This window comes from Amborella trichopoda, chromosome 2, assembly GCF_054954075.1.
Source record: "Amborella trichopoda isolate Santa Cruz 75 chromosome 2, AtrichopodaSantaCruz75HAP2 v2.0, whole genome shotgun sequence".
Classification (NCBI taxonomy): Eukaryota; Viridiplantae; Streptophyta; class Magnoliopsida; order Amborellales; family Amborellaceae; genus Amborella; species Amborella trichopoda.
The window spans coordinates 26272521-26344609 of NC_142337.1; the positions used below are offsets into that span (position 1 = coordinate 26272521).

The 72089-nt window shown below is 37.8% G+C and overlaps 1 protein-coding gene across 24 annotated transcripts; it reads right to left on the reverse strand.

Moving 5' to 3' along the window:
- Positions 1–3383: 3383 nt before the first annotated feature.
- HSA32 (Aldolase-type TIM barrel family protein) lies at positions 3384–46152 on the reverse strand. Of its 24 annotated transcripts, none has more exons than XR_016050500.1 (8): positions 45859–46152; positions 26282–26473; positions 25927–26137; positions 17280–17503; positions 16601–16655; positions 4902–4929; positions 4685–4728; positions 3384–3606 (listed from the first exon to the last, which is right to left on the reverse strand). XR_016050500.1 is itself a non-coding variant. In XM_020662227.2 (7 exons), exons 1-6 carry the CDS (start codon positions 45979–45981, stop codon positions 4691–4693), a joined length of 843 nt encoding a protein of 280 aa, XP_020517886.1. In that variant the 5' UTR covers positions 45982–46152; the 3' UTR covers positions 3384–3606; positions 4685–4690. The 24 variants fall into 24 exon arrangements, 11 of the variants coding, with proteins under 11 accessions (XP_020517886.1, XP_020517887.1, XP_011620322.1 ...); XR_002279550.2 differs by having other exon boundaries at positions 4902–4953; XR_016050499.1 differs by having other exon boundaries at positions 16538–16655.
- Between the last annotated feature and the right edge of the window lie 25937 nt (positions 46153–72089).

Here is a 72089-nt window from a genome sequence, read left to right on the forward strand (position 1 = left end):
CGATCCATGAAAAATAGATAGAGCCCATAGTGTGACCCCCCATTTAGCCAGCTGGTCCACTTCACTATTTGTTTCTATGTAGACATGAAGGAAGGAGATGTTCAATGTACCTCTAAAGTATATGGTTGGCAACCAAAACGATGTGTTTCTGGGGTATTTTATGCTCTTTACAACACCATCGGATTGCATTTTGGGAATCTCATCCATAACCCTACAAAAAGTTCCAATCCTTGGATTACAAATCGATAGGAATCGGGGATATCGTTGAGAACCCCCAATCAAGCTGCATGGGCTTAACAAGGCTCAATCCAACCACATTGATAGCCGTATTAGCCAACAAAATAACATACCCAACCCTGTCATCACCCCAAGTTCAATTCCTGAGGCAACCTAGCTAGTTGGCGCATTAATCAACATAGGCGGGGTTACATACCCTAAAGTCTAACACACTAGTCAACATTTGGCAACCAGCAAGCTAGCTAGTCAAGTTAATCTAGTTCCAATATCTTAGTTAGCCAACATGGAAGTGACCATGAAAGTCATTGAAGCCGCATCGCAAAGAATGGGGATCCATTACGCCTCAACCCCTAAACCTTATATAAACCGTCGGTGATGTGGAAGATCTCCGAATCAAAATTGTCTTACCCTAGTTCAGAACCAAATTCACCAAGAAGGGTGAATCTGAATCTCACACTACTTACCTGCTCAATACTGGCCCTGTGTGACAGACGTGATTGCCTTAAGGCGATGTTCTCGCATTAGCCTTCAAGGGGGGCCCTGATTTGGCACCGAGAATTTATGAAGGATAACTCACATGCAACTATAGACGAGATGTTCCATAGGATCAAAATCACTGTCGTGGGAGCTATCCTCGACCCATCTCACTAGGAGAACTCACTTGAATGAAGCAAAATAGCAGTGAACCATTCTCCAGCTTCATCAAAGGCTAGAGAAGTGCTCCTTCATGGTTCACCGAGTGTAGAATTCCTTATCCTGCAAAGTTTGGCATCATAGGAGTATAAAATCTTCTTTAGTAAAAATAGCATGCCCGTCTCTTTTGACTTCATGCTTGAGAAGGTAGCACTCTATGAACGAGTAAAGGAGCACACTGTTAGTTTTAGTCCAATTGAAAATTAAGTACTAGTTGCTCCGCAACAATAGCATAACAACCACGGTGAAGCTTGGCCAGTGGAGAGACTAACAAAGTCTTTATTAATGACCTAACCCAAGCCAACATCTCACCTGAAATGGCCTTGGGGCTTGGTCAAAGACCAATCATATGTATGGCGAACATAAGACAACATGACCACGGAATTCACACCTGTAAAGCAATCTATGAGCAAAATTCTTCAATTATTATTCAAGCGTAAGCCAGCTGCCAATGGTTGGGATTCCTCTTCTTCACATTGGAGATAAGTTGAAGTTGTGCGATTGGCATTAAAACTATGCTCATGACACCGAGAAAGACCTTGGCCTTAGGCATGCTGTCCAAGACCTAATGACAAAAGCATTGAAGTGTGAAAGAAGAGACCTAAAAGGAAACCAAGCTTGTTTCTACCCCTGACTAAGAAGTTGGCATCTTGAAGGATGCGCTCCCAGATAACATCAACAGCCCAAAAGGGGAAACAATTCTAGCCGCCCCTGTCGAGGCCTAAGCTAGAAGGCACAAGGGTACTGAGTCATCCATGACTAAGTCCCTGTGGCTAGAGATCCTCGATATCAATTAAGGATTGCCTTACCACAGGTCCATAATCCAAGACGATGATGGACAAACCAGCCCTTGAGAACTCCAATCATAATCAAGTATACACCCCCACAAGAAAGCCAAAAGATCCTTGCAATACGTGACAATGTAGGACTAGAGGATCCAAGTTTGCTCATTCTTGTGGACTCAACCCCTCCATCCACTCAAGAACTTGAAGTTGACCTTGAAATCTTGTAAGCACCCCCTTCACCATTTATTCTAGACAACCCATTTAAGTGGGACAGAGAGCCTAAAGGGCCTCATCAACGTGTCCCCCTAAGTGAACCCGTGCATACAAGTCCCCAACTAGGAATTAATATGACAGGGGCAATCTATGAGGTTCAAGCCTTATCCCACCAACCTCAGTATGCCACATGGAATCCGAATACTACAAGCATGATTCTTCTTGCAAGAGAGTTTTACCAAACTAAGCCAACGAGAAAAAGCCCATTATAAGAATAATCCCTCAAGAGCAACCTAAGGTTCTAACTCAAAATGACCATAAAAAAGGAGTAGGATGATTTCTCATCTATTTCAAGAACTAAGTGTGGCATTCACGCCCATTTAGGTTCATAGATATGGACATTTAAGGCCCGAACCAAGCAACATCGTGACACATAATCCACACGATTCTTTGAAAAAAATAAAATTGTTCATCATGGGCTGAAGAGGAAGGTGCAGGAGCTCATATTGTTCCACTATTGTTAGGCTCAAAGAGGTTGCAGTCTTAGTTGGAGAGGAACAGGAAGATATGCTACTTGATCTGTAAGTATATGGGTAAATTAGGATTTCTTAGGAAATTGGAGTTTCATAGCTTCTTAGCTCTTATTTTCTTTCTTGTATTATGTTAGGCGTTTTATTATATCTGATAGTGATTATCATTTATTTATTTAATAGCTTCTTGTTTTGTGTATTGGTGGTTCATCAGGGGTATGCTTTGATCAGGTTTTACAGGAATTATTTATGGTGGATTAGAGCTTTTATTGATTTGTTTGATAGTTTTGTTGTTATTTCTTGTTACCCTACACATAAACTTAGCGATGAGAAAATTACGGTACGGTAGTTATCAACTAAAAATATAATTGTTTATTAATGAATTTAAGTTATTAATAAAATGAAAACAATGTTTAGAAAAGAAAGAAAGAATTTTGAGGGTTGGGAAAAGAATATGATAGTAGCACCGAGTGACAATCAATGATCATACTTGCATGGATAGTGTCATTCACCAATTAAAATGTAGTAGTTTGTTTCTTTTTTATTAATAATGTCCATCCAAGTTTAATCATGCATGGAACATCAAAAAATACACCGAGCCTTTAGGTAACTGGAGTTTGTGCAGAAACCAGGTTATATAATTTTGTGATTAGGTTTCTCCCACTCTTAATGGGTGATCTTAATGGGTGATATTGGTAGTGGTTTCATCTTGTTGGAGTTCTAACAAAGGGAAAAAAGCCAGTGAATGTACTAAAAGTATCTGAAAGTGTGGGTGATCATGATCGCAATGGGACTTATGAAGTATCTAAAAAGTATGAAATTTATGTCTTGCACAATTGAAAATTAGTTGGAAGGTTCCCTTTTGAAAGATTAGAAGAAGCAATGCTTCAGTTCCTAACACTCTCGATGCATTTCTTTGTAGAGATTTTGTTTTCAAAGACAAATATCATTGGTCCCAAAAATATTTCAAATTATACCATTATTCAAAGAGAGAATATTTCAAATTATACCATATTCCAAATGAATCTCTCAAATCAAGGAAATTGTGACAATGTCGTCACTATATATCCTATGAGGGTGCTTTATGGAGAGAATAAACTTTATCGATGATCTAAGAAGAGAAAGCTCACTTGCCCTTATGCTTTTCCCTACAACAACAAGAATTTCAGAGATCAAATTAGTATTTGAGTCAATATTACTACCTATAGTCCTGAAAACATAAAACACTAACCAAAAATTGAGTGACTCAACAATATAAAATGTTAAATTGTATACCTCCCTTTGCCATTTTCAATTATACATCACCTTAAAAAAAATATAGAGTTGTACAATGATAATATTTATTTTTTAGTAATTATTTTGTAGTTCACAATATAGTGATAATAAACTTTGAATTTAATAAATTCATATTTAACATGTTTACTTCAAAAAATATGAATTACTATTATTTTAAATAGTTATCCAATAAAAATGATAGAAGTTATTATTGTTATTGTAATTTTGAAAAATAATATTTTACTCAAGAGATAAGATACATTAAATTCTATAATTTCTCGATTGATAAATTTTCTAATTTTGCCTCAAAAAAAAGTAATATTCAGAGTTATAAATTAAATAAATTATAGATTTAAAACTATATCACTTTTAAGTTTTTTTTTTTGGGTAATTTAGTGGAGAAGTCAGACCCCTACCTGTTTTTAACGTGATAACTAGGGTGTGGGTTGCTACCACCACGACCCAAACTATTTGGAGTTATACAAACACAAACTCTTCTTTCAAATAAAATCGTATAAAGCAATATTTATGAGTAAAAACTTCCTCAACTTTTGTTATAAAAGGATTAAATATCTATATATCCATTGTACATATATGAAACTACATTTAAGGGTTAGATATGTAACATTTCATTTCAATGATATAGAAAATGAAGTAGAGAGACCACTAACTTACTAAGTTTAGAGTGATACAATAAGATATTAAGGTAATTGCCTTTCCATTATAAAATAATTAAAAAAATAAGATTTTTAGATTTAGAAATATAGGACCTCCATTCTAAATATTCACAATCCTAGGAGATAATTTATATATCATTCTCTGTTCATTGTTTTGAAAACATCCAAATATTGAATGATCCCTTTCAAATATTAAGAAAGTTTTTTTTTTTCCACGCACATAATGATAGCACATGATTTTTACATTTTCAATTATTCCGATATATGGTTATACCTGGTGTTACCTTTTGGTAATGGGCTTTGTGATCATCGTACGAGCTATTGAAAATGACCCACAATGATTAAAATATCAAAAAGAATTCAAGTAATATAAACCTTATACATTGTTTTCTTTTAAAAACAACCATGTAGCATAATGGGAATCAAATAAGTAAACTAAAAACAACCATGTAATATAATGATAATCAAATAAGTAGAGATGAAACACGCACCATGCATTCCATTACAGCGCTGTATATACTATAGTAATTTGAGTTGTTTCACCTAAAATAAAATTATTAGGTAGACATACACGAAAATCAATGAACCAAAGTTATAGTAATGAGATTTTGGGTGCACACAAACTTTAATATAGTTGTTAACTACATAAGTTACATTATACAATTTACTTAACTATCTTGTTGCACATGCAATTATTTTCAGAAAATCAATGAAAAGCAATATGAAACAGTGCACATTTTTCTATTTAGTAAGATCTTAAATTTTCCATGTTCACATTATTACCTCAATAATCTACTTAATCAATTATATATAGAGCCTATTTACTTCATCCAAAAGGAAAGTGTTCTTCCACACTAAATGGTTTAACTTTAGAGACTTAAAAAGTTGTACATAACTACAAATTAGTTACCCAAAAGGTCATATGCTTTTGTGATTGTAAACAACCTAAAAATAGAGACTCAAAATGCAACATGGATATAATGGATATACTGGGCAAGGAAGAGTCATCGTAAATCAGTCTTATTACACTGGTAATATGAAGAAGATAAAAAGTAAACGATAGTTGTGGCACAAAATTTGAAAAACCCATGAATACAATATGCTATTGCAGTAGCATCAAAACTGAAACTCTTTGACTGAACCTCCGAAGACCTACTTATTCAATGTGTACTATTAAGAAAAACAAATAGACATATTAGAGGATTCACTTAATCATATTATTAAAATGGGAAAAAATACAATGCGATCATTTAATTTTGCCACAACGAGGTCATTATTAAAAAAGGAAAATGTAAGATCCGATCATTTAATTTGGCTACAAGGAGGTCTTAAGCACCATCACTCATTGGATGTCAAATCGCACGGCTTGGAGCCTGCCATTGATTTAATTCAAAGTCCAAAAGAAATTTTTTTGAGATTAGCGATATACTACAAGCTATTGAATATCACATTTGATAGGCCGGTTTGATTGTAACCTCCATTTACTAAAGGTAAATGGTTTCATATTATACAATTCCTATTAGAAAATGTAAGATATATTTTATATAAGATAAAACTTTGGTAAAATTCCTAAATTAACGACGACAATTGCTAAAACTTTTCTCATCTACTATGGTATGTATAAATGTAATGTATTGCATACTTTATTAAACATGAGAAAATAGAAATATGAAAATTGTGCTACTCAAAATACATGCAAAGCACATGCGGGATTAGTAGTTTTTATAAACTTCAAAGAAAAGTAATCATATCGAGTACATAAATCACCTGGGTGGGAATGGTTTATATCAATTTTGTTAGTGTACTTTCAACACCTAAAATTCATTTTATCTTCTAATTAGTAATCAATTCAATTTAAGTCCCAAATTGGGGCACTGAACAACTACTTCGCATCGAGGGTTTCCAAAATATTTCTTGTAAGAGGGTCTCCAAGAAGCCATCCACATATTGGGGGAATTCTCAAAAGCAAGTTAGATATTAACTAGTCAAGTTCAGGCTTACCTTAGGCCAGTCAATTGTTATCTCCATATACAAAAGGGAATCACATTAGCGCCTTTTCTCTATAGCTCTTAGTTGGTTTAACCAAAGCCAGCTCTCTTGGGCAATTTTGCATGCATCTCTCTTAGGCCATTCTTTGGGCGGACTCTTCATGATGTATCAACGATATAGGAAGCCTTCTTTTGCAAAAAAGAAGAAGAGATAGAATGTTATCATTCTCTTGGAGAGAACAAGAAGAGAGAGAAAGTTATCCTTCTCTTGGAGAAAAGAAGAAGAGAGAAAGTTATCCTTTTCTATGAGAGAAGAAAAAGTGAGTTACCCTTCTTCTTAGAGAGAAGAAGAAGATGAAAGAGAGCCACTGATCATCTTCCTAAGGTTTTTCTTTGTAGAGAGAGAGAAGGGAAGAAAAAAAAGAGAAAGAGAAAACCTTTTCTTTTAGAGAGAGAGCCTTTAGAGAGAAAAAAGTCTCTGAAATCAAAGAGGGAAATCCTAGAGAGAGAAGTCTCTAGAGGAAATCAGTGATCCCAAGAAAGTTAGTTTCTTGAAAGACTATTGTGACCTTTGAATTCATAGTGGATTAGTCTCTTTCTTCCATAGACGTAGCCTAAAAAGGTGAACCACGTAAATCCGATGCCAGTAAAATTTATTTCTTTATTTGCTTATTTCTTTATTTGCTTATTTGCTTACGGGATTTTTTTTTGGGATTCAAACCCTCATACGGAAGCTCTGACGAAATTTTGTGAAAATCTTTGCAAAGGCTTAATTGACGGTGGATGCAGTTAACGATCGGGCGGCAGTAACGATCGGGCGGCAATTAACGATCGGGCGGCAATTAACGATCGGGCGGCAGTAACGATTGAGAGGCAGTTAACAGTCATGATTAGGCGACAATTAACGATAACGATCAGGTGGTAGTTAACCGTAACATACGGGCGATAGCTAACTGTAACGAACAGGGGATAAACAATGTGTGTGGATAGATGGATTCCAATACTGGGTGCAAAATGATATCGCTCAATGGGAATAACTGGATCATCTGGAAGGCAAAGATAGAAGATTTGCTATATTGTAGGGAATTATACACACCCATTGGAGGGGTAGAACACAAGCTCAAAAGTATGACAAATGATGAGTGGAAGAGACTGAACCGAAAGGCTCTCGAAACTACCCAACAATAGTTGGAAGAAAATTGTGTTCCATCATGCGTCGACGAACTCGCAAGCCCTTGTCACAAATTGAGGAAGCTTTATGAATGGGGACCAAAACCGATCAAAGACGAGAAAGGGGATCAAATGTTTTCATTGTGGCAATGAAGGACACATCAAGAAAGATTGTTGGAAGCTCAAGAATTAGCTGAATGAGGACAATGCCATGGATGATGGCAAGAAAACCACTGCAATGACTACAGATGGTGTGGTCGAAAACTGTGGTGAATGGTGCATTAATATTACATCATGCAATTCGAATTAAGTTGTGGATACCGGAGCTTCATTTCATGTTACTCCATAAAGACGTTATTTTCCTTCTTACAGAGCAGAAGATTTTGGCTATGAAAATGTGGGGAACAACGGTTCCCCAAAGATTGTGGGTAAGGGAGATGAATGAAACTCCTAACCCCATGTAACCACTGTTTGTAAGGCAAACAACATAGAGTCTCTTTCTACAGTAAGGGCTCTAAGGAAATCCTAGATCTGGTGGATTCAGATGTGTGTGGTCACATGGATGTCAAATCATTTGGTGGCGCATCATACCTCGTCACCTTCATTGATGACGCTTCATGAAAAGTATGGGTGAAATCGACAGATCACGTGTTTTAGATCTTTCAGGATTTCCATACTAAGGTGGAAAGGGTGACACGCAAGATGCTAAAGTGTCTCAGAGTTTTATTTTTTTTATTTTTTTTATTTTTTTTTTGAGAGAAAGTTAACTCTTGTATTGTTGTAGGGTGTTAGATACAAGAAAAGGGGAAAGCTGAGGGTACCCACAAGTCGGGTCTCTCGGGCAAAAAATAGGTCCAGAGACCCTGTCCAAAAAATGGCCTTTAAACCTACCTGATTACAATGCGTTACAAACAATTGGGGCTTATAGATTTGCCCGATTACAATATCTGTAGAAATGTGTAACTAAGCTCCTAAACGCCTCTGTGGTTCAAAGCAAAAAAGGAGATGGACCGGGCGGCGTCTTCAGCAAGGGCCCTGCTCTGTCTTTTGCAAGGAGATCGTGAACTCGTTCGACGTTTGCCAAACATACTTCCATAAGACGTTCATATCCATGCATATGTTAGCAATCTCATCAAAAATCAAAGAGAGGTACCAAGGATGTGGTGAAGTGCCTGCTGCCCAAGAGAAGATATTTTGGGCATCTCCTTCCACCAACAATTGTGAGCCCCAAGAAAGGTTAAAATTTTTAAGACCCATGAGAAGAGCCACGGCTTCAGCGTATTGAGAGTCATGTCCCAAGTGTTCGGAATAAGTGATGAGAATATTGCGATGATGGTCACAGTAAACACCTCCGGCTACCAGCAGGGCTAGGGTTCCCCAACGAACAACCATCAAAATTAAGCTTCATGGCACCTTCTGGAGGAGGCAGCCAGTTGTTGGGTCTTTGAAGCTTCTGTGGCCGGAGATATAGGATGTTATCCCATTGGCTGAGAAAGGTGTTAGCAGAAATCCCCGAGAAGGTCCTGCGGTTAGAGGCCCAGAAAGTCACTAGGGTAGTAACCTTGTGGAAGAGCAACAAAACTACATTTTTGTGCCCTTGGAAGACCTTGTGTTCCTTTCTAACAAAATGACCCAAATAGTTGCTGCGATGGCAGCCTTCCACAATACTCGACCGGCCTTCGGCCAATGACAAGCGTAGTAGGATGAGCTTAGAGCCTTGGCCGACAGTGGAGTGAACCATTGAAGGCAGAACAACTGTAGCACTTGGCTCCAGAGTTCATAAGCGAGACTACAGTGAATGAAAAGGTGTGCATTAGATTCCTCCTCACTCATGCATATTGCACATCTGTTGGGGATCAGAATTCCTTTCTTTTGAAGCTGGTCATATGTGAGAGCCCATTGAGAACAGGTAATCCAGTTTCCTCTTCAGTGAGGTTTCTTTTGAAAGAAGGGTTCTAGGCTCTTTGGCCCCCCGAAAAGACCATTTCTTTTGCTATGGTAGAGTCATTGTTTGAGGCAAAAGATGATAAAGGGATGGAAAGAGGTCCCTTAGAGAAGGAGTGTGTCCTATCCAGAAGTCAGACAAAAAACGCACTCTTGTACCTTCTCTAGGATGAAAACAGATGGTTTGTTTGAACAATGAGAGAGAGGAGGCAAAGGACTTCCATGCTTCTGAGGCCCTACTCGGGGGAATCCTTTCAGGCGCCCACGTATGTTCGGGGATCTTGTATTTGTTGTGAATAACCTGGGCCCATAGAGAAATAATCTGGGTGGCTAAGCGCCACCACCATTTCCCTAGTAGAGCCAAGTTGTGTTTTCTTAGGTCCATGATCCCTAGCCCTTCTTGAGACATGGGTAGTCAGACTTTGTCCCAAGAGATAAGGTGATGTCTGGTTTTTTTCAGCCTGTCTAGACCAGAGGAAATTCCTCATAAGCTTGTCTACACGCTTGGCCATTGAGGCTAGCATGTGGAAGATAGACATTAAGTACACCGAATCATTAGCCAGTGTAGCTTTGACCAGCGTAGTGCGGCCAACCAAGGAGAGGTATCTTCCTTTCCAACCTGCCAGATGCCTGTCTACTATCTCTATGAGTTGGGACCACTGTATCTTTTTAGGCTTTCCCAATCCCAATGGTATAGCCAAGTAGGCTTTCCCAATCCCAATGGTATACCCAAGTAGGTGGTGGGGAAATCCTCCACTTTACATTTCCAATTTGAGATCAGTGCCTTGATTTCATCGTTAGTAAGTCCCACCCCCATCATCTTTGATTTATCCAAATTGACCATGTCTCGAAGCATTTGAGAAGAGCCTCAGATTTTCAATTTCTTCTGGGGAGGCGGTCAGAACACCAAGGTGTCATCTGCGTTTTGAAGACGAGACACCTTTGGCGTGGACTGCATTTAAAGGCAGTGAGGAGGCCCTCTTAATACATTCGAGTGATTGAGCAGCTAAAGACTTCTGCGGCTATCGCAAAAAGAAATGGGGACAAAGGGTCCCCTTGACAAAGCCTCCTCAAGGAAGGAAAGAACACTTTAGGAGTTCCATTAATAAGGACCGAGAAGTGGGGATGAGAAAAGCAGCCTCTCATCCACTTTCTCCAAAGGACCCCAAATCCCATTCTTACCATTGTCTCTTCCAACACTGACCAATCAACGTGGTCATATGTTTTTTCCCAATCAATTTTGAAAATTAGACCTGGCTTCTTGGACAGGTGTCTGGAGTGTAGGCACTCGTGTGCCACTACAACCCCATAAGGGATTTGCCTATCTTTGATAAAGGCTGATTGTGACGACAAAATGTTTAGGGGGAGAACTTGATTTAGCATTGAGGCCAGGACCTTGGCTAGAATCTTGTATGAGGAGTTGAGCAGGCTAATTGGATGAAAGTCCTTTAGTTCCTCCACCCCTTCTACCTTAGGGATTAAAGCAATAAAGGTGGCGCTAATTGCTTTATGAAGGATTCCCCTTCAGAAGAATTCCTCAAAGAAGCTTTTGAAGTCTAGTAGGAATGTTTCCCAAAAAGTTTTGAAAGGGCGAATGCGAAATCCGTACAGACCCAGTGCTTTGTCTTTAGTTAATTGATCTATAACGCTGGAGATTTCCTCGTCAGAAAAAGGTCGTTCAAGCTAGGGTGCCCAATGGTCTGGAAGGGCTAGGAAATCAAGGTTGGTCATCCTTGGTCTTTGGCCCAGAGGAGCAGTGTAAAGAGACTTGAAATATCCTAAGATGGCGGACTCAATTTCCACCGGCTGAACCAAATAGCGGTTATCCACGTTGATAGTGGAGATAGTATTGTCTCTTCTGTGACAATTTGCTATTCGGTGGAAGAAACAAGTATTTTGGTCCCCTGCTTTTAGCCATTTGACTCTGGACCTCTAGAACCAATACAGTTCTTCTTTTTTAAGGGTGGAGTAGTACTCCAGCTTGGTTTGGGTTCTAAGGCTCACTTCCGTGTCTGTGAGAGGTCTGGACACCTCTATTCCATCAAGGTCTTGGATGGAGTTGAGCATAGAGCATTTGGTTTGGGAGTAGTTTCCTTGTAAGGACTTGCTCCAGGTTTTGAGGATCTGGGAAAATTTTCCTCTCAGTACAAAGATAGGAGGAATCGATTCAGCTTTGAGAGGGATGGTTGAGAGGAGTGGTTAGACCAAGTAAAGCGATTGCCTTTGGAGGGGAGTATCTAGGAGTTCATGGCGAGAAATAAAGTCCGAGAAGTCAATGGTGGGATTTAGGTTTCTCTCATGGGACCACTTAGTAATGTTGAAATCACCTCCCAAACACCAAGCAGGGTGAGGTAGGGAGACGACAAGGTCTAATTCAGCCCAGAAGCAAGGCCTGAGCGATGCTGAGTTGGGTCCGTAAATGGCAGAGAATTTTAGAGGGAAGCCATTTGAAGTACGAGAAAGTAGGACAGTGATCGAGAACTCCCCTACATGGGAAGACTGGAGGTGGTGTTCAGTTGCGTTCCAAATCACCTATATTCCACCTGACGCCCCGACCGCAGGCAAGGAGGCTCACTGGCAAGGCCTTCTACCCCAAACACGGCGAAAGAGTTGGAGGGTGGGCTCCGACCTTTTGGTCTCGGTGAGAGCTAAGATCGAGTGTAGGTGTTTAAAGGTTAGGTCTTTGACAGTGTCCCTTTTAGACTCCTGTCCCAACCCTCTAACGTTCCATGTTAGGATCTTCATTGGTTAAGGGTGGGGCAAGAGAGGAGACAATCGGACCTCCTCAGAGAGGGCGAGGAGGTTGTAGGTGGGCGTCCCTCTAAGGGGGATCTGTCGTATCTGATCGAGGAGAGGCAAGGCGGGGAGAGTTTCAAGTTTAGGAGATGAGGAGGGGATAGGAGGGTCAGCAAGTTCAGGGGGGGTTGGAGGAGTGTCGAAGGAAGAAGAGGGGGAAGGAAGGGGGCTGGGCATATTGTCTTGGGGTTGAGCCGTGGGTAGAGGCAGACCTGAGGTTAGGGAGCCCTGGAGCGAAGAAAGGAAAAAGGGGAAGTGGGCATAGACGAGGGGCGAAATAGGGTAGTAAGGCGCAGGGCTGAAGGAGCTGTCAGGTCCAAAGTACAGAGGGGAAGGGTGATAGGTAAGAAAGTGGTGGGCTTGGGTGGAGGGAAGAGACGAATACGGCCAAGGGAAGGAAGCTGGGTAAGTGAGGTGCAGAAATCTAACCCGGCAGATGTGTACAAGGTGCGGAGTATAGGGGAGATGAGAGATGAGCGATGAGCAACGATGAGATAAAGGTCGGGTCAGCGGGAGAAGGGTCAAGGGAGTGCACTGCTACTATACCATGAGGGAATTGTGGTCTGTCCATATCAGGAAGATTTGGTGAAGGGGTCTTGAATGTCTGGACTAGTCCAACCTCTATGGGGAAGTCCAGGGGGAGGAAGGTCAAGCTAAAAAAGGTCGGGGGGAAGGGGGAATAGAGGATGGAGGAGAAGGCCAGGGTAAAGAAGGACGATGCTCAGGAGACAAAGATGGAGAGGGTGGGTATAGGTTCGAAACGGCAGGCTCTAGGTAAAGGTCCTCAGAGAGGGGAGAGGTTTCAGAGTGGGAGGATAGAGGCTGTGGGCTAGAAGATGGTGCCTGACGAAGGGGGGAAGATAAGGCAACCAAAGAGGCAGTAAAAGAGGGTAAGGGAGAAGGGGAGCGGGGTTATGTCAAGGGCAGGGGAACAATAGGTGCACTCGAGAAGTTGAGATCTCGAGGCAGGGGGGGACGAGGTGTCGTCACTGTGAAGACGGGGGTGAATAGGTGGCTCCTCCATAGACGGCGAAGGATGGACGGTAGGTGAAGAAGGCGTCTGGTGTGATGACATGGTAGGTGAGGGGGCCGGCTTGTGAGGGGATAGGGGCAGTGAGGAGTCGGTAATGATGAAAGGTTGGGAAGACAGGGGCGAGGGTCGGTAAAGCAAAGGCGACAGGTGTGAAGGAGGAGGCTGCCTAACAGGAGACATGTCGGTTGGGTAAAGCAAAGGGTGGGGGGAAGCAGGACCGGCGAAGGCAAGTGTCGAGCCCGCAGTAGAGGTACTAGGAATAAGAGCCAGACACGCATGGTCCCCAGGTACCAAGAGAGAGCCGGGCCTGGAAGAGGACGGGCCGAGGTCACTAGAAAAGCTCGACAACCTGGATAGGGGGGAGGGTTCACGGTCCATTATTACCTCCTTACCGGGCCAGTTAGGAGAGGTGACAATTGGAACAGGGGTGGCCGTACGAGGTTCGACAACCCCGCTGCCATCAGGCCTAGAGCCTAGCAGGAAAGGTACCCCTGCTGACTGCAATGCTGGCGGAAGGTTATCGCAGTGTCCAGAGAAGGTGGAGAGATAGCCACGTGGTCGCTAGGTGATTGGCTGTGGTGGTTTGGGAGGATTGGGTCGATTGCGCTCCCTGGACGGAGCGAGGCCGTGAGGGGCTGCCGGCGACACCACCTATGGTGACAAGATTTCCTCGAGACGGTTATCCAGGGGGGGGGAGAGGAGCCCTTGGCCTGAGAATGATCCGAATGGTTGAAGAAGTTGGCTGCGGGTGGAGAGGTTGCAGACCACGAGAGCGAGTTCGGGAAGTAGAGGTCCTTGAATTCAATCCAAATGATGGGTGGGATGAGATTGGTATCCAGGACCTCCAAGAGGAGTCGAATGGACCCGAGAGGAAGCGTTTATAATGATTTCCAGTGGATAGAAATGAGATTTCCACAAGCTTCTGCCACTCTCCTAAAGGTGGACGGTGACCACGCAGGAAGTGATAAGTGGTCCATGGTGAGCCAGATCCTCTGCTTCCTATAGGACCCTTCCTTGGGAGACCACGCATGAAGACGGAGGGTGGCCCCTTTGAAAGTCATCGAGATGGGTTCTTCTAGAACATGGCGAGCGTGTTCTTGCGAGGGGAGGGAGAAGAGGAAGTCACCACTAGATAGGAGTCTGCAAGTGAGATTAAGGTCCTTCCAGAGGCGTTGGGCCCATCTTTCGATACCTCTAACATCGTCTTGTCTAGGTTGGAAGCTACCCACTAGAGAGGCAAGAAATTTTGATTTGAGCAGAGTAGACTCCTCTGAGGGGGGGAACCAGCAGGTGTGGCAGGGGATATAGGAGTTGTTTTTGCAAAGGCAACACCTGCGAGAAGGAAGCGGGAACTAGGGTTGTGTTTGCAAAGGCGACCACCTGCGACGAGGAAGACTGCAGAACGTGCTTAGCCTTCCGATCAAACAACTTGGATCCCCTCGTGGGAGAGGAGGGTTGTGGGGGAGGTAGGGGCTGGGGTTTGGGTAGAGATCTTGAAGAAGGCTGGTTGGGTTTGGGATAAAGATTGTAGATGTGGTTCCAGCTGAGGGGGATGTAGAAGACGACGCCTACTCCTCATCTTCTATAGCTCATTTTTCTATAGCCACATTACAAGGAATCAAGATACAGCACACACTGGAATAATTCTCTTGACACAGCACCAAAGCCCGGGGTTAGAGAGTGTCTCAGAGTTTAACAGCATGTTTATCCACCACCAAGCCATATTGGGGTGAAGCAGTCCTCACAGCATGCTACCTAATATCGATCCCTATTGTTTCCTCTAGATGGTCAGATCCTAGAGAGGTTGGACTGAAAAGGATATCTTTTATTCATACTTGATAGTGTTTCGCGGCATTGGTGCTCGTGCCCAAGGAACATATATCCAAGTTGAATGAGAAAGTACTCATGCATCTTCAAGGGTACTCAAATGAAGAGTTCAGCTGTAAGCTGTGGAATCCTGAGCACAGGAAGGTGATCAGGGATATGGGTGTGGTCTTTTAAGAAAACTTTACTACTGAAGACGTGAAGAAGGCAGCAAATCCACAAATCTTCAAAGGTTCAGAACTAGCCATAGTTCCTCCACCGTCGTAAATGAAGACGAGGGAGAAGTGAAACAAAAGGATGGGTCCAAAGACTTGACATGTCAGTTTCGAGTGATGAGGAGCAGGGGGAGCAAGCCTGTTTCAAGAGGTGCCCAGTTGAACTGAGAAGGTCTTCTAGTGGACATAAACCCTCTACCAATTACCCCGCAAGGGGTGGACCAGAAATCTACTGGGAAGTCAGGCCCACAAACACAAACGAGTGTTGGTTAAAGCTATGCAAGATGAGATATATCCTTGCATAAGAATCACATCTATGACCTGGAAAAGTTACCGAAAGGCAAGAAGGCACGGAGTTAAAGTGCCAAGAGATCCTTTCAACCAAGAGGAAGATGGAAGAAATACAAAAAGTTCCCTATAGGTCGATCATAGGAAGCACACGAAGCAGAAGGGTGGTGAACTCAGTTAGAAACTGTTGGTAAGTGCCCATTGTGCAAAGAAGGTATTGACCAATGGACCTTCAGTCATCACCGTGACCACAGTGAATCACCACTATGCAAAGAAGGTACTGACCAATGGACCGTCAATCGCTACCTTGACCAACAGTAAATCACTATGCAAAGAAGGTATTGACCAATGGATTCGTCTATGGGAGAAAGAGACGAATCCATTATTACCATACCAAAACCATACGTGACTTGGTCAACAAGTCACCCTCTTCCACTTTCCTGAATTGCCCCTCTATCAATAGAGCAATTCCATTGGTGTCCTTGGAATTAAAGTGATTTACTGTTGGTAAAACCCATGTTTTTCTGATCAATCTTGTTCTTGCCTAAACACCCAATTTAATGCTTCAGAATCATTGACCATCTATGTACATACAACTAGATTCACAGATGTATGGGCAGTTGGCGCCTCAACATAGAGGCTTTTCTCACACGGCATAGGTCATAATTTGATGACAATCGAAGATTTGAACACATCCTAGAGTTGGGGATCTGAACAATTGATCCCAAAATTATCAATACATAGCAGTATGACATGTGCAACCAACTACATGGAAGCCCCCACAGGTAAATGAACTATACAAATAACATGAAAACATACTCTTACGAACTGATATCAGAACAACAGAGGAAGGAAACAGGGGTAACTGCCTGAAAATCACATCAGAAAATAGGAGGAACCAAGCAGTGATGTGTGATTCTTGCCCAAGTTACCTCCTCTTAGACACTCCAGCTTCATCACCTGAGAATGATCAACAAAGAGGTTCACCTGCATAAAACAAAGAAAACCAATTAAAATACATTATTTTATTTTTTCTCTCCACTAAGATGTTGAAGCACATAAAGACGATATTCCAATAATTTCTATCGAGTCAGTTACCTTCCCACTGATATATGACTACACTGCCTCCAAAAATTTGGGCAATAGGGTTATATCTGGAACAATTGATAAATGATTCTTTGCTTTTCGCTTCCATTCAAATCCTATTTTTCCATTAATACATGACTCATCATTCAATAGGGGCATACTGATCCTCCATTCCAATAAAGCCTTACTGTCTCAGCACAGCATGCACAACTGCTGCTGAATCCAAGTACCCGGGTTTAATTTAATAGATGATTCGCATATGTAGATGGCTGAAAAACCTCCTTTATCTCTTTTGGTTGGACAATGATAAGCACTATGCATTGAAGGTTTTCCATTAATATACTTTGGAGTTCAGATTTTCATCCAAATTTAGCGCATGTTACACCCCCACGTTTTTGGAACTTGAGAAACCCAAGCTGATCCATTCCTAAAAAAAACTCTTCACCTATAAACATAAGACAATGCTAATTGAGACATTTTTCTCTCATGAAATTGACCGATTACAAATGAAGAGAAAATGCATACCTTTGGTCCATAGCGCTTTATGAACCATTCAGAGGTCTCAGGGGTGGATGCTTCGAACATGGTTTTCTCGAGGCCTAGGCGCCCTACAATCTTGGCAACAAGATCAGCCCTAAGAGAGTCTGCGTATTTGCTCACACCATCAGCATCAATCATTATCATATCTGCCCCTGCTTCCAAGCACCTCTCAGCCCTTCTTATCAATAGATCCACATCTTCAACTAAGTCTAGACGAAATATAAGAAAAGAAGATGAACATAAGCATTTATGTACAAGCACATATGCGAAAGTATCACAATAATTTGGCTGATCAAAATAGTTACTTAATAAAGAGGATATCGAGAGCATAATACTTGAGTAGCAGGCAGGATGGAGTTAACAGAATTTGTCCATAATCTGAATAAATGGGAAAATGAGATACATATAAGAAAAGTAAACTAAGATTTGAAGCCCAGAATGGTGAAGGAGCTAACTACAGGGTGCAGTAAGGCCAAGAAACTGTGTGTTTTCTATATCAGAATGCATTGCACATGCAAAGAGCCGAAAGGTGCTCCAAATCAAACACCCCTAGTGCATGAGGATAGATTCGTAAACAAGGCCAAGCACTTCAAAGGAGAACGAAAGCAAACCTACAAGAACAACAAAAACCAATCAAAGATTGTGCTAAAACATCTGTGGGGAAATTTGAGTGGCAAATGGGTGATCACAAGAGTGTTATTACACAGAGTCTTATGAAGCCGATGTGGGTTATAACACGTGGTTTTTTTTTACGCTTTTATAACACGTGTTAAGCTAGCTCATTATGAGAGAATAGCATAAAGTTTGAAATTCAAATACATAAAGGGAGAGAATGAGAGGGTAGCACGCCCCACCTAGATTTAATTCTCACTTCTAATTTGTGGCCTTTGACCATGAGAAGGGATTGTGGTGATTTGGCATCAGAATTAGGGTTTTGAAAATTCAAATTGAAATTCAAGAGGGAAACTTGGAAATGAATTAGGATTAGAGAGGATTATGGTGTGCCAAATCTCATCCACACCTATAATAGCCATTATGTGAGATGAAGGGTTAGGATCTTCGTTCTCTCTCACCCCTTGGATGCCCTTAATTAATGGTTCAAGTTTAATGATCTTGAAGCCTCCACAACACCAACCTATATAATCTCTCAAACCCTAATTTTTCATATGTTAGAAGAGACCTTGAGAGAACCCCAGGTAAGCACACCACCCCCATCTTTACTTCCATTAGAGAACTTGAGAGAGAATTGAGAAAATAGTGAGGCACACCCCCCTTTATGGAGTTGTATGAGCATGCTGTAACTATATGGTGTGTAGTACTTCCAAGAGCCTTTGCTATTGAGAAATCACGTCAAGGACCACTTTTTGTTGTAAACACTCCATAACAGTAAGATAACTCACCCATGTTGGTCTCTTTAAGTTGATTTTGTTTAGATAGTTCATGCCTAGATCATTATAGCCCGCACACCTTGCTTCTCCTACATTATTTTCGCATAGCTTGAACTAGTCACGTACTTGAGCTATTTAGGTTGATAATTCTGAGATTTTCTATAAGTAGAGCAGCATGCCAAAGTCATTCCTAGCATGTTTGAAACCTCATTTTTATTAACCTTCATTATGTCAAAATTTACCTATCGATATGCTTGATTCACACACACCATTATGCCTCTACTGTCATTGGTGTGCCACCTAGTTTTCCCCACGTGCTCATCTTATTAGCCCCTCTTTCTTGAGTATATTGATTTGAGCATTCCCTGTGTGGATTGATGCTGCATGATGCTCACTTCCCATAAATGTTACTAAACTTGGATATATTATCTTACGCTATTGGTTGTTGGCATACTCAAGGGGTGTACATAAATCCTTGGTGGTGAACCATGTAATTTGAGCTCCATAATTGGCTCTACATAATTTTAGATTAAGAGCACACATTTGATTCATGTTTATGTAAGTAGCAATTAGTGTTTCTGAGTCTTGCAATTCAAAGTTACGTAATTCAAGTTTATGTTACATGAGGTCAACATATATGTTGCTGAATCTTTTGTTATAGTCACATTGTACAGTGTGAACCCAATCGCTATAGAGTTTTATGAGTGGGAAATTGTCTTAGGACCATCTTGAAGTCATACACTTTTATTTTGGTATTTGAAGTGTATTAAGCTGCCAAAGTTTGGGGTATGTTGTTGTAATTTTAAGTCCAAAAGTATTGTATTGAAGTGTTTGAGTGGTAATGAGTAAGAAAATTTTTCGGGGTTGTACCTTGAACTTAGCTCTATACAAGGTCCTCAGCTCTATACACACATCATTCACAACATCCTCCCATTTCCTCCTCTTCTTTTCTTATTTAGTCCCAAATCCAATAAGCCAACATTTCTAACTTGGCATCAAGCAGTATTAAGTGCATGGAGCTACAAGCTTCTAATGAAAGGCAAATTTTGTTTACTTGACAAATATATATATATATATATATATATATATATATATATATATATATATATATATTATCATCATCAACAATTAACCTTGATTCAAAAGAAAACCAAGGCCTTACCCCAACTATTTAGGGTCGGTTATATGAATCCTGTCTAGCCATTATGATCTATCAACGGCCGTAACCTCTGTAAGGCAATAAGTCCCCATATCTTTTCTCATTACTTCCATCCATGTTCTTTTGGACCTTCCCGATGCCCTTTTAGAGCCTTTAGGATTCATGAAAATTTGGGCTTCAAATCGGCATGACTGGCAGGAGGCCGGCCAAGGTGGAGTAATATATATATATATATATATATATATATATATATATATATATATATATATATATATATAGGAAAATGCTGAGATTAGCCCACTAGCTCATATGAACATATGAGCCCAACGGGCCAAATTGAATCTGGGCCGATCTGATGGTCACGACCTCATTTCGTATTTTAATTTAATTTTATATCTACAAATCTAAATAACTTGATATTTTAAGCGTTCATTGTTCTCATCAAGGTGCACCTAATAAAAATATTTAAAAAATAATTTACAAAACATAAATTAACCAAAATACCCCTAGAACGTTTCAAGGGTATTTTGCTCAATTTATTTTTTGTAAATTATTTTTTTGATATTTTTATGATATTCTCTTATTTTTGAAGAATACAAGCCTAAAATTTCAAGTTATTTAGATTTGTAAAAAGAAATTAAAATTCAAATACGAAATGAAGTCGTGACAATCTGATCGACCCAGATTCAATCTAGGTTGTTGGGCTCATATGTTCATATGAGCTAGTGGGCTAATCTCAGCATTTTCCACATATATATATGTGTATGTATATATATATATATATATATATGGAAAAGTTTATATAAGGTTGCAACCTTAAAATGTAGAATCACAGATGCACCTCAAAAATCTATCGGAAATGTTGTTTTAATGTTGAAAAAACCCTCTAATTGATCATCTCGACATTGAGATGTATGAATATAAAATAAATAAAAAAATAGTCTTGGAAATAGTGCATCTTGCAACACATTATCTAGACTGTCCACTTTCAAGATTTTCATATATTTATAAATCTACTTGATTTTAACCATTTTTGGAATTTTAAATTTTCTAATTAGGTATGAAAATAGATTTTAAGATAATACTAAAAATGTTTTACAACAAAATTACATGTTATGATAAAATTTTAAGATGCGCCTTAATTGAATTGTTTAAAGTTGCAACCTCATAGAAGCCGCACCATATATATATATATATATATATATATATATATATATATATATATATATATATATATATATATATATATATATATATATATATATATATATATATATATATATATATATATATATATATATATATATATATATATATATATAAGGGGTTAGTGGCACACACCTTGACCCATAAGGCAAGCCACAGCCTTGGCCACCTAGGTGGGCCACGGGGGCCTAGGAACCTCTCCCACCATAGGAGCCCACCAAGCCTGGCCAAGGCACACAAGGCATTGGCCAGCGCAAGGCCCCACCTAGGCAAGTGGCAAACCACCATCTTAAAATTTGGTCACAACCACAAAACATTAACTTAGCCACAAATATCAAGCTTTTCATTAGAAGCAAATCTGGAATATGACGTGAACTCCAATCATAAGGGGCTATGATGCACAAATACTTCAAAGGGTGCAAGATTAATTGAATAGTTTACAATCATATGTCGTCATCATCATCTTCAAAGCCTTAACCTAACTAACTGGGGTCGGCTACACCAATCCTGGTCTGCCATTCTGCTCTATTAAGGATCGTACTCTCAGTGGGGCCATAAGTTCTCATATATGTTTTCTCACTACTTCCAGCCATGCCATTTTGGACTACTCCTTGCCCTTTTTGAGCATTCCACGTGAACTAACTCGCACCTCTTAACAAGTGTTGTACTGGTCCTACGCCACATGGCCAACTCACCCAAGTCTACTTTCTCTTATCGTCTATTGATGCTACACCTAAATTATCCCAAATGTATTCATTTTGAATTCTATCTGTTCTTGTCTTGCTACACATCCTCATCTTAGCTACACTTATTCTATGAGTTTGTTGTTTTTTTACCACCCAACATTCCTCCCCATAAAGTAAAGCTAGTGTCACAACTGTCCTATAGAACTTGCCTTTCAGCTTCATTAGTATGTGGTGATCACATAAAACTCCAGTCGCACATCTCCACTTTACAAGCATATGTAAAACACCAAATATTAGTGCATTAGTTTGTATACATGCATCATATATGGGAGGCAAAGGACCATGCACCCAGGGGGACTCATGACCCGCTTTTGTGGACATAGGACCCACCCAGCCATATCAAGAACAAAATTCTCCACAAGGACTTGGTTCAAGACTAAGCACAAACAAAACTGCCATAATCAGTGTGTCAGTTACACCTTCCCCTACTAAACCAGTTCATTTAAAATACCTACATAGTTCACTTACTATTCCCAATAAATTTGAACAGGTTTTTATGACCTAGGAAAAAGTTTATATAGAGCCGAGGCTCTAAACAATCAAATTAGAGCCTACCTCAAACATTTCACAAGAATAGGTTGTTTTAATGCCCATATACCCTCAAATCGATCATCTCGACATCATGATGCATGGACATGAGAAAAAAAATGGATTTCAAGTTTTGGAAATAGTGCATCTTGTAACACATTTTTAGATCGTCAATTTTCAAGATTTTCAAGTTTTTATAGATCTTATTGATCTACACTATTTTTGAAGCTTTAAATTTTATATAATTAGAGATAAAAATATATTTTAAGGCTATCACAAGGATTTTGAATGTTGAAAGCACATTTCTCGACACTATTTAAAGGTGAGCTCTACTTTGATTGTTTAGAGCCTCGGCTCTATGCAAACTGCAGAAGCCTACAATTACCATCACAAGGAAAGTCTAGACTGAAGTAGACTCAAGGGAATCACACAAGGCATAAAAATTTAAAAACTTCTTACACAAACATTCATTTCACCTTGGGAAAAGTCCTTGATAAATTGAGCATTGCTTTTTACAGCTCGAATAAAAGTGTACCAAAATAGAGATAAAAGAAACAAAGTCCATGAGGTTAAAGTATCGGATAGGAAGCCCATTTCCTAGAGATCACCGTTTGAATACCACAATGACATACATACAACCCTTGACTATCATTCACTCTTGATAGTGCAATAAGGGTCGGATTTTTTATCTAATCTTGGGAAGCGAATAAATCAACACATGATTGAATGTCTTTCACAAAAAGGGAGATCATAATAAGGTTATCAAGGACTTGGGACCACAGAGCCAAAATAGGTACAAAAACGGACTTCAAACAAGCTCCAAATGGTGTAGTCTTGGTACAAAACTTAGATGCAAGTTTCCACACCCCTATGGGGTCAATGGGAGTGAGCTACGTGCATGAAACAAACTTACTGCTCACTGTTATGCACTATTTCAATGCATTTCCAGCAGCATGAAAAGGCATCACAGTTGGCATTAAGTACTATGAAAAAGGCACCATCTAAATGCACAAGCTTGAAGGAGTATTAAAGACTATTAACCAAAACTATACAAGACAGGATGAGAGCATTTACCTTACTGTGTTGTTAATAATTTCCAACAGCATAAAGTGTCAAAACAGTAGCTCCCAATAAATGAGAATGGTGTGGGAGAGTTATAATGGACACACTTTGGTGCATCAAGGAAGGGGAGCTACTAACATGAAGGCAACAAAGAAGAGAGAGAGCAATGACGTGGGGCGTGAGGATTTGGAGAGGAAGATTTAGGTGGTTCAACACAAAAGCATTCAAGTGTAAATTGAATGAGAGACTCCTAATAAATGAGAATGGAGTGGGAGAGTTACGATGGACTTTCAACTAGAGTGAAAGGGGTGCATCAAGGAAGGGAAGCAATAACATGAAGGAAACAAGGAAGAGAGAGAGCAAGGACGTAAGGCATGAGGATATGGAGAGGAAGAAGTAGGCGGTTCAACACGAAGGCATTCAAGTTCAAATTGAATGAGAGAGGGGTCCTATTTATAGGCATTTCATGTGAGATGCAAATACTAGATTAGATCTCATCCACCCATATGATTCAAAGGTTGAGACGCTAAAAACCTAGCCTAGCCAATCACCATTGATGGCTATCACATGGATGGTGATATTGAACACACCCTTATCACCATACCCACATACCACCTCCACACACTTCCAATAATTTCATATGTGTGCTTGAACCCTAATTTTCAAAACCATTCCATTACAACTATTGATTTTATAAACATGATATCTCCATCATTGATAAAATATCTTCCTCATCAAGTTTAAATGGAGGTGGCTGCCACCCATTTGGTTCATTAAATATGAACCTTCCTCCTCACTTAACCTTAATGAAAGATCACTTTCAGTGGGGGAGGGGGGGGGGGACATGACATCACCTTATGTCATGGCTTGTCCCCTTATCCCCTTCCCACCAATGAGAACACTTCATTTTTAGATTTCTAAAGGATAACCCAATCAAATAATTAAGTGATAAAATGATTTAAGAAAAATGGAATTTCTACATTCTCGCATGTAAACTCACACGTCTCCACACATGTGCTTCACACATGTGCCATAAAACATATTATACATAACAAGGTTATATGATATTTCCATGCCTAAGGTTAAGGATTCCATGTCATGCCCATTGGGCAATGACATAGCGCCCCATTGGATGCACATGTGGCACACATTGGCCATTTGTGTGCCACACACGCCACATATGCGGGTCTCCTTAATTTGAATTTATACACAACAAATTTGTTAAGTGTTTTTTTCATGAAATAAAATTTTCAAAAATCATCTAAAACCATGATAAATCATTTTCCATCATTTCTTATTAAAACATTATGGTCTAGCACATCTAATGAATCCAGTGTTGAAAAACCCGGTTCTACATGTGGTTGGGCTGCAAGGTACTCCGCTGGGTTAGACTCAAAAACCCAATCCAATTTCTTAGACCAACCCAATAGGCCCCTCTGCATCACAGACTTCTGTCCATCATGGTTAGCCTCACATTCCAACAGATCACCTTGCATGTCCCCACAAGAACTTCCCAGATCCACGAAGGGACCCCCAAGGATGGTGGACCCTACACGTCCTAGTTTGCTTCAGGACATCCTCCAAGAAGGCACCCCAAGGTGAAAAACGACATAGATAAGGCAAACAACGCACAAACAAGAAAACTAGAGAGAAAGCAGCATTCTGCTGCATTGGTTTTAAATTTCCTTTCCTGAATTGTTACATTTAAGCAACCCAAACTTATTGCGATTGGGAGAGAAGGGAGAGATAGAGAGTAATATTCAAGCACAAGATAAAGTAAATACATATGTTTTTCACAGACTACAAATCGTAGGGCAATGTGCCCTATACATACACAGATTCCTATCTACTTACAGTATGGGTAGGTCAACATGCAAAAGAATTACAACCATTACAGCAGGAGTTACAATAACTATTACAGCAGGTTCTAATGGGTATGAGGTCCATTAATCATAAGAGTTGCATGTTTTAATGGGTGTGAGCCCATAACAGCCACTTCATGAGTCCCATTATACATGGGAATTAAGTTGTTACACAGTTTTTAATAAGCATGAGCCCATAACAGTTGCTACATTATTAAATAAATTTAAAGTTAACCAACCAATGACCATATAGAATTAATAAATACAGTATCGATGCAATGCACATTGGATGGAAGAGAGAAAAACTTTCTCCATTCAAAAGATTAAAATACCATAACCCAGACAACACCCCTTATTCATAAAACAATCAACTCGGGATTGTGGCTCTAACAAATATTGAGTGTATTTCCTCACAAAGTTGAAATCCCAACTCAAGCTGACCTTTGCAACAGAATAATGACAGGCAAAGTTGGTATCCAACTCATTCACACATTCAGATCCATATGCCCATCTACCGGATTTCATTATACCAATAAAGCATGTATGTGTGTTAGTATGTGTGAGGTCACATGCCCATGTATTGCCTTTGTCCCCCCCTCCCCCCCCCCCCCGCCCCTGCCCCCACCCCCCGGTAACGAGTTCCTTTTTTCAAGTCAATAGTACTAGTGGCACAAAACTTACCCAACTTCCGGGAAACTGGAAGGATATAAGCTCCATATGCTCTATCACCAGCAACCGGAATATCTGAAGCCTCAAATCTCACTCCAAAGTTGGGCTTAGCTTTGAGACCCGCTTTTTTAATCAATCGGATAAATCTCCAGAGATGCTCCTCAGATATTCTCAGAGAACCAGCATTTAGCTCCACTGTGTCAAACCCCAAATTCTTGCATTCCTGTGAAGATGAACACATGGACATACATGCCAAATAGTGAAATGAGAAAGAGACTGTCACAATAAAATCACCCAATGCGCATAAGTAGTAAAGTGATGTGTTGTTTATATCAACTTCATAGATAAGCAATAGCAATGTGCTTACGTGAACATACTCTTCAAAAGCTGTGGGTCCCTTGCGAAGTATGTGTTCTGCCCAATCACCAGTACTCACATAAACATCGTGGCTGTGTGCCAGCTCAGTTATTTTTTTAATCGCATTCTTTGCCATTAAACTGTGCGAGCCCTCAGAAAACTTCAAGCCATCAACAAACTGCCCCATAGACTCTAAAATATCCTGGAAGTGATACAAGCACGACATGTTAATGATGAATTCCCTAGAAAGATGAAAAACACCAGTAGAATCTGCAGTTCTGCACTCAATAAAGACACCAAAACTAAACAAACAGAACTGAAAAAAACCAAGTAGGCAGCAACTCCAGCTTGTCATGTAAAAGCAAAACACAGTTCCTCAAAAAGAACTAAAGTCTTTTGGAAGAATAGTACCACAGATCTTATTAAATGGGAAGAAACGTTTTGAATTTTTCATCAAGAACAGGTTATATAATCATCAAACAATTAGCACGTCTAAAATATTTTCATGATTAATGTGACAAAATTCCCTCAACTGCATAAATTTGAAAACATCACTTAGATTTCAAGTTTAGCAGTTTATCTTCTGAATTTAAGCCTAGAATTCATGTACATTGGCTCAAATGAGGCATTCTTCAGGTTTCTTCAATCATTGTTTCTGTTGTATGGTGTGATTCAGTGTCATTGATTTCAGGCCATTTATTAAGGGTAAGAAGGTTGAAAGAAAAGCATGGTATGAGCCCAGCCCAGTCCATGAAGGTTTTGAAGGATTTATCCCTCCCCATGGCAATGAAGTCATGCATCTTTTAAACTGAAATAAGGAAACAGTCCAGAAGTCCTATAATAGTTTCTCTGCCCTGTAGTAAATATCGATGATTAAAGGAAAGATTTGCTAAGCTTTAAATGAGAAAACCCTTTAAATCAAAGAACATGGCGAATACCATGGAGTGATTGGTTAAAGAGGATGCAATCGAAGGGCATGCGGGATTAACATGGGAGATGCTTGTAGAGGCATCAGGTAGAGCAGACAACCCTCTTGGGCCCACTAAATCATGTTCAGAGAGGAGGCGGATGGAGGAAGAGGAGGCAGATGCTAAAGAAACAAAAAGACGAGCGTAATGTTGAATAGGGAGATGATTCTGATGATGGACTCAACGCTGATGCATATGATGAGGTTGGCCCCACTTTTCATGATGATTATTGAAAAGTCTCAAGTCTTCAAGTCTAGACTTTTTCTTCTTATTTCCTCCTCTTATGTCTATGGATTATGGGATGGGATGGGCTATGGAGTATGGACTATTGATTATGGATTGTGGCTCTATCGTATTTCAGCTTGTGCTAGTGAGTTGGTTTAAGGGGCCATCACTTGGAGTGACGGTACAAGGCTCGGGTAGCCAGCGCAAGATCGCGGGTTCGAGTCCTGAGGGTGGCCACTTTGTGCGTAAGCAACTGTTTCCAGCCCACCCCTCCCGAAACCCTGCTTAGGCGTGACTAGTCTGGGTTACGGCCAGTGAGTTGGTTTCGATTGTGGGATTTTGATATTTTATGATGTGTTAATGTGTTTAGATTGTGGGATTTTGATATTTTATGATGTGTTAATGTGTTATTGTCATCTACTCATATTTGTGTTAAATGTGTATGGCAGTATGGTACTATGGCTTATGTTTATAGAACGTGGAATGAGTTCATTGAGTGTATGGATTTACTATGGTTTGGTAACTACGGATTATGTATCATGTGTATGGAACTATAGAATGGAATGGTATAGAACCATGGACTTAAAGTTATGGATCAGTATGGATTATGGTTAGGTTAATTGGTTATGGATTGTTAATTTTCTGTATTATCATAGTACATTGATTTAAATTTGGCATGATTCCACATAAAAAGGCATAAAAAAAATGCCTCAATATGCATTTTGTATGCAAAATTTGGATCTAAAACAGGATCCCCTAGACACCCCATCCACCCAGTTGAACCTATGTTTCCTAGATCCAAGAAGCCTGCCTTGGTACTTTGTTGCCAAGACCCCATGGCTGCCTGGGCGCCGCCCGCCGCTTTTGTGAACACCAATGTTTCAAAAAACGGTCCACCCGGCTCCTAAGTGCCCGCCTAGGCGGCCAAAAAAAAATTTCCGCACACCTCGACCCAAGCGCCCCTACACGGGCGCTTGTACCTGGGCCGGCGCCCAGGGCTGTGGGGCGTTTTATTGTATTTAATTTCGCCCAAAAGGGCAAAAGGGGCCATTTTGAACCCCAAGTTTGTATAAAAAAAGTTTTAGGGTTTATTTTTGAACCCTAAAGTGAAACAAAACAAGAATGCCGCAATCTTAAACTTATTTATGAGAATCTAAAGTAATTTTTTAGAATCGAAAATACTTTTTGTGGATTAAAAAAGTTTTTTTTTTCTCATTGCAATTATTTTTAGGGTGTTATTGGTGGCATTAGAAGACTTTTGAGTTGATTCGTAGCTAGATTGAGGTAACCAACATCGAAGATCAGAGATTGGGGAGAAAAGGTCAGTCTGTAATCTTTATTTGAGTTTAATTTTTCCAATTTGAGATGTCTTCTGCGGGGTCTAATAGGGGTGGAGATCTTGTATTAATCCAAATAAGAATGACAAAAATAAAATTATGTGCAATTTTTGTGGACATGTTTCTAATGCCGACATAAATAGATTTAAGAAACATCTTGCCGTTATTAGAGGTGATGTTGCCCCATGTAAGAAAGTCACAGATATTGTAAAGAAAGAAATTTTGGAATACATTGAAGGTGAAAAGAGTAAAAAAATTGCAAAAGAAAAAGGATATAACAGAATTAAAGTCAGGGGTCCATATTTTTTATGATAATATTGACACTGAAGAAGATGATGAAGAGGGGGAAGAAGAGGTAGCCCTGGTTGGTACTCAGAGCTCTAAGACTAAGAGGGCTTTTGGGTCTAAGAAGGCTCGTACGAGAGGGCCTATAGATAATTTTTTTACACCTAGCCTTGAGACAGTAATTGAGAAAGGCAAGGGAGGAAAGGGAAAAAATACAAGTGATAATTGAAAATAGATTTAAGAAGGAAGATAGAGTCAGGTTGATTCAGTATATTGCTCGGTGGTTTTACCATGCTGGCATTTCTTTTAACACTGCTCGCTTGAATAGCTTCCATACAATGTTGGAAGCAATTAGGCAATTTGGGTCAGGTTTGAAAGCTCCCACTCCTTATGAGATTGGAGAGTCACTACTAAAGAAAGAAGTCGAGTACACTAACAAATATCTCAAGACTCATAAGGAAGGATGGGCTCAATTTAGGGTTTCTTTAATGACAGATATGTGGAGTGATAGGAGGAAGATGAGTAATATGAATTTCTTAGTAAATTGTCCCACGGGTACAGTTTTTTTGCGCTCAATCGATGCTTCCAATCAAATTCATGATGTGCATTATATATTTTCTTTCATTGATAAGGGCATCGAAGATGTTCGGGAAGAAATTGTAATTCAAGTAGTCACAGATAATGCTGCTCCCAATCTAGCTGCAAGCCATTTGCTTCGACAGAAGAGGCCTCGCATATTTTGGACTCCTTGCGTTGCACATTGCGTAGATCTTGTGCTTGAGGCAATTGGTGAATTGCCTACTATTAAAGGAATTATTTTTAAGGCTAAGGAGGTTACAGTCTTCATATACAGTCACATACTTACCTCTAGCATGATGCGCAAGTTTACAAAAAAGAGAGAGCTAGTGAGGCCTGGGGTCACTAGATTTGCCACTGTCTACCTTAGTCTACAGAACCTGTATGAGAGGAGGATCGCATTAACATCTATGTTTGCTTCAGAGGAGTGGAGTAGATGTAAGTAGTCTAAAGATGCCAAGAGAAAGAAGGCACGAGATATTGTTGTTTTGAAATATTTTTGACGTGGGGTAAAGCATGCGATATTAGTATTTCTTCCCTTGATGAAGGTCTTACGCTTGGTTGATGCTGATAAGCCCTCCATGGGCTTTATATATGATGCAATGGAAAGGGCTAAGAATGAGATTGCAGATAATTTGAGAAATAATGCAGCCAAGTATGCCCAATTTGAGAGATTATAGATGACAAATGGGATAAGCAGCTCCATAGACCATTGCATGCAGCAGGGTACTACTTGAACCCCAAATTATTTTATGCAGATGCAGATATTGAGTCAAAAGGGGTAATTATGGATGGTTTTAATGAGTGCCTTGACAAATTAGTTCCTGATCCACATATCCAAGATAAGATATCAACTGAAGAGTAAATTTCGTACAAATACTCTTTGATGTCATTTGGGAAAGATATGCATTAAGACAGAGAAACAAAAACGAACCAAGTAGTATTCTTTTGACTTTTGTTTTATAAAATATAAATTTATAATTTTCTTTCAAGTTTTTATAATGTTAAATACCTAAATTAATTATAAAAGTTGCCCACATATTGTAGCCCAATGGTGGAGACAACATCGCTCCAAACCTCCAGAAGATGGCTATACGGATCTTGAGTTTGACAACTACCTCTTCTGGTTGTGAGCGCAATTAGAGTTCTTTTGAGATGGTATTTTACTATTTTACAATTTTATATGCTTTTTTTATTTATATGTTCGTTTTGTAATATAGATTCATAAAAGGTAAGAAGATCATAGACTCATCGTAGTTACTTATGCATTATTTTTCCTTATAGGTGCATACAAAGAGAGGAAATAAGTTTGAGCAAAAGAAGCTCAATGACTTGGTTTTTGTTAGAGAGAATCAAAGGCTCAAGGAGAAGAAAAACCAGCCAAAGAAGGACCCTATCTCTTCAAAAGACATGGAGAATGCTTCAGATTGGTTAGTTAGTGACCTTGGTACTAAGGAGGTCTTCCTTGGGGAGGGTTTGAGTTGGGAAATGGTCAAGGAGGCTTCGGGGCCAGCTTCTGATCCTAGGAGGGCCACTCGAGCAACTTCTTCTGTACTTCACGTAGGGAGATAGAGGAAGAGAAGGCAAATTCAGAAGAATCTCTGGAAGAAGAGGTATATGTTGAAGAGGGCGATGATTATGATGATGAAGGCCTCAATTCTGATGCAGATGAAAGCAATGAAGATGATTATTGATTCTGATTCTTATTGATGTCTTGATTGTCTTCTCTCTTCTTTTGTAGTAACTAACTTTATTGCACCATCTTGGTTTGGGCTTTAAACATTTGGACGATTTTTATTTTGTTGTGATTTGTACTTTTTTTGACTTTTTGGACTATTTTGTTGTGTGGTTTACTGGTTTTTTATAGTTTTAGAAGTCAGTTTGTTGAAGACTTGGAGGGTTAGAGACTTAGATGTTATTTCGATTTATTTTATGGACATAGAAAATGGAGAATATGAGAGTTGGAGACCTTACAATAGCCTATTAGACTTTTAAATGTTTTGTATGGTTTGAAATTTTGAGTAAGTTTATTCTCAACCTGATTACCTGAGAGGCTGAAACATGTGATATGTTTGCATATAAAAATGTATGTTGCAAACTTGTGATATTTTCAAATGGAATAAATTACAAAATTTGACACAAATATATGCATATATGTGCATTTGGATAGCAAATATATAAAAAATTCTAAGAATTTGTACCACAGGGCGCCGAGGTTCTGGGCGCCCACCTAGGGGCCGCCTCGCATTTTTCAAAACCTTGGTGAACATTCGGCCAATGTTTTATAACATGGCACGAGCAGCAGAACTCAGCACCTACCATGAGCCATGACTTGAAAAGTCTGCTTGGACTCGCCTGAGTCAAGTCCAAGCCATAAAAAGCGACAAAAATATGACACCAAAAAAAATGAAAATGAGTTCATAACTAAAACATAGCAAAAATAAAAATTCATGCAGAAACGAAGAACATATAAAACATGAAATATGAATAAACTGATATTATTGACTTGAAAAAATTAGAAAATCTGAAAAAGATGAATTTTGAAAAATAAAATAAATCAGAAAAATCATAAAAACATAGAAGTACATAGAAGATGAATTACAAATCAACTACATTTGATTTGGTAAAAATAAAATCAATTTTATAAATCTAAATTGAAATTTTTGAAACATTCCCAAAATCTCAATTATGATGCAAATCGATACCTCTAGTCCTCGTTAAAGCTTCCTTGGGCAAAGAAAATTGAAAACCCTAAACCAATATTGAGTTCATATCTAGGAGATCAATGCTCCTGAAAAATTTAAACGAACAGCACTTCTAAGTTCCAAATCTCCCGAATCCTTCTTTTTTTTTAATCCTTTTTTGTAAATGAAGCTTATAAAGTTTGAATGAACAGTAAAACTGAATTCCAAATCTCTCCAATCCTTTTTCATTTTTGTGCTTTATTGTGAAAATAAAGCTTATGATGGGATCAAAAAAACAAAAATAGGCTTCGGGATCAAATTTCATCGAATATTCACCATCAATTGAAGATATCACCATTCAAATTAGGTAAAAACTTGACCAGTTTTTTTCAATTTCAAAAATACGCCAAATCTATTGTTTTCCCTTCAAAGCTAAAGCTTCCAATAGATAAATCAGGGCAAAATCTAACGAAGGAATGAATTTGGGCTGACATAACCAAGTTTATTGCTCTAATTGAAACAAGGGGGGCAGAATTCCACCCCCTTTTATTATATGACTTGTACAGTACTCATGCACGTATTGAGGGGACTAACCTGAGCACCCTACAAACTTGGTGAACCATTCCTATTTTTTATAGTACTCAGGAGAGTCTACTGTCCTCACCAGAGTACTATATCCGAAAATGTTAAGACAATGAAGAAAAAGAGGAAAGGGAATTCAGAAGAAGTTTTGTTGTCCAGCCATACTATCTTTCTTGGACCAATTTCACACACATACACACAACACGCTCGCGCATGCGCGCGCACACGCACACACGAGTTACGAGTTTTCTACTCTTATACCCTTAATGTACATGAGATGTAAAAGTGCGTATATGTTACATGAATAAACAACAAATATTACAACTATGCCCAGGTACAATACACAAATATTATCATATCACTAATAGACCCTGCAAGTTGGACGTGGTTTGTAAGAAGGACAGCTTGGCTTCATGAAATTAATGTTGAATCCGTGTCAGTGCCTTAGTGAAGATATCCATAATTCTAATTTCCTAAACAATGAATCTCTCCTCAATTTCTGATCTTCAATTTTTTGCTTACAAAGTGCTGACCAATGTCAATGTGCTTCGTCTTCCCATATGCACTGGGGTGAGAATACAGATAGCACTACAGTTATTACAACAAGCAGCAATCTAGAGATGCTCTGGCCAAGTATGGTTAGTAGATGTTGAATTGAAGAAACTTTGGCAGTACCTACTGCCATAGACATGTATTCTACCTCCATGCTAGACCTAGCAACAGTTCTTTGTCTTATTGTACTCCATGAAACCAAATTCCATCCTAGAAACATACAATAACTAGATATAGATAGATGAAATTCTGGATCTCCAGCCTAATATACTACAGAGTAGACGGAAAAACGTGAGATTAGAAGAAGTGTCACTTTTATATATACCAGCACATCACTATTAGTTCCCGTGATATATCGAAGTATACGTTTTAGTACCTCAAAATGAGTAGAATATGGTGCATGCATAAACTGCGAGGCCTTGCTCACTGCAAAAATGTCATGCCATGTGAATGTGTTGTACTAGAGATCACCAACAATACTACCATATTGTTGCGAATCAGAAATCCATCCACCCTCTCCTGCATTAAGTCTCTGATGAAGAGGTGCAAGAGTCGTGATGAGTTTTAGCACTCGAGAAAGCCAATCTTAAGGCATACTTATGCTAGGAAAGGATACGTTTACCATCAGTTTTGTCCACTTCAGTGACAAGGAAATACTTCAGTGAACCCAAATCTTTCATCTAAATGTTTTTTGAGGATGTTTACTATGTACCAAAGAAAAGTTTTACAAGGTGTACAAGTTACAAAAAAATGGTGTACCAAAAATGACCACTTCAACGTGCCAGGTGCTGTATACAGTAGACCCTCTCAGGGGGTAGCTATAAATGGAAATTACAGTGGTCATCAGACATATACACAATATAGCCAAAACATACCTCTATCTCCCCTTTGTTTGATCTAATCTGTACTGTCTCTCTTTATGTGAAAGAATCGGGAGAAACTCTATTATATAAATTCTGGACGGATGTTACTGAAGAGAAAAAGTTTTGAATTATACTTAGATTGATATTGTACCTTTATTTCGATTTATTTCTTATCCAATATTGAAAGAACTCAGATCCTAGTCTGCATAAGGATATTTTCATTCCTTTACACAACTTTTGATTCCTAATCGGCTCATCCAATCTAATTCACGATTCAACCAGTAGAGATTAAGAGAGTGATTAGGAAAGGAAAGGGCTCAAAAAACAGCAAACTGGGTTCCCAGTGAGTCTTCAGCACGGTTTTCTCCTTTTTTAGCGAGTCCGTCTGCTGCTGCATTTGCTTCGCGCCATATTACGCATCCATGAGACATGCATGTCCCAGCGATGTGGAATATTGCATCGAAAATGTGCACTAGCCTCCATGGGCAATCCAATGAGCCCGAAGCCCAAGTGGTGACATTTTTGGAGTCACCCTCTACTACTAGAGAATGGCCCCAACTGTGGTTGAAGTTTTCAGAGTCCTTCGAAGAGAGAGATGGCCTCTGTGGTGTTGGAATTAGCCTGTCCAAAGAACTTCGTAAAAGAGAAGAGGTTCTTCCTTCATGATCGCAGTAGATGCCCCCAATCCCGACTGGGCCAGGTTTGCCTAGGGAACATCCATCAAAATTGAGCTTTGTCTGCCCCGATTCAGGAGGTCTCCAAAGGGGAGGCGCGGGGGATGCAAATGGGTATAAGGTGCAGCAAGGCCAGCTAATTTTGGTAGTGTGGAAGAAGTGCTTGAAGACAGAGTGGTTTTTCTCTTTTTTTTGACAAGTTAAAGCCTAGAAAATGACGGACTCCTTAATCGTGTTCTTCATAGCAGAGGAAGTAGAATACTCACCTCTGAAGGCCCTGCTGTTACGCTCGGTCCAAAGAACCCACAGCGTAATACAGGCAATAGAAGGAGGAAGTGTCGGATCCAAAAGGAGTTTATGGTAGAAAGAGGAGACTGCGAGGAGACAAGAGCCTGCAGGGGACCAAATGATTCGGTCAGCACCTTGAGAGTGAAGGAAAACCTATTGGAGAAGGGCTAACATGGCTAGGAAGTCTTCTGTTTCACTGTCCGTGAGAGCCCGCCAGAATCTGGAGTTCCAAATACAAGAGGGACCCAGGAAATCAAAGTGATCCGCCACAGATCCTTGGCCATGGCAGGCTAGGAGGAACAAGGATGGGAAGCCTTCTTGCAAGATGGATGGCCAATCCATAGATCAGACCAGAAGATAATTCAAGCTCCTTCTCTTGGAAGAATCTTATGTTGTCTCTGAAAGAGGGCAGGGTGCGAAGAATGGATCTCCATGCACCTGAAGAGCGAGCAGATGGTATTTGCACCCGAGGACTTCTTGCCACAAGTGATTGTCCTGAGTGGTCCATCGCCACCACCATTTGCCAAGGAGAGCCAAGTTGTTCCTTTTGAGTTTGCTAATACCTATTCCCCTAGGTTTTTGGGTAAACAGATTCTATCCCAGGATACAAGGTGAACCGTTTTACTTTGCCCATCTCCCGACCAAAGGAAGCTGCCCATCAGCTATTCAAGTTGAAAGGCCACCAAGGAGGGCATATGGAACAGCAACATCTGGAAAAAGGGGACATTTGAGAGGGTTGCTTTGATGAGAGTGATTCTCCCCGCGGCTGAGAGGGACCTGCCTTTCTAACCAGCGGGCTTTCTATTGAACTTGTCTATCATGTGGCTCCATTGTCTTTGTTTGGGCTTCCCAATGCAAAGAGCAGTCCCAAATACGTGGAAAGTAAAGTTTGGACGTCACACCCCCAACAGCTACGCAAGGCTTCGATGATGGGGACATCAGACGACACCCCAATCATCTTAGTTTTTCCCACGTGCACCCTGAATCCCGTGGTAAACTCAATACACTTTAAGAATAGCAGCAAAGTGTCGACTTGGTGGTGTGTTGCGCTATAGAAAAGGAGTGTCTCTACATATTGTAGATGAGATATGGTTGGACTTGAAAACCCAATCTTAAAGCCTTCGATGAGCCAGTTTCGGTACATCCTGGCAATGGACCAACTGAAAACCTGCCCTGCTATGGCAAAAGGAAGGGAGATAGGGGATATCCTCTTCTACCACCTATGGAAGAGGAAAAATATCCTTTTGGGGAACCATTAATTATCATCGAGGAGAAAGGATTGGATATGCACCTCGGATCCAACTCCTCCAATGGTCTCCGAAACCCATCCAGCAAAGGGTCTTGTCGAGTAGCGACCAGTCATCATAGTCATAAGCCTTTTCCCAGTTTAGGTTGATGACCACTCTCGAAACTTTGAAGAGGTGTCAAGAGTGGATGCATTTCGTGGGCACTAGCCCCGTGCTCTGTCGAGGATTTGGAGGTCTTTGACAAAAGCCCCTTGGTATGGGGAAATGACCCAACAGAGAACCTCTCGGAGTTGAGTAGTCAAGACTTTCAAGAGGATTTTATAGGAGTTGTTGATCAAGCTAATCAGCTTGAGATCCTTGAGTTCTTCCGCTCCCTCAATCTTTTGAATGAGGGCAATGAAGGTTGCATTCATTACTTGGTGGATGATACCTCTAGAGTGGAATTCCTTACAAAAAAGGAAAGGAGGTCAAACCAAAATGAATTCCAGAAAGTTTATGAAAGCACAACAGATAGCCATCAGGACCTGGAGCTCTATCCTGCCTGAGGTCCTTGATAGCCTTAAGGATTTCTTCCTCGGTGAAAGGGCATCCGGTTCAGCAAGCCTGACCGGGAGGTAAAGTTGAAAAGAAAGGTCAGCCATGAATGGTTTAGAACCAGTCGCGGCAGAGAAAGGTCAATGAATAAATCAATGAGGCCTTTGTCAACTACAGGAGGTTGGTCAAGGGTGAGGTTGCCTAGTTTAATTTGGGTAATGGAGTTATCTCGCCATCTGCCATTTGCGATTTTATCGAAGAAGGCGGTGTTGAGATTGCAATATTTGAGCCATTTGACCCTCAACTGTTGGAACCAAAATATTTTTTCTTTGTGGAGTAGGGTATGGTAGTGATGTTTGAATTGGTCTCTCTGTAGACTTTCATTAAGGGACTAAGACCTGCCCTCAGTGAGATCCCGCTCCCTAATGAACTGTAACATAGCTTCGTTCTGAGCACTAAAGTTTCCGAGGAGTTGTTAGCTCCATAACTTGAAGGAAGATTTCAGGAGCTGCAGTTTACGTTGAAGGCAGAAACCGGCCCATCCATGGACCTGTTAGAAAAAGAATCCCACCATAAGGGGACAAAGGAGTGGATATTGGCCTCTACTAGCCATGACAGCTCAAAACGGAATGGTCTGATGCCTCTAGGTGTTGAGAAAAATGGATATATGGTCAGAGGTGGGTTTTGGATTGGCCAGGGCATGGGTACCAGGGAAATTAGCATCCCATTTGGGCCTGATGAACGGTCCAACTTGGAGAGAGAGGGGGAGGAAGAATGATTTCACCAAGTGAATTCAGCACCTCGCAGGGGGGTATTCAAGAGGTTGTTTTTAGAAATAGAATCCGAAAAGTCTAGCATACATTGGGATACTCGATGGTTGGAGTCCCACTCGAAGGACCACCTTGTGACATTAAATTCACCACCTAAGCACCATAAAGAGGGTAGAAAGTTTGCAATTCCATTTAGTTCCTCCCAGAATTGGCTTCTCAGGCCGAGAAAGTTTAGCCCATGGATTGTGGTGAGCTTCCAGGACAGGCCATCAGATATTCTGTTGAAGGAGACTGTGATAGAGAAAGTGGCCACAAGGGACGAGGAAAGGGACAAGAGGGTAGGGTCACATATGACCTAAATGCTACCCGAGGCCCCTTGGGCCTCTAGAGCCACATCTTGGCAGGGTTTGTGGCCCACACCTTGCGGATCAAAGAGAGAGGTGGATGGAAGAGATTCGTTTTGATATGACCAAAACTGACAGCTGGTTTTTCTGGCAGAAGTCTTTCACTGCCTGGCATTTGATAAGTTCGCCTAACCCTCTGATATTCCAAGTGAGGACTTTCATGGGCAGGGGTTGGAGGAGGCAGGGAGCATGGGGGATAGCCTAAGAAGCTGTCCCGCTGGAGTGGCTGGGGCAGCTAAGATTACAGTTGCAGGTACAGGAAGGTTTAGAAGTCTTCCTCTTGCCTTTGCCACTTAAAGTCTAGTATGAAAATCAGTTGTTATGAAAGCTTAATGGCTTCCTCATGCCCATAGGTGGAAGTCCATAACGTTTAGAACCTGATAGATATCATCTTAGGCTTTGTCAACACCTTGAAACTCGATCCCATTGAGGGTGAGTGTGTTGAATGGGTTGATGAATGGGAGCATGCATGAGAATCCGGTGAGTCGAAACAAATGAGGGGGGATGGAGACTGGAGAAGCACCACTCTTGACAGAGGGAGGTGAGTTTTAGATGGGTTGGAGTGGCTTCAAATTGGTCTTAACAATAGGGAAAGGACATGCACATGTGTAATGTGGGCGATTTGTGGAGTAAAAGAGGTCTACAGGTTGCCAGGAAAAGGGGTTCGGGATTACTACCGCAAGTGATGGATTGAAGAATTGGGGGTTGGGGGGAAAGAAAGGAGGGGGGAGAGAGTGAACTAAGGGAAGTGAGGAGATACCATGGACCTGTGGGGGATTCGAGATGGGAAGGGGAACTATAGGTGATGGTGTGCCCAGAAAAGGTTGGAAGAGAGTTCTACAAGAGTGACAAGGTAGGCAAAGATGACAGAGCCAAGGGACTAATAAGGGAGGAAGGAGGGGAGAGGAAAGAGGAGGCAATAGGTTGGATCGATGATCAAGGGGAGGGGGAAGGGGAGGTGGGTGAGGAGTGGTGGAGCTTTGAGGAAAAGGATGTGGTAGTGGAATCTGGGTAAGTTTACATGGAGTGACCAGTTAAGGGCGAAAGTAAAGGAATACGGGATAGTGAGGGGAAGAGTTCTGGGGGGGAGAGGGAAAGGTCGGAGGACCGGTATTCTGTGGGGGAGGGGGAGGGGGAGGGGGAGGGGTAGGGGGAGGGGGAAGGGGAGGGGTGGCTGGGTAACAACCTTCCTAAGAGGAGGAATGGATAAGGTTGGAAGAGGATAAGAGGGGTTGAAGAACAAGGATAAGAAAGAACCCAACCAGGGGGAAGGAGGATAACATTGACTCAAGAGGAGGGTTCTAAAAGAGAGATGAGAGGCTGCTGACCATTACTAGATGGTGGCAATGGAGAGGAGGGCGAGTATTGTAGGTGGGGAGATGGGGTTCACACATGAGGAGGGGAAAATGTACGAGCGAAAGGGAAGAGGAGCAGGGTCCATAGGGTGGGAAGGTTTGGCATGCGGCTCAACGCTCAAGGGGCGCTCCAAGTGGAGCTGCAAGGGGGCTAAAGAGGCCAAGTGATGAGTAGAGGAAACATGTGAGAAGGGGCTGAGGAGACCAATGGTACGAGAGGGGAAGGGGGAGAAGGGCTTGGGGAAGGGGCCAACACATCGACAATTGGATGTATGGTAGGAGCCACGTGGAGGGTAGCCGTTGAACCGGTCACATGGGTAATCAAGTGGGGGAGTAGGGAAAGGCAACATGCATGGGTTGAGACCTGGTGTTCAGATGGGATGAGGGTAAAGGCTACAAGCATTAGGAGCTGGAGCCTGGCAAATGAGAACAAGAAATTGCGTTCATGTCAACCCTAGTAGGAGCAGGGGTTGGCGGGATATGTTGGTGAAATCATAGCCGTTGTTGGGTGGACCAAGGCAAACAAGCCCTTGCGAGTGATTGAAATTTATGTGATTTTGAATGGTGGACCTCCTCCTCCTACAGGTTACCATGGTCCACCCTTCATGGTCCAGTCTATAGTCCCTTCTGTGCTCCAAATCCCAGTGCGCGACACTAGTGGTGAGTTGACCAGCTTGGCACCATGGAAAGGGTGAGGCTTCAGTCCAAGCCTGTGAATGCAGAACAGGTCACCTTCCACTGCCAGCAAAATGAGGGAAGGGATGAGACTAGGGTCTTCGGATTCGATAAGGAGCTAAATAGTCCCCATAAGAAGAAACTCAATCAATTTCCAATTAACCGAAAGGAAGGCACCACAAGCTTGGCCATGAGTTTGAGAGTTTTGGAGTGCCAGGCATGGAGGGGGATGTGGGATGCCCTAAGCCAAAATCAGCGCTAGAGGGAGGCTCATGAGTCTTGTCTCCACCAGCTTCAGAATGGAGAGTTTTGTCTCTTTTGGGCCGTAAGGGCCACTCCTTCAGAGGTGAAAGGGAGAAGGATAGCCCCAATTAAATGTTTCGGCAACGCAAGTCTGGTTCAGCCCATAGTCTTCGAGCTCACGATTCTATGCCTCTGATATCGTCCCTCTTTAGGTGGAAGTTGCCGATGAAGGAGGACTGTAGTTTCTTCTTCAACTCAAAATGAAGGACTCTCCAGAGTGAGAAGGTTCGAACTTGGATAGGGTGATAGAGGGAATCAACTTGGATGTCTTTTAGAAAACTAATTAGGGCATGATTAAAGTGCTGCTCAGTTATGCCAAAACTCAATGACAATCCATGGCATTAAAGAGTTTGAAGCAATGCCATTCCAACACTGAACAACACTTCTAAAACACATGCTTTGTATCTTAGCAAGTATCACATTCATCTATCATGTAGGTATTGCAAATGCCATATGACATTTCGGTAATTCCAACATGTATTATCTACCTAGGACATCAATGTTAACATTTTACTCAAAGTTCAAAACACTTCAGTTGTTGAAGTGTCCAAGTAGTGAGCAAGACTTTGATTGCAGTACAAGACAACTCACCGTAAGCTCTAGTAAGAATGGCACCCCACTTCCCTTGAAGTGTTAACACTTTGTTAGAAATGTTGACATGTAGACTTTGTAGGCGGCGCATCGCCCGCATATGCGAGATAAGCCCACATATGCAGCCTCTGCTTGTGGAGAAACTTGCCCACCAGTAGGGGACAAAGTGCAGGATCCGTTCGCGTTGATAGCCAAGATAATGATAAATACAATTGGGCAGTTTGGCCCCAGCCTCAAAGGCCCTGCATTTCATTAGCTTAGGAGCCCCTATTGAGAGATATGTGAAAGATGTTAAGAAGATTCTGAATTCCCAGACAGATGGGGTGGAGAAGTATGGGCCCCGTCATGTGTAATGGATGGTCCATCTTTGATTATCAATTATTTGGTCAAATATCCATAGGGACTGTTTTTCCTGAAATCCAATGATGCATCAGATTCAAGCCATTCACATGATGCAAATTACATCTTTCTCTTGATGGATTAGATTGTTGATGAGGTTAGGTAAGAGTCGTACACATTATCACAAACAATGCTACCGATTATTCTGCAGTTGGGCATCGGTTGACATTAAAGCAAAAGCATATGTCCTGGACTCCTTGTGCAACACAATTAGATCTCATGCTTGAGGACATAGAGAAGTTGTTTAGGGTCAATGTTCAAGAATGCGGAGCCGCCTAGGTGGGTGCCCAGATACCTGGGCAGCACGTTTTTTGGGGGACCAAAAGGAGGAGGAGGTTTCTTTATGTGACACATATATATATATATATATAGAAAATATATATGTATATATATACATATGAGAGTTTTTTGACACGAGAGACAGAGAGAGAGAGGGAGAGTTATGACATGGGGAAAGGACAACATAATCTTGGCGACACAAGGGGAGACAAAAATGACGCATTGATTGATGAGTAGAATAGGTAGCAGTGCAAGAATGCTCCATGTGTAAAGTGTAGGGGTGGTAAAAGTCAAAATGTTAAAAAGGGTGAAATATAAAAATGATAGTGATTATCAATTATAGTCAATAAAAGGAGAGCATTCCACGTGAAGGTTCATTTGAAAGCAAAGCCTTAAATATTTTGGCTTGTTAGAATTAAACCATTGGTGGGTGGTCCCACATGAATCCACACATTTAAAAAACCGTAACACATGCTTGTCAAAAAAATAAAAAGCAATATCGCCTTTAAAACCCTAAAGTCATGAGGGAGAGTACTTAAATAGGGTGGTACTAGGCGGGCGCCTTGGATGCTTAGAAGGGCACCTTAGTACACCCGCCTAGGCGGTTTGACAAAATGGCCGCCTAGGCGGCCGGGCGACTGAAGTTTTGTACATTGCCTAGGGTTAAAGGGGAATCGACAAAACTACAGCAACCATTGGTCATCTAGAACCATAAATTGTTCTTAAGCATGATGAGGGCATTCACAAAGAAGATAGTGATAGTGGTCCAAGAATTACTAAATTTACCAAGTATCTAACTCCCCAAAGCATATGCAAGCATAACGATGCTTTAAGCAGCATGTTCACATCAGAAAAGTGGAGTACAAGTGAGGGTTAAGCATCAAGATGGGAGAAACACTGAGAAGACCATATCAAATACACCTTTTTGGGATATAGTTCACTTTATATCAGACATTTCTAGTCCTTTATCAGAAGTTATAAGGTTAGTTAATGGTAATGTGAAAACTGTGATGGCTACATACATGAGGCAATGATTCAAGCAAAATAAGAATCGCATTCGTTTTGAAGGATAATGAAGGCCTATATAAGCTTATCATTGCGTTCATGCATAGGAGAAGGGACACATAGCACCACTAGGCCTTCCATGTAGATAAACACCCATTGAATTCATCTCTCATTACAAATGACCAGCCAATGAATCAAAATACACAATCAACATACGCTTCTTAGAAGTTCTTGAGGCTTTGATTCCCAATCAGAGTATACAAAATAAATTTCAAAGCAATTAGTCATTGGATTTTAATTGTGCAATGGGAACCTTGAACGATATATGCAATTAGGATAACCAGCTATCAAATTTGTATGAATTATGAAAACACTAACCTTGAAAGATAAAAGTTCAAAATTCTCAACTTTTTCCCTTTTCTTTTTTTAACTCAAATTTTACCCCATTAAATATTTAACTACCAAGCTGAGCGGAGGATATCTTATGGAAGAAAGACATCAAATCCCAAAGTCTCACCATTCAAGTGTTGATACCTCACTTGTAGTTCATCCTGTTATGAATGCAACCAAAGCACATTTAAGCATGTAAGTCTTTTTCTGCTTGGTTTGCTATGATGTAGAGTGTATAAATCTAACTAGCATAGGTTAAGTGACCCTTGTTTCCTTTGCTTGTTTTCTTTCTTTTTATACCAGCTTTATAGTAAAAGAAGGAATATATGTCCAATATAATGAAAGCCCTAGGAAAAGGTAACAAAAACATATGGATATTGACCCTATTATCTTGGATGAACCTGATCATACAAGCAAATGGAGATCCAAAATCACAGCGGGCGTTTGAGGTGAGAGATTCACTTGGTAGGATGTCAAACAAGCTTCAAGGGACACCGAGGACCTAGGCCTCATACTAGATAACAAAGGAAAAGAGTTGGGTCCACATTTACATGATTCCAAATATCGAGGAGGAAGAAACTAAGGAAGAAGTATATATGAATGTGTGACCTATGACACATGTAATGATGGCTTGGCAGCCTAGGCTTCGAATGTGGGAGTTATAGAGGAAATGCACGTGGATATGATTTTGAGTCCGATTAAACCTCTTTTTTTTGTCTTTTTTTTTTTTTTTTTGATATCTTAGCTTTTGGTCTTTGGATGCCATGTACTTGCAAAGTACTTTACGCATTTATGCTATACACTACATCCTACTTAGTTGCTATATGCTAGTTTACTTTTTAAGTGCTTGCTTGCTACAATGCCTGTTCTTTTGTGTTTCTTTTGCAATTAAATAATGAATCTAATCAACTTAGTGTACATGTTAATTGCTGCAATTGCGTGATAATAGGGACAAGAAATGACTCTAAATACCCTTTATCGGACTATCCACGACTCAGATAGCATACATATTAGAGAGAATACCAAATTAAAATGCCAACATCGCATGAACCACATGTTCTATGCTCTTCTCTGCAATCTTATATTTTTTTGTAATTTCTAAAATTATTGATCGCGATGGAAGTGATGGGTTGAATGAACTTATATTACATGTTAATTGCATCGGAGAATAGAGACCAGAAATGACTCTATATTACCCTTTATCGTGCTATCCACGACTCAGATGGCATAAATATTTGAGACAAATACTAAATTAAGACGCCTACATACATGAACCACATATTTATATTTTTCTCTACATTCTTATTCTTTTGCAAATTTTAAAATTTATTGAACATGATGGAAGTGGTCTAATAAGAGTGAGGACCTTAAACTTTCTTTTAACCCATCTGAAGCCCTCGTAAAAGAGGTGGTTTGCGTTAGGTAGGCAGCCAGCATAAAACTTTGCCACATCTTATCATAAATCTTGAACCTATATTATATGCTCATCCATGGGCACTCCCCTTAAGTGACACGCTGCACCACCCGGGTGCAGTGAGAAATAAGCAAGGGTTAGCTAGGGCATTCCCTAGAAGCGACGTGATATACCCGTACGCAAATGCAATGGGAAATAAGGAAGGGTTAACTAGGGCATTCCCCCGAAGCGATGCCGCAACACCCGGTTACGGTAGACAACCCCAAACAATTGAGATAGGCTTAGATGATGATGATGATTGAACTTGATGAAAGTGATGTGCATAAGGCTAATAGCCCCTCGGAAACCCATGTATTGAGTCTAGAACCTGCATTTGTAAGCATGCTTTCTTGTACAAATATAAGTTGTATTCATTGTAAGTTTATTGTATGATTTATGCATGACCAACTCATGCTTTATTTTAACCCAATTTGATATATAAATAAGTTTGCTTGGGTGGATAGTATAGACTGAAACAAAAGTTGGAATTCTATATAGCAAAATTATTTGACGAATATAGGCGTTCATCAAAATTTCATAAAATATCCAATTGTTCAATGCCATATAACAAAAAGACTCAAAACCGCATGATAGATGGAATGTCTGTAAAACAATTAGAAGGCAACATCTCAGATGAGAACAATTTCAGTTTTCCTACTCAAGACGCAACACAGGACCTGATGCAAATACTATTGAATTGAGAGAGAGAGAGAGAGAGAGAGAGTTCCAACACCTCAAATGAAACCAGGATCACGGGAGAACAAGAAGCAGCCAATTGAGAATCTAACTATCAAGTAGTAAAATAGACAGGCAAAAATTAAGACATAAACAAGACAGTATGCAATCTACAGTATGCAAAAGCCAGAAGACAATCATGTATTTCAACCTAAGATGACTAGGAATATCAGACAATCACCAGTTACAACCATCAATATCTCTTACAAATAAGTATATATACAAACAAATAATTGCGTAACTATTCCAATAAAGCTCCACAAATGAGCCCCCCAAAAAACTAATCAAAAAAGAAAAAAATGACTTCGTTTGTATACAAAGAGCACTCCTGAAATGAGCCCCAAAAAACTCAAGGATAAAATGCGAAAAGAAAAAAACAATTTGAAAAGTAGAGAGAGAAAAAGGACACATACCTGAATAACGTTTTGGTTCATGAGACTGTAATTGGGTCCCCTCATCTCTGTAACTCCGAATCTTCTTGGTTTTTCCGGCCTGTCTTCATCCTCAAAGAAACTTTTCCACATGTAAGCTGGCATTCTCTCTTTCTATGTAGCAGCAATAGAAATTGGGTCAGGCCGATCACGATCAGAGGGTAACAAAGCTGGTGAAACCTAGAGAGAGAGCCAACAAACAACGGGAAGATGGAAAACAGTTAAAAAGTAAAGGTTTCGGGGGGGAGCAGCTCAGAGAGTATGTGAGATCGTTCTGGAAGGGTCTGTTTTTGCCTTCCAGAAACAGCATACCACCTGTTTCGCTCTCACATCTTCCCAAAGTGTGCGTTACACGTGTCACGGCGGCTTGGTCGCTTTGTCTTTGGACCGTCCATTTAAGAGTTTGACAGTCGAGATGTGAAAGAAGTCCGTACAAATAAAAACTAAGATTTCTTACATGGTACCCTCCTTTTCTATGATCACCATTTGGACCAAGTGATGAACGGTTAACGGCACCTGAGGCCATTTGATTTCCAGATGAGGGAAACCTTTGTTTTTTTTACCTAAACGCCACGCCCAAAAGGGTGAACATGCTATGTTCTTTAGTTTTTGCCATGCAAAAAAGAAGCATAAATGAACTGCTAACATATTGCCCATTTGCAACTTTTTATCAAAATACTCATAAGAAATGAGCTTAACATATTTGCCCATTTGCAACTTTTTATCAAAATACTCATAAGAAATGAACTTAACATATTTGCCCATTTGCAACTTTTCCAATTTAAGACCATTTGGTGAAAAGCTATGGGTATTGTGTTATACAGGTCATCTCTTGTAGGTAATTCGATAAATTTCCCTATATTTTATATAAAAAGAGTATGTACATATCTTTCTTCTATATATAACACACGAGAAAGGTCGAATTAGCTCACACATTTGACATCTAGGTTCCATGTAGAGATTTGTTATGCGTCCAGACAATTTGGCTCTTCAAAATTAAAATTTATTTTCGTACTTTTTGAGTGAACATAGGGAAAAGATAAAAAAGGAAAAAAAAAGAAAAGAAAAAAATTACTATACATCCCCTCCCATATATCTTTTATTTAGTTCTCCCATCTCCTAGTTGTCCAATCTAAATGAACATGTGCAATTATTTTGTTGCTAACGTCACAAATAGTGATAAGTATGGGTTAACATGCTCAGTTGGTTCCATTCAAATAAAACCCATAAAACTAAGGGTAGTGATGTCATGTAACGGTTGTATTATAGTATAATGCAACAATCTTCAAAATCCAAATTTTAAAATATGCACTATTTTCATTCTAATGAACAATCTCAAAGAAGAAAATTGTGAAAACACAACCTAGAAAATATTTTTTTAGCCCAATTAACAAAGGTCGTCCATTTTGATAAGATGCTTAGATCTAGGCCTTGGACGGATTTTTTCTTTTCCAATTTTTTTAGATGGCTTTATTATAACGGTGTTAAAGAAGAAAAAAATGATTTTGAGTTTGTGAAAGCTAAGATCTTGCAATTCACTAAATGAATGCATGGTCTCGATTCGTTGTTGGGGGGGACTCATTTGACCATATCTAGGATTCAGATTCGGGAAGGACGCTCTGTTCCATGATTCTGACTCTTACTTAGAAGCTTCTAAGGGGGAGGGCTCGTAGAGGGACTTTGCTTTGAACGGCCCACTTCTCATCTCAACCCCGATTGATCCATAGGACTTGCTTCTAAGTGTGTGCCCAAGCCCATCTTTGATTGCCACAAGAATTTAATCTGGTTAGGCTAACTCCAGGGATGGGCACGGAACCCAAGGCAATACATGTTCGATTGGAAAATCTATTGCCAGCTGCATCTCCCACCCCCAAAAACTTATAGGCCCATACGCCCTATCTTCTCGATCCAACATGCCGGCCCACGGCCGCCTATCAAATGAATGGGACGATCGACTGAACAACTTCTCAATACGACTCCTTCCGGGAGTAAGAGATTTTATTCTCTGCATATCAATGGTTTGGATTAGATGGCCCCATATCTCTTTCTGTCCCTACCAGCTTGTGGAAGTGGGCGGTGACTTACTAGACTCTGCCACCATCCCCCTCTAATATTGAGAGGGGAGTCATTAGCATTAAAAGGAATAGGTGATCATGGGTCGTGGAGGAACCTTACTCTAATCTAAAGGGAAAGGAATTTCTCTCATTACAGCCCCCCGTCCGAGATAGATAAAGGCAGCTGGATAGGGAACCATTCCTTCATGTACACTACCCGACTAACTTCCTTATGATTCCAAACCCCCCCGCCCCCCCAACTAACTTATAGGCTTATCAATTTTGAAAAGAAGGAAAGTGTTACCTCGCAAATCCCCTCTGATGTGTTAGAATAATTTGCTTAGTTCTATCTCTCTAAGAAGAAGGATAGTCCTAAGGAACCAGATTCTCATTCTCACCACTCAGCATGTCCAGCAGGTATCACTTCCACTTCTCGTCCATCATCTTCGTGGATGATTGACTCTGAAGCCTCCCATGACATGATGGGCTCTTCTTCGGACTTCCATTCTCTTCGCAATTTTTCTGGCCATAGTTTTTTGTAGGAATGGGTAATGGAGCTTCAGTTCTTGTTCAATGAGTTGGTTCTATTTCCTTTCCCTCTATCTCTCTTCCTAGTGTTTTTCATGTTCCCGGTCTTGACAATAACCTTTTTTCCATTAATCAACTGTGTAAGTCTTAATTGCAGTGCAACCTTATTTTCTTCTCCTTAAACTAAAAAATCTATTTCAGGACCGGGAGGATGATTGGTTCGGGTAAGGAAAAAGGTGGCATCTACATTCTTGACACCGGGCAAATTTTAAGTCACTCGACTACTACTACTATTTGTTCAGTACCTCTCGAAAAAAGGCATAAGCGACTTGGACACGTGAACTTTCGACGTCTTCATTCCATGGCTGAATAGGGACTTTTTTGAAATCTACCTAGCTAGTTTTGCAAAAGGTGTTTTTGATCAATGTACTGCCGGGTGAAAAATAACCTTTTTCCAACAAATCAGTTCATTGTAATAGACCTTTTGAGTTATTTCATAAGGATGTTTGGGGACCTGGTCCCGTGTTATCTCATTCAAAGCTCAACATGGTCCAGAAAGGATTAGATTCTCCATACTCAATGTAAGTGTAAAAGACTTCTTCATCCGAAAAATTCATCATGGGCGGCTCGTAACATGGTAAAGGGTGATGTCCAAGGGCAATAGATTGTCCCAACATTGATTTCTAGGTGACATAAGTGATATCAAACTTTGCCACCTAGCAATTTGGCCTGAAACAACCGGCTTTTCAAATAGATACTTGAGCGGGTCCATGCGCGCGAGAAGCATTACTTGATAAGACAATAGGTAGTGTATGAGGCGTTGAATAGCCCAAACCAAAGCGAGATAGGTCTTCTCTAACGGTGAATATCTCGACTCGCAATCGGTCAATTTTTTGCTCAAATACTATATGTCTTATTTTCTTCTGCCTATGTCGTCATGTTGATCGAGCACACATCCCATGGACGTCTCTGTGGTGGATAAGTAGAGCAGTAAGGGAGGAACTGGAGGATTCGTAAAATCTTTTCTTTTTTCGATCAAAAGTCCATTGGCAATTCTCATTCCACTGCTTAGAGGAGTCCTTTTTAAGGAGTTTGAATATTGGCTCACAGATGGGCGTGAGTTGTGCGATGAAGCGTAGACAACCTATGTGATAATAAACCCCTTCTTTTTCCTTTTGCGGAGGCAATAAACGCCTTGGCCTTTTCCAGGTCTATCTCGATCCCTCTTTAACTTATGATTCATCCTAATAACTGGCCGGATGTAGCACCGAAGATACACTTTTAAGGATTCAACTGCAATTTATACTTTCTGAGGCGGGCGAACACTTCTGGAGGTTGTTTAATAATGATCTTCTCTATTTCGCGATTTGACGATCATGTCATCAACGTATACTTCTGCCTCTTTGTGCATCAGATCATGAAACAGAGCCATCACTACCCGCTGATAAGTGGCGCCGGCATTCTTTAGCCCGAACGACATTACAATATTTCAGTACATGCCAGCTGGTGTGATGAACGAGTTCTTCCTTATTTATGTCTTTAGGAGCCATCTTGATCTGAAATGAAGCACGCTCTATCCATCCATGAAATTAAACATCTCGTACCCTGCCATATGATCAATGAGAATCAGAATATTGGGCAGGGGAAAATCGTCCTTGGGACAGGCCGCCTTGTTGAGGTCAAAGAAATAGACTCAAAGACGAATCAGCCCATTCTTTTATGTATCAATAATCGAGCAAGAAAGTCCTTGCTCTAACAGCATGCATAATCGAGCAAACCAGAGGAAGAGAGAATCGAGAATCAAAGAAGGCGGTAATGGAATAAGGTGGTCATAGGAGAGGGGAACGGCTAATTGGAGAAGGGCATGGGCAATGAGATAGATAGGGCATGTCTTTATAGGGGAGGGGGGTATGAATACAGTATAGTTATAGTTCTTTATCTTCTTTCTTTTGAGGTTTCTTCTTTCTTTTCTGTTTGAAGTGAGTGGACCGACCATGTGATCATGTTTGTTGTACAAACTATATTTTGTACCCCAAGACTTGCGATAGATGAGTCGAGACTTGGGGTACAAAATATCTATATTTTGTACAATATATATATATATATATATATATATATTATGTATACAAAATATATATATATTTTTTACTATAGATATTTTGTACTATATACAGTTTCTAGAAACTATATTTCGTACAAACAATACAATATATATATAGTACATTATATACAAAATATTTTGTAGTATATTTTGTACAAACTATATACTTACATATAGTTTGTAACTATATCGTACTACAGTTTGTACTATATATATTTTGTACAAAATTATATAGTACAATATATATATATATATATATATATACATACATACATATATATGCATATATATTTAGTCAGCAATAGTAGGTAGTCAAAGAGGACTGTCGAATTTAGTTTATGTAGTGGACCAATATATTTCAATTGTTTTCCAAATTATTCTGTATCACTTACAGATCCAAATATTTTAAATGTTTTATCTTTAAATCTCAAAACTCAAGGATTTCATATGATGATAGGTTCTCAAAATATAGCCATCGTCTATCGTATTTATTATAAAGTAATGAATACATTATGTCAAAATGTATTGCAAATAGATACTAGAGGACAAACAATATTTTTCCAAACCAATATGGAAAAATCAAATACAATTATACTAAAAACAATATCATGGTCAGATATTGTTTTACCCCAAACATGGTCTATCCATAATGAAAACCAACCATCACAAATATCTACTCAAAACATTCCAGATAAAATTATTGAATATACAGATGGAAATATTGAAATTCAATTCACCCCAAAATATAGAATTACGCTAGATGATGCATCCATCTCAGGAATTTCAAATAATTATTCTTTTCGAGAATCAGAACCAACAAGAAAGTCTGTTACTACGTATAATAGAATCCCTCCTATCATAAATATTCCATCAACACCAATAAAACCACAAATTACTGACTTATTAAGAACACCTGATAATATCGTTATTCCTCAATACAAAGAAGCTCAAGAAGAACCTGCTGAAGCAGAGTTCTTTCAAGTACTATAACTTGAAGAAACATTCGATAAAGAATACATCATAAATGATTTTTTATCTCCAAAAAATAAAAATATCAGAGAATGGTATGTAGAAACTTTTGAACCTAGATTAGTAGAATTGTTTCACAAAAGACTTAACAAATGGAGAAAAAAGGGAAATAAAGGAACATATTTTTTCGATTGGCTAAAAGACGTCTTAAGCCAACACAATATCCCTATTCACGATTTTGAAATAAATACACTAGAAACTCAATATATAGTATTTAATACTACTGAAGGAAATACAATTAAAGCTATACATCCTCCTGAACAAAGTTTGAAAATACAAGGAATAGCTACGAGAGCATCTGCTACTACAGGATTAAATATAGAATCCTCAACCTCAACCTCAACCTAAATGGTTGTATACGAAACAGTAGCTACACCATATAAACTAAATAATGCAAATATAGCTCGTGTAGAATTACTTCCACACATAATTGAACAAAATAATTATACGAATCTCTACCTTCATACAATTGGACAACAAACTAATAGAATAGAAAACTTATTACATCCTCCCATCTATAATGAGAAAAAACAATTATTTTTTAAACCTCCTCCTGACTTGAATAGAGAAAAATTTCATATAGGTGATGATAATAAAACAATCATGGATCAATTAATTTCCAAATTATTCAAATTAGAAATAAAAGATCCCAAAAACACTATTGTTCTACCAGACAATGATAAGGGAAAAGCAAAAATTCCAGAACATGATAATATGACTCTTTAAGAAGAAATAATATTCCAATCAGATGAAAATATGGAACCATCAATTGCCAACACAATAAAAAAAATACAAAAAGCATTTTCTAAAACTCATATTACTCCAGATACGATAAATCGAATCAATTATAATAAGAACTGGCAACCAATAAATGCCAGACCATATTATAAGAGACCAACTCCAGTTGATATCCAATTAGAAGAAGACCTTACAAGTCATACTTCTACATATACTGGTCGAACTATTATAGACAGGAACATTGATGGAATTTTAGGTCACCGAATATTAGATACAATGAAACATATGACTATGTATGCTTCGGTATGTAAAATGGCTGGTAGTCATGATCAAGAAATAGCAAAAGCCATAGTCTCAAGATTTACTGGATGGCTAAGAGGATGGTGGGATTCCTATCTCAATGAACAAACAAAACAACAAATCTTAACTAATACTTGACAATGGACAGCAAAAAATGAACATAACCAAGATATGGTATATTCTAAAAGTGATGCTGTCAATTCATTGATTTATACAATTGCCCTTCATTTCATAGGAAATACTTTAATACTTGCAGCTCGAAACGCTGATCTTTTATCTCATTTACGTTGTCCTACACTATCTCACTACAAATGGTATAAAGACGTCTTTTTCTCTCGTTTACTTATACGAGAAGATAGTCATCTTGACCACTGGAAAGAAAAGTTCATAACAGGATTACCATATCTATTCGCTGAAAAGGTTAAAGAACATCTGAAAAATAAAAATAGTGGTGTAATCAATTATGCTCAATATACTTTAGGTGAATTATCCTCTGAAATATGTGCTGAAGGCTTAGCCCTATGCACAGATATGAAACTTAAAAGCAACTTGATAAACAAAACATAAGTGGTAAAAAGGAGTTAGGAGACTTCTGCCAACAATTTGGTTATCATATTGATAAAAAAGAACCACATAAAATACATAAAATATATAAAAAGAAAAAACATCGTAGTAATAAACCCGAAAAAACACATAAGTCTTTTCCAACCAAACAGAAAAAACACAGAAAATTTACTAAACGTTTTGCTTCCAAAAAATCCCAACAAAATAATAAGAAATTACCTGTTTGCTATAAATGTGGAAAAGTTGGCCATTACAAAAGCCAATGCAAAGTCAAACAAAAACTAGACTTCATTACATTAGATAAGTCCATCAGAAATAAAATATATGATATTATTCAAATATATGATTCGTCTAATAGTTCAGATACAGACACTACTTCCTCAAGTAGTGATACTTCTTTTATAGAAACAATACATAATGATGATTTTTATTGGTCAGATATTAGTTCTAGCACCGAAGACGAAATATGTCAATGTCCTATTATAACTTCTGATATTCATACATTAACAAATGAAGACAATCTTATTTTAGACCTAATAGAGAAAATATCTGATCCTGATGAAAAAAGAGAAGTAATTACTCAGTTTATCAATTTAACTAAAACAAAAATAAAACATATGCCATTAGTTAAACCTCCTGATAATTATAACTTTTCTGATATAATGAAACGTATCAGTCAGCATGAAGCCACACAAAAAAAACCTACTATTGCTGAACTCAAAGCCGAAGTAAATATAGTCAAGGTAGAAGTAACCCAATTAAAAAATAGAATTCAAATCCTTGAACTACATAATAACAAAACCTCCGAAATAAACACTGACACAGATGTCATCGAATTTGACCATTTACTCCAATCATATCATCCCAATGATTATATAAATCAATGCGAATCATCTACCAGGAAATCAGTAAATGTCTTAAATAGAGTAATCACACAAAAATGGTTTGTCTTAATAACCATTGTCATAAATGATGAATATGAATTCCAATCTCTAGCTTTAGTTGATTCAGGTGCTGATCTTAATTGCCTCAATGAAGGATTAGTCCCTACAAAATACTTCGATAAAACTACCCAAATCCTTAATACAACGGATGGAAGTAGACTATTTATTAAATACAAGTTATCTAATGCTAAAATTTGTAATGAGGGACATTGTTTTCCTACTCCATTTATTATGGTCAAGGGACTCAGCCAGGCTGTAATCCTTGGCGTACCTTTCCTTACTCTATTATATCCAATTACTATTTCCCATACAGGTATTGAAACAAATACCCATGGTACCCCTATTAAATTTGAATTCCTTGATAAACGAAAAATCAAAGAAATTAATACTGTCAAACAAAATATCAAACAAAAAGAAGATTTTATAGGATTTACAACTTGAAATCAAACATAAGATTATCAGTGAAAAACTCCAAACTAATGATATTATACAAAAAATACAACAACTCAAAAGATTTATTGAAAATGAAATATGTAATGATTTACCAACCGCTTTTTGGCATAGAAAACAACATATTGTTGGATTACCATATGAACCAAATTTTAGTGAAACAAAAATACCAACAAAAGCTGACCTATTCAGATGAATACGGAATTATTACAAACATGTCATCATAAAATTAAAGATTTACTTCATAAGAAACTCATACGTCCTAGTTCATCTCCCTGGAGCTGCTCTGCTTTTTATGTCAATAAAAATGCCGAACAAGAACGAGGAGTTCCACGACAAGTCATTAATTATAAACCCCTCAATAAAGTATTACAATGGAATAGATATCCCATTCCAAATAAAAAAGATTTACTCGACAGAATCTTACATGCAGTAATCTTCTCCAAATTTGATTTAAAATCTGGTTTTTGGCAAATACAGATAAAGGAAGAAGATAAATATAAAACAACATTTAATGTCCCTTTTGGACAATATGAATGGAATGTTATGCCCTTTGGTCTTACGAATGGTCCATCTGAATTCCAAAAAATAATGAATGATATATTTAATCCCTTCTATAAATTCATGATAGTTTATATTGATGACGTTCTAGTATTTTCTGAATCTCTTGAACAACATTTTAAACATCTTCATACTTTCATTCATATAGTTAAAAATGTTGGGTTAGTAGTTTCTGCTAAAAAGATAAATCTTTTCCAAACAAAAATTAGATTTTTAGGACATAATATAAATCAAGAGACAATTATCCCAATTGATAGATCCATCCTCTTTGTTGACAAATTTCCTGATAAAATTTTAGACAAAACTGAATTACAGAGATTCTTAGGATGTCTAAATTATATAAGTGATTTTTACCAAAATCTAGCTCTTGATGCTAAACCCTTATATGACCGATTAAAAAAGAATCCTCCACCATGGACTGAAGTTCATACTTTGGCTGTACAGTGACTTAAATTCAAAGCCAAAGAACTACCATGTTTAACTTTATCTGATCCTACAGCTTCTAAAATAATTGAATGCGATGCTTCTGAATTAGGACTTGGTGGTATATTAAAACAATCAATTGATTTTAAAGAACAATTAATAAGATTTACTTCTAAAGCTTGGAATCCAACACAAAAAAATTATTCTACTGTGAAAAAAGAATTACTTGCTATTATTCACTGTGTTTGTAAATTTTAAACTGATATTTTAAACCAACACTTTCTTATTCGCACCGATTGTAAGGCCGCCAAAAACATTTTGCAAAAAGATGTTCAAAACCTCGTCTCTAAACAAATATTTACCCGTTGGCAAGCTATTTTATCTGCTTTTGATTTCTCTATTGAGCATCTTCACGGTTCTGCTAATTCTTTACCTGACTTTCTCACCCGTGAATTTTTGCAGGGGGGACCGCACCTTACCCACACCTCCTAAGGAAGATACACTTTCATACGGTTTGCAACTCTTTCTTGCCAATATTGCCAATAAGAATAGCAATATGAATAATCCTCAGTCTTCAAACAACAAAAAAGGAAAGCAACCCATGGACTTAGTATCAAGCAATATGTTTGGGCCTCTTATGCCCATCCACTCCTCTTTGAATCTGACACCTATGTCACCTCTCATATCCACAAACATACCTGAATACTTGATTCAAACTCCTCCTCAAAGTCCAATACAAACTCCAAGTTCGGCATTTTCCCCGGCAACATACCCAAATTAGCAAACCTCTACCTCAACCAAATCAGTCTATATAGACACAGCCTTCTTAGCAGATATACCTATCACTGATATTCATACACAAATTGACCCAAATAAATTAGCTCCCCTTTACCTTGTAAACCATTTAAATCCATCATACGGAGTCAAAACCCGTGAATGGTATGAATTTGTTCTTATGGAAATCGGTTAGGTTTCAATTGTTCATTTTTATCAAAGAACTACTAAAGTATATGCTTATTCAAAATTTCAAATCAAAAAATTACTTTCTTATGATGATTGGGGATGTAATCCTCTTCAAGGGAAAAAATTATTGAATCCAAATTTTCAATATAAATATTATAAATATGCTGAGTATATAGAAGTCTGGCATAAGGTATTCTCCTACCAGAATCCAACTAATACTCATTCCTAGTACTTGCAATTTAAACTCCCTATTCTTGAAAGATTCCCAAATTGGTTCCGCCATTGGTTTTTACTATAAGGATCACAGACCCAAATCTTACCTGATACTTTCCAAGCCTTTCAAATCAACATAATACTTGTACCGACCTAGATGATTTTCATCTCTACTTCATGGCTATCTACCAAATATCCTAGATCCTAAAATGGGATTACACTATATCTGAAAATAATACGAATAATTATGAGTATATTCCCAAACTTAGCAAAACCCTTAAAGTCAAATGGTGGGATATTTTTAGTACTGATCCTGCCTCCTTACCTCTCAAACGAATACCTCCTCAGACCAATATCTAGAACCCACAAGCATATAATACAGTTAGCCTACCTACATTCTTTGCTTATCTTAAAACGATGAGACGAGCACATCCTAATGCTACCCTGGAAGAATTAGAATAAAATCTTATCAACATTTTTGCTCCCGATACCACTGCACCAACTACGTCAGAACAGACAGTTCAATCCGGCAATCCCTTGTTCGAAGATTTCAGCCAAAGACCCGATGCGTAGCCCGGCCCGATATCATAAAGATTGTCTCATAACAACGACAAAACACCTCCACAGTATTTCATAAAGTTTGCAATGACAAGACTCCTCCACAGTAAAGATTCCCCCTGTTCCCTACTTGCATAAAAGACACGAATATAGAGTCACATCAAGGCACAGTAAAGATTTCCCTTTTCCCTACTTTTTGTTGATGTGACTAATTTGGAGTCACATCAAGCCACAAGAAATATCCCTCGTCCTACGTGTCTCTTCCTCATTACTCGCTGCTGGCACGTACAACCTCCACCGACACACGAAAGATGCTCTATCTCCATCACCAATGCACGGCCACAACCGTAGCCACCCAAGCGTCCTTCTTCATGACCCCACGCTGTGATACGACTTCATCCTTATCCCTTCCTAGCCACACAAGGTTCCTTGGAAGTGAAGGCATCCAGCTTCCTTCTTCGCCTATAAATACTTCCTCCCATTTCCAAGAACACAGACTTCATCAAGGACATCACGGAAGCAGCATCAGAAGTTCTCCAAAGCTCTCATACTCTCTCTCTCATATTCAGTTTTCTCGTCTTTCTTTCCTCTTCTTTCTTTCCTCTTCTCTTCCTCTGTAGACAATAGGTTAGTTTTCATTCAGTTATCTATCTTTCAATTCAGTCATCTGTACATCGTCAAAAGTCAGTAACTTTTATATTTCCCTATGATCTCATAATGTGTGATTGTAATATATCTACTTTACCCACTTACTATCCTTTTGAATGGAAACATTTTGCAAGTCTCTGTATATGCAATCAGTAAGTAGCATTGGTATTTTACGTTCATCTCTATAACAGCTTTATGCAGTTCAAACTTGTTTTTACATTTAAAATTCGTGACTATACACATACTTCATGGATCGTATTTGATGTATCTTGGCTTTCTGCTTTGATTATCATAAGTACTTTTCTTTATTATGTTACAGTTCTGCAACAATTAACAGCTTATAACTCTGTAATCTTTACATATTTAAGGTAAGGAATCTTTACGTATATCGTAAATACTTAGGGTAGATCTTGCAGCAAAAATGGTATCAGAGCCAACCCTGTATTAGTGATCAAAAGGTAACACTAGTTCTTCTATCTTAAGAAACTTAACAAATTAATCCAGTAAAGAAAGTTGGTCCGAGTAAGAGGTTAGAGACGCTCAGACACCCAGTCAGTTGACCATTTAGGCCGGGAGAGCCGCTGAGGTCTAGAAGACGTAAGAGGTAGTAAAAAAGGACTGTCCAGATAACACGCAATCTCAACCTAATAATGGAAAAATTTATTAAGAATCTAACAGATAAAACAACTAGTACAACTAATAGAACTCTAAGGATAAAAAACAAAGAAGAAATTATTATTAATGATATTGAAAATCAAATACAAAATTGGAACATACCTAAAGTTTTAATATCAGATGTCTATAAGAAAGCCAGATTCGATCTAAAAATCGGATATGCTATCAAAACAATAGAAGAGACTCTATCTGTTACAAATAATCAAGAAGACTTTCAATTACTATCTCAAAAGATATTACAAGTCCATAAAACAAAAAACTATAAATATTTACATATAGGATTAATTCAAATAGCTGTCAAACCTTTGACTCGTTTAGGATTAAATAATTCTATCCTAGTATGCTTACGAGATACTAGGCATAACAGATTTTCTGATTCATTACTAGGAATGGTCGAATCTAGTTTATGTAGTGGACCAATATATTTCAATTGTTTTCTAAATTTTTCTGTATCACTTACAGATCCAAATATTTTAAATGTTTTATCTTTAAATCTCAAAACTCAAGGATTTCATATGATGATAGGTTCTCAAAATATAGCCATCGTCTATCGTATTTATTATAAAGTAATAAATACATGATGTCTAAATGTACTGCAAATAGATACTAGAAGACAAACAATATTTTTCCAAACCAATATGGAAAAATCAAATACAATTATACCAAAAACAATATCATAGTCAGATATTGTTCTACCCCAAACATGGTCTATCCATAATGAAAACCAACCATCACAAATATCTACTCAAAACATTCCAGAAAAAATTATTGAATATACAGATGGAAATAATGAAATTCAATTCACCCCAAACAATAGAATTACGCTAGATGATGCATCCATCTCAGGAATTTCAAATAATTATTCTTTCCGAGAATCAGAACCAGCAAGAAAGTCTGTTACTACGTATAATAGAATCCCTCCTATCATAAATATTCCATCAACACTAATAAAACCACAAATTACTGACTTATTAAGAACACTTGATAATATCATTATTCCTTAATACAAAGAAGCTCAAGAAGAACCTGCTGAAGCAGAGTTCATTCAAGTACTACAACTTGAAGAAACATTCAATAAAGAATACATCATAAATGATTTTTTATCTCCAGAAAATAAAAATATCAGAGAATGGTATGTAGAAACTTTTGAACCTAGATTAGTAGAATTGTTTCACAAAAGATTTAACAAATGGAGAAAAAAGGGAAATAAAGGAACATGTTTTTTCGATTGGCTAAAAGACATCTTAAGCCAACACAATATCCCTATTCTCGATTTTGAAATAAATACACTAGAAACTCAATATACAGTATTTAATACTACTGAAGGAAATACAATTAAAGCTATACATCCTCCTGAACAAAGTTTGAAAATACAAGGAATAGCTACGAAAACATCTGCTACTACAGGATTAAATATAGAATCCTCAACCTCAACCTCAACCCAAATGGTTGTATACGAAACAGTAGCTACACCATATACACTAATTAATGCAAATATAGCTTGTATAGAATTACTTCCACACATAATTGAACAAAATAATTATACGAATCTCTACCTTCATACAATTAGACAACAAACTAATAGAATATAAAACTTATTACATCCTCCCATCTATAAGGAGAAAAAACAATTATTTTTTAAACCTCCTCCTGACTTGAATAGAGAAAAATTTCATATAGGTGATGATAATAAAACAATCATGGATCAATTAATTTCCAAATTATCCAAATTAGAAATAAAAGATCCCAAAAACATTATTGTTCTATCAGATAAAGATAAGGGAAAAGCAAAAATTCTAGAACATGATAATATGACTCTTCAAGAAGAAATAATATTCCAATCAGATGAAAATATGGAACCATCAATTGCCAACACAATAAAAAATATACAAAAAGCATTTTCTGAAACTCATGTTACTCCAAATACGATAAATCGAATCAATTATAATAAGAACTGGCAACCAATAAATGCAAGACCATGTTATAAGAGACCAACTCCAGTTGATATCCAATTAGAAGAAGACCTTACAAGTCATACTTCTACATATACTGGTCGAACTATTATAGACTGTAACATTGATGAAATTTTCGATCACCGAATATTAAATACAATGAAACATATGACTATGTATGCTTCGGCATGTAAAATGGCTGGTAGTCATGATCAAGAAATAGCAAAAGCCATAGTCTCAGGATTTACTGGATGGCTAAGAGGATGGTGGGATTCCTATCTCAATGAACAAACAAAACGACAAATCTTAACTAATACTCGACAATAAGAAATTACCTGTTCGCTATAAATGTGGAAAAGTTGGCCATCATAAAAGCTAATGCAAAGTCAAACAAAAACTAGACTCCATTACATTAGATGAGTCCATCAGAAATAAAATATATGATATTATTCAAATATATGATTCGTCTAATAGTTCAGATACAGACACTACTTCCTCAAGTAGTGATACTTCTTTTATAGGAACAATACATGATGATGATTTTTATTGGTCAGATATTAGTTCTAGCACCGAAGACGAAATATGTCAATGTCCTATTACAACTTCTGATATTCATACATTAACAAATGAAGACAATCTTATTTTAGACCTAATAGAGAAAATATCTGATCCTGATGGAAAAATGGAAGTAATTACTCAGTTTATCAATTTAACTAAAACAAAAACAAAACATATGTCATTAGTCAAACCTCCTGATAATTATAACTTTTCTGATATACTGAAACGTATCAGTCAGCATGAAGCCACACAAAATGAACCTACTATTGCTGAACTCAAAGCTGAAGTAAATATAGTCACGGTAGAAGTAACCCAATTAAAAAATAGAATTCAAATCCTTGAACTACATAATAACGAAACCTCCGAAATAGACACTACACAGATGTCATCGAATTTGACCATTTACTCCAATCATATCATCCCAATGATTATATAAATCAATGCGAATCATCTACCAGAAAATCAATAAATGTCTTAAATAGAGTAATCACACAAAAATGGTTTGTCTTAATAACCATTGTCATAAATGATGAATATGAATTCCAATCTCTAGCTTTAGTTGATTCAGGTGCTGATCTTAATTGCCTTAATGAAGGATTAGTCCCTACAAAATACTTCGATAAAACTACCCAAATCCTTAATACAACGGATGGAAGTAGACTATTTATTAAATACAAGTTATCTAATGCTAAAATTTGTAATGAGGGACATTGTTTTCCTACTCCATTTATTATGGTCAAGGGACTCAGCCAGGCTGTAATCCTTGTCGTACCTTTCCTTACTCTATTATATCCAATTACTATTTCCCATACAGGTATTGAAACAAATACCCATGGTACCCCTATTAAATTTGAATTCCTTGATAAACGAAAAATCAAAGAAATTAATACTGTCAAACAAAATATCAAACAAAAAGAAGATTTTATAGGATCGTTACAACTTAAAATTAAACATAAGATTATCAGTGAAAAACTCCAAACTAACGATATTATACAAAAAATACAACAACTCAAAAGATTTACTGAAAACGAAATATGTAATGATTTACCAACCGCTTTTTGGCATAGAAAACAACATATTGTTGGATTACCATATGAACCAAATTTTAGTGAAACAAAAATACCAACAAAAGCTCGACCTATTCAGATGAATATGAAATTATTACAAACATGTCATCCTGAAATTAAAGATTTACTTCATAAGAAACTAGGACGTATGAGTTTCTTATGAAGTAAATATTTAATTTCATGATGACATGTTTGTAATATTCCGTATTCATCTGAATAGGTCGAGCTTTTGTTGGTATTTTTGTTTCACTAAAATTTGGTTCATATGGTAATCCAACAATATGTTGTTTTCTATGCCAAAAAGCAGTTGGTAAATCATTACATATTTCGTTTTCAGTAAATCTTTTGAGTTGTTATATTTTTCGTATAATATCATTAGTTTGGAGTTTTTCATTGATAATCTTATGTTTGATTTCAAGTTGTGACGATCCTATAAAATCTTCTTTTTGTTTGATATTTTGTTTTCCAGTATTAATTTCTTTGATTTTTGGTTTATCAAGGAATTCAAATTTAATAGGGGTACTATGGGTATTTGTTTCAATACCTGTATGAGAAATAGTAATTGGAAAAGATTTATCTTTTTAGCAGAAACTACTAACCCAGCATTTTTAACTGTATGAATGAAAGTATGAAGATGTTTAAAATGTTGTTCAAGAGATTCAGAAAATACTAGAACGTCATCAATATAAACTGTCATGAATTTATAGAAGAGATTAAATATATCATTCATTATTTTTTGGAATTCAGATGGAGCATTCTTAAGACCAAAGGGCATAACATTCCATTCATATTGTCCAAAAAGGACATTAAATGCTGTTTTATATTTATCTTCTTCCTTTATCTGTATTTGCCAAAAACCATATTTTAAATCAAATTTGGAGAAGATTACTGCATGTAAGAGTCTGTCGAGTAAATCTTTTTTATTTGGAATGGGATATCTAATCCATTGTAATACTTTATTGAGGGGTTTATAATTAATGACTTGTTGTGGAACTCCTCGTTGTTGTTCGGCATTTTTATTGACATAAAAAATAGAGCAGCTCCAGGGAGATGAACTAGGACGTATGAGCTTCTTATGAAGTAAATCTTCGATTTCATGATGACATGTTTGTAATAATTCCGTATTCATCTGAATAGGTCGAGCTTTTGTTGGTATTTTTGTTTCACTAAAATTTGGTTCATATGATAATCCAATAATATGTTATTTTCTATGCCAAAAAGCGGTTGGTAAATCATTACATATTTCGTTTTCAATAAATCTTTTGAGTTGTTGTATTTTTTTTATAATATCATTAGTTTGGAGTTTTTCACTGATAATCTTATGTTTGATTTCAAGTTGTAAATCCTATAAAATCTTCTTTTTGTTTGATATTTTGTTTGACAGTATTAATTTCTTTGTTTTTTCGTTTATCAAGGAATTCAAATTTAATAGGGGTACCATGGGTATTTGTTTCAATACCTGTATGGGAAATAGTAATTGGATATAATAGAGTAAGGAAAGGTACGCCAAGGATTACAGCCTGGCTGAGTCCCTTGACCATAATAAATGGAGTAGGAAAACAATGTCCCTCATTACAAATTTTAGCATTAGATAACTTGTATTTAATAAATAGTCTACTTCCATCCGCTGTATTATGGATTTGGGTAGTTTTATCGAAGTATTTTGTAGGGACTAATCCTTCATTGAGGCAATTAAGATCGGCAACTGAATCAACTAAAGCTAGAGATTGGAATTCATATTCATCATTTATGACAATGGTTATTAAGACAAACCATTTTTGTGTGATTACTCTATTTAAGACATTTACTGATTTCCTGGTAGATGATTCGCATTGATTTATATAATCATTGGGATGATATGATTGGAGTAAATGGTCAAATTCGATGACATCTGTGTCAGTGTCTATTTCGGAGGTTTTGTTATTATGTAGTTCAAGGATTTGAATTCTATTTTTTAATTGGGTTACTTCTACCTTGACTATATTTACTTCGGCTTTGAGTTCAGCAATAATAGGTTCTTTTTGTGTGGCTTCATGCTGACTGATACCTTTCATTATATCAGAAAAGTTATAATTATCAGGAGGTTTGACTAATGGCATATGTTTTGTTTTTGTTTTGGTTAAATTTATAAACTGAGTAATTACTTTTCTTTTTTCATCAGGATCAGATATTTTCTCTATTAGGTCTAAAATAAGATTGTCTTCTTTTGTTAATGTATGAATATCAGAAGTTGTATTCGGACATTGACATATTTCGTCTTCGGTGCTAGAAATAATATCTGACCAATAAAAATCATCATTATGTATTGTTTTTATAAAAGAAGTATCACTACTTGAGGAAGTAGTGTCTGTATCTGAACTATTAGACGAATCATATATTTGAATAATATCATATATTTTATTTCTGATGGACTCATCTAATGTAATGGAGTCTAGTTTTTGTTTGACGTCGCATTGGCTTTTATAATGGCCAACTTTTCCACATTTATAGCAAACAGGTAATTTCTTATTATTTTGTTGGGATTTTTTGGAAACAAAACGTTTAGTAAATTTTCTATATTTTTTCTGTTTGGTTGGAAAAGACTTATGTGTTTTTTCGGGTTTATTACTACGATGTTTTTTCTTTTTATATATTTTATGTATTTTATGTGGTTTGTTTTTATCAATATGATAACCAAATTGTTGGCAGAAGTCTCCTAACTCCTTTTTACCACTTATGTTTTGTTTATCAAGTCCGTGCATAGGGCTAAGCCTTCAGCACATATTTCAGAGGATAATTCACCTAAAGTACATTGAGCGTAATTGATTACACCACTATTTTTATTTTTCAGACGTTCTTTGACCTTTTCAGCGAATAGATATGGTAATCCTGCTACGAACTTTTCTTTCCAGTGGTCAAGATGACTATCTTCTCGTATAAGTAAACGAGAAAAAAAGCCGTCTCTATACCATATGTAGTGAGATAGTGTAGGACAACGTAAATTAGATAAAAGATCAGCGGTTTGAGCTGCAAGTATTGAAATATTTCCTATGAAATGAAGGGCAATTGTATAAATCAATGAATTGACAGCATCACTTTCAGAATATACCATATCTTGGTTATGTTCATTTTTTGCTGTCCATTGTCGAGTATTAGTTAAGATTTGTTGTTTTGTTTGTTCATTGAGATAGGAATCCCACCATCCTCTTAGCCATCCAGTAAATCCCGAAACTATGGCTTTTGCTATTTCTTGATCATGACTACCAGCCATTTTACATGCCGAAGCATACATAGTCATATGTTTCATTGTATTTAATATTCGGTGATCGGAAATTTCGACAATGTTACAGTCTATAATAGTTCGATCAGTATATGTAGAAGTATAACTTGTAAGGTCTTATTCTAATTGGATATCAACTGGAGTTGGTCTCTTTTAATATGGTCTGGCATTTATTGGTTGCCAGTTCTTATTATAATTGATTCGATTTATCGTATCTGGAGTAATATGAGTTTCAGAAAATGCTTTTTGTATATTTTTTATTGTGTTGGCAATTGATGGTACCATTTTTTCATCTGATTGGAATATTATTTCTTCTTGAAGAGTCATATTATCATGTTCTGGAATTTTTGCTTTTCCCTTATCTTTGTCTGGTAGAACAATAATGTTTTTGGGATCTTTTATTTCTAATTTGGATAATTTGGAAATTAATTGATCCATGATTGTTTTATTATCATCACCTATATGAAATTTTTCTCTATTCAAGTCAGGAGGAGGTTTAAAAAATATATGTTTTTTCTCCTTATAGATGGGAGGATGTAATAAGTTTTATATTCTATTAGTTTGTTGTCTAATTGTATGAAGGTAGAGATTCGTGTAATTATTTTGTTCAATTATGTGTGGAAGTAATTCTATACGAGCTATATTTGCGTTATTTAGTTTATATGGTGTAGCTACTGTTTCGTATACAACCATTTGAGTTGAGGTTGAGGTTGAGGATTCTATATTTAATCCTGTAGTAGCAGATGCTTTCGTAGCTATTCCTTGTATTTTCAAACTTTGTTCAGGAGGATGTATAGCTTTAATTGTATTTCCTTCAGTAGTATTAAATACAGTATATTGAGTTTCTAGTGTATTTATTTCAAAATCGGGAATAGGGATATTGTGTTGGCTTAAGATGTCTTTTAGCCAATCGAAAAAACATGTTCCTTTATTTCCCTTTTTTCTCCATTTGTTAAATCTTTTGTGAAACAATTCTACTAATCTAGGTTCAAAAGTTTCTACATACCATTCTCTGATATTTTTATTTTTTGGAGATAAAAAATCATTTATGATGTATTCTTTATCGAATGTTTCTTCAAGTTGTAGTACTTGAATGAACTCTGCTTCAGCAGGTTCTTCTTGAGCTTCTTTGTATTAAGGAATAATGATATTATCAGGTGTTCTTAATAAGTCAGTAATTTGTGGTTTTATTGGTGTTGATGGAATATTTATGATAGAAGGGATTCTATTATACGTAGTAACAGACTTTCTTGCTGGTTCTGATTCTCGGAAAGAATAATTATTTGAAATTCCTGAGATGGATGCATCATCTAGCGTAATTCTATTGTTTGGGGTGATTTGAATTTCAATATTTCCATCTGTATATTCAATAATTTTATCTGGAATGTTTTGAGTAGATATTTGTGATGGTTGGTTTTCATTATGGATAGACCATGTTTGGGGTAGAACAATATCTGACCATGATATTGTTTTTGGTATAATTGTATTTGATTTTTCCATATTGGTTTGGAAAAATATTGTTTGTCCTCTAGTATCTATTTGCAGTACATTTAGACATCATGTATTTATTACTTTATAATAAATACGATAGACGATGGCTATATTTTGAGAACCTATCATCATATGAAATCCTTGAGTTTCGAGATTTAAAGATAAAACATTTAAAATATTTGGATCTGTAAGTGATACAGAATAATTTAGAAAACAATTGAAATATATTGGTCCACTACATAAACTAGATTCGACCATTCCTAGTAATGAATCGGAAAATCTGTTATGCCTAGTATCTCGTAAGCATACTAGGATAGAATTATTTAATCCTAAACGAGTCAAAGGTTTGACAGCTATTTGAATTAATTCTATATGTAAATATTTATAATTTTTTGTTTTATGGACTTGTAATATCTTTTGAGATAGTAATTGAAAGTCTTCTTGATTATTTGTAACAGATAGAGTCTCTTCTATTGTTTTGATAGCATATCCGATTTTTAGATCGAATGTGGCTTTCTTATAGACATCTAATATTAGAACTTTAGGTATGTTCCAATTTTGTATTTTATTTTCAATATCATTAATAATAATTTCTTCTTTGTTTTTTATCCTTAGAGTTCTATTAGTTGTACTAGTTGTTTTATCTGTTAGATTCTTAATAAATTTTTCCATTATTAGGTTGAGGTTGCGTGTTATCTGGACAGTTCTTTTTGACTACCTCTTACGTCTTCTAGACCTCAGCGGCTCTCCCGGCCTAAACGGTCAACTGACTGGATGTTTGAGCGTCTCTAACCTCTTACTCGGACCAACTTTCTTTAATGGATTAATTTGTTAAGTTTCTTAAGATAGAAGAACTAGTGTTACCTTTTGATCACTAATACAGGGTTGGCTCTGATACCATTTTTGCTGCAAGATCTACCCTAAGTATTTACGATATACGTAAAGATTCCTTACCTTAAATATGTAAAGATTACAGAGTTATAAGCTATTAATTGTTGTAGAATTGTAACATAATAAAGAAAAGTACTTATGATAATCAAAACAGAAAGCCAAGATACATTAAATACAATCCATGAAGTATGTGTATAGTCACGAATTTTAAATGTAAAAACAAGTTTGAACTGCATAAAGCTGTTATAGAGATGAACGCAAAATACCAATGCTACTTACTGATTGCATATACAGAGACTTGCAAACTGTTTCCATTCAGAAGGATAGTAAGTGGGTAAAGTAGATATATTACAATCACACATTATGAGATCATAGGGAAATATAAAAGTTACCGACTTTTGACGATGTACAGATGACTGAATTGAAAGATAGATGACTGAATCAAAACTAACCTATTGTCTACAGAGGAAGAGAAGAGGAAAGAAAGAAGAGGAAAGAAAGATGAGAAATTTGAAATATGAGAGAGAGAGTATGAGAGCTTTGGAGAACTTCTGATGCTGCTTCCGTGATGTTCTTGATGAAGTCTGTGTTCTTGGAAATGGGAGGAAGTATTTATAGGCGAAGAAGGAAGCTGGATGCCTTCACTTCCAAGGAACCTTGTGTGGCTAGGAAGGGATAAGGATGAAGTCGTATCACAGCGTGGGGTCATGAAGAAGGACGCGTGGGTGGCTACGCTTGTGGCCGTGCATTGGTGATGGAGATAGAGCATCTTTCATGTGTCGGTGGAGGTTGTACGTGCCAGCAGCGAGTAATGAGGAAGAGACACGTAGGATGAGGGATATTTCCTGTGGCTTGATGTGACTCTAAATTAGTCATATCAACAAAAAGTAGGGAAAAGGGGAATCTTTACTGTGCCTTGATGTGACTCTATATTCGTGTCTTTTATGCAAAGTAGGGAACAGGGGGAATCTTTACTGTGGAGGAGTCTTGTCATTGCAAACTTTATGAAATACTGTGGAGGTGTTTTTTCGTTGTTATGAGACAATCTTTATGATATGGGGCCGGGCTACGCATCGGGTCTCTGGCTGAAATCTTCGAACAAGGGATTGCCGGATTGAACTGTCTCTTCTGACGTAGTTGGTGCAGTGGTATCGGGAGCAAAAATGTTGATAAGATTTTGTTCTAATTCTTCCAGGGTAGCATTAGGATGTGCTCGTCTCATCGTTTTAAGATAAGCAGAGAATGTAGGTAGGCTAACTGTATTATATGCTTGTGGGTTCTAGATATTGGTCTGAGGACGTATTCGTTTAAGAGGTAAGGAGGCAGGATCAGTACTAAAAATATCCCACCATTTGACTTTAAGGGTTTTGCTAAGTTTGGGAATATACTCATAATTATTCGTATTATTTTCAAATATAGTGTAATCCCATTTTAGGATCCAGAGTATTTGGTAGATAGCCATGAAGTAAAGATGAAAATCATCTAGGTACAAGTATTATGTTGTGGAAATTTGGTTTGAAAGGCTTGAAAAGTATCAGGTAAGATTTGGGTCTGTGATCCCCATAGTAAAAACCAATGGCGGAACCAATTTGGGAATCTTTCAAGAATAGGGAGTTTAAATTGCAAGTACTAGGAATGAGTATTATTTGGATTCTGGTAGGAGAATACCTTATGCCAGACTTCTATGTACTCAGCATATTTATAATATTTATATTAAAAATCTGGATTCAATAATTTTTTCCCTTGAAGAGGATTACATCCCCAATCATCATAAGAAAGTAATTTTTTGATTTGAAATTTTGAATAAGCATATACTTTAGTAGTTCTTTGATAAAAATGAACAATAGATTCATACCATTCACGAGTTTTGACTCCGTATGATGGATTTAAATGGTTTACAAGGTAAAGGGGAGCCAATTTATTTGGGTCAATTTGTGCATGAATATCAGAGATATGTATATCTGCTAAGAAGGCTGTGTCTATATAGACTGATTTGGTAGAGGTAGAGGTTTACTAATTTGGGTATGTTGCCGGGGAAAATGTCGGACTTGGAGTTTGTATTGGACTTTGAGGAGGAGTTTGAATCAAGTATTCAGGTATGTTTGTGGATATGAGAGGTGACATAGGTGTCAGATTCAAAGAGGAGTGGATGGGCATAAGCGGCCAAACATATTGTTTGATACTAAGTCCATGGGTTGCTTTCCTTTTTTGTTGTTTGAAGACAGAGGATTATTCATATTGCTATTCTTATTGGCAATATTGGCAAGAAAGAGTTGCAAACCGTATGAAAGTGTATCTTCCTTAGGAAGTGTGGGTAAGGTGCGGTCCCCCCTGCAAAAATTCACGGGTGAGAAAGTCAGGTAAAGAATTAGCAGAACAGTGAAGATGCTCAATAGAGAAATCAAAAGCAGATAAAATAGCTTGCCAACGGGCAAATATTTGTTTAGAGACGAGGTTTTGAACATCTTTTTGCAGAATGTCTTTGGCGGCTTTACAATCGGTGCGAATAAGAAAGTGTTGGTTTAAAATATCAGTTTGAAATTTACAAACACAGTGAATAATAGCAAGTAATTCTTTTTTCACAGTAGAATAATTTTTTTGTGTTGGATTCCAAGCTTTGTAAGTAAATCTTATTAATTGTTCTTTAGAATCAATTGATTGTTTTAATATACCACCAAGTCCTAATTCAAAAGCATCGCATTCAATTATTTTAGAAGCTGTAGGATCAGATAAAGTTAAACATGGTAGTTCTTTGGCTTTGAATTTAAGTCACTGTACTGCCAAAGTATGAACTTCAGTCCATGGTGGAGGATTCTTTTTTAATCGGTCATATAAGGGTTTAGCACCAAGAGCTAGATTTTGGTAAAAATCACTTATATAATTTAGACATCCTAAGAATCTCTGTAATTCAGTTTTGTCTAAAACTTTATCAGGAAATTTGTCAGCAAAGAGGATGGATCTATCAATTGGGATAATTGTCCCTTGATTTATATTATGTCCAAAAAATCTAATTTTTGTTTGGAAAACATTTATCTTTTTAGCAGAAACTACTAACCCAACATTTTTAACTGTATGAATGAAAGTATGAAGATGTTTAAAATGTTGTTCAAGAGTTTCAGAAAATACTAGAACGTCATCAATATAAACTATCATGAATTTATAGAAGGGATTAAATATATCATTCATTATTTTTTGGAATTCAGATGGAGCATTCTTAAGATCAAAGGGCATAACATTCCATTCATATTGTCCAAAAGGGACATTAAATGCTGTTTTATATTTATCTTCTTCCTTTATCTGTATTTGCCAAAAACCAGATTTTAAATCAAATTTGGAGAAGATTACTGCATGTAAGAGTCTGTCGAGTAAATCTTTTTTATTTGGAATGGGATATCTATTCCATTGTAATACTTTATTGAGGGGTTTATAATTAATGACTTGTCGTGGAACTCCTCGTTCTTGTTCGGTATTTTTATTGACATAAAAAGCAGAGCAGCTCAAGGGAGATGAACTAGGACGTATGAGTTTCTTATGAAGTAAATCTTTAATTTTATGATGACATGTTTGTAATAATTCCGTATTCATCTGAATAGGTCGAGCTTTTGTTGGTATTTTTGTTTCACTAAAATTTGGTTCATATGGTAATCCAACAATATGTTGTTTTCTATGCCAAAAAGCTGTTGGTAAATCATTACATATTTCGTTTTCAATAAATCTTTTGAGTTGTATTTTTTGTATAATATCATTAGTTTGGAGTTTTCACTGATAATCTTATGTTTGATTTCAAGTTCTAACGATCTCATAAAATCTTCTTTTTGTTTGATATTTTTTTTTCCAGTATTAATTTCTTTGATTTTTGGTTTATCAAGGAATTCAAATTTAATAGGGGTACCATGGGTATTTGTTTCAATACCTGTATGGGAAATAGTAATTGGATATAATAGAGTAAGGAAAGGTACGCCAAGGATTACAGCCTGGCTGAGTCCCTTGACCATAATAAATGGAGTAGGAAAACAATGTTCCTCATTACAAATTTTAGCATTAGATAACTTGTATTTAATAAATAGTCTACTTCCATCCGCTGTATTATGGATTTGGGTAGTTTTATCGAAGTATTTTGTAGGGACTAATCCTTCATTGAGGCAATTAAGATCGGCAACTGAATCAACTAAAGCTAGAGATTGGAATTCATATTCATCATTTATGACAATGGTTATTAAGACAAACCATTTTTGTGTGATTACTC

Excerpts from the sequence above, each read along its gene's own strand:
- HSA32 (XM_088859941.1), bottom strand. The coding sequence starts at position 45,981 with ATGCCAGCTTACATGTGGAAAAGTTTCTTTGAGGATGAAGACAGGCCG. Across the intron at positions 26,474-45,858 it reads TGAACCAAAACGTTATTCAG|GATATTTTAGAGTCTATGGG; the intron begins GTATGTGTCCTT and ends TATCACTTCCAG. Across the intron at positions 3,607-4,684 it reads TTACCAAAAGGTAACACCAG|GGAAAAGCATAAGGGCAAGT; the intron begins GTATAACCATAT and ends TTGTTGTTGTAG.